We start from the raw sequence: 72,089 nt of genomic DNA, 5'->3' as shown, positions 1-72,089 counted from the left end.
ATAAGGCTCCTGATGTAAGCCCTGATGAAACTGACAAGGAGAAGGTTTTGGCCAAGGATGCTTGGTTTCATGCTGATTTCTTGTGTAGAGATTATGTCCTTAGTGGGTTGCCTGACTCATTACACAATGTGTATAGTGTGTTCAAGACTGCTAAGGAACTTTGGGATTCGTTGGACAAGAAATACAAGAGTGAAGATGCTGGCATGAAGAAATTCATAGTTGGCAGATTTCTTGATTTCAAAATGACGGATAGTAAGACCGTCATAAGCCAAGTCCAAGAACTTCAAGTAATCCTCCATGATGTCATTGCTGAAGGAATGACCCTAGGAGAATCTTTCCAAGTGGCTGCTATGATTGAGAAATTACCACCATCTTGGAAGGATTTTAAGAACTATCTTAAGCATAAATGCAAAGATATGAATCTTGAAGAACTAATTGTCCATCTAAGGATAGAGGAAGATAACCGCCTATCTTAGAAAAAAGGCAAGGATCCCATGGTGGCAAAGGCCAATGTTGTGAAAAGATCAAGTGCTAAGGGAAAGAGGAAGCGCCATGACAAAGCTCAAGGTGAAGAGAGTAGTATGCCTACAACTGTGGGAAGGCTGGACATAAGGCAAGTGAATGTCGCAAGCCAAAGAAGTACAAGAAGCAAAAGATTGAAGTAAATGTGACAATGGACATGCTTTTTGATAATGTTAATGACATGAACCTATCTACCGTGGTTTCTGAATGTCTCATGATTAGAAATGAAAGGGAATGGTGGGTGGATACTGGTGCTACTCGCCACATATGCTCCAACAAGTCGATGTTCACCACTTATCATGTTGTGGAAAAGGAATAACAACTCTTTATGGGAAATTCTTCTATGTCCAAGGTTGAAGGCAAAGGAAAGGTGGTGATGATGTTGACTTCTGGGAAGGAACTAACTCTGAATGAGGTGCTCTATGTGCCTGACATTCGCAAGAACTTGGTTTCTGGGTCGTTGCTGAGCAAGAATGACTTTAAGTTAGTCTTTGTTTCTGATAAATTTGTACTAACTAAGAATGATGTATTCGTGGGAAAGGGCAATCTTTAGGATGGGCTCTTTAGGATGTCTTGTTTTACTATTGCGCCAAAGAGCGCCAATAAAGTTAAATCTTCTGTTTACTTGATTGAGTCTTCACATGTATGGCATGGTAGATTAGGACATGTTAATTATGATACTTTGCATAGATTAATTAATTTGGACTATATACCAAAGATAAAAATAGACCCACACCATAAATGTGAAACTTGTGTAGAATCCAAGTTGACCAGATCATCCTTTCATTCCATTGAAAGAAGTAATGAACCTCTAGACTTAATACACACAGATATATGTTATCTTAAGTACATGCAAACTAGAGGTGGTAAAAAGTATTTCATTACTTTTATTGACGATAGCACTAGATATAGTTATGTTTACTTGTTAAGAAGTAAAGATAAGGCAATTAAAGTGTTCAAACACTATAAAAATGAAGTTGAAAATAAACTAAGCAAAAAGATTAAGGTTATAAGGAGTGATAGAGGAGGTGAATATGAATCACCTTTTGAAGGTTTCTGTTTTGAACATGGAATCATTCATCAAACTAAAGCTCCTTATTCACCTCAATCAAATGGTATTGCGGAACGCAAAAATCTAAACTCTAAAAGAGATGATGAATGCTATGTTGTTAAGTTCTGATTTACCCCAGAATTTGTGGGGGGAAGCTTTGCTTTATGCCAATTACATTCTTAACAAGATTCCTAACAAGAAGACGCTTAAAACACCAAACGAATTGTGGAAAGGTCATCAGACTTCCTACGAATTCTTAAAAGTGTGGGGGTGTCTTGCTAAAGTGGAAGTCCCCAAACCTAAGAAGGTGAAGATAGGACCCAAGACTATTGATTGTGTATTCATTGGATATGCAAACAATAGTAGTGCATATAATTTTCTCGTTCATAAATCAGAGATTCAAGATATACATGTTCATACGATTATTGAGTTAAGGAATGCTTCATTCTTTGAAAATAAGTTTCCGCATAACATGTGTATAGAGCCAAGTTCAACAAAGAGAACTTTAGACGCTACAACTAGTAACCATCCTACACAAAACAAATTGAGGAGGAACCTAGATGTAGCAAAAGGTCAAGGACGTCAACGTCTTTTGGACCTAATTTTCTAACATACTTGTTGGAAAATAATCCTCAAACGTTCAAGGAGGCAATGTCATCTCCAGAAGCTACTTATTGGAAAGAAGCAATAAATAGCGAGATTGAATTCATAATGCAAAATCATACATGGGAATTGGTGGATTTACCACCAGGTTCCAAGACTTTGGGATATAAGTGGATATTCACAAAGAAATTTAAGACTGATGGATCAATCGACAAGTATAAAGCTAGACTTATAGTCAAAGGCTTTAGACAAAAGGAAGGATTGGATTATTTTGACACTTACTCTCCAGTTACAAGAATAACTTCCATAAGGATGCTAATAGCAATATCATCAATACATGGATTTGAGATACATCAAATGGATGTAAAGACGACATTCTTAAATGGTGAGTTAGATGAAGAAATATACATGGAACAACCCGAAAGGTTTATTGCTCCTGGACAAGAAAGGAAAGTTTGCAAGCTTGTTAAATCCTTATATGGATTAAAACAAGCACCTAAGCAATGGCATGAGAAATTTGACAATGCAATATTGTCAAACGGTTTCAAAATAAACGAGTGTGACAAGTGTGTCTATGTCAAAAGCACTCAAAAGGGATGTGTCATTGTTTGTCTCTATCTAGACGATATGCTAATTTTGGGTAGTAATATGGATGTCATAAAATCTACCAAACAAATATTGTCTAGTAAGTTTGACATGAAAGATTTAGGTGTCGCTGATGTTATCCTAGGAATTAAGATCTCTAGGATGGAGGATGGACTTGTTCTATCACAATCTCATTACATTGAGACGATTCTTGAAAAGTCCAAGAAATATAACATCACACCAAAAAGGTCACCAGTAGACGTACATCTTCATTTAGCCAAAAATACTGGAGATAGCATATCTCAACTAGAATACTCTCGTATACTTGGCAGTTTAATGTATGTCATGAACTGTACAAGGCCTGACATAGCATACTCTGTGAGCAAGCTAAGTCGATATACAAGTAATCCTGGCAGAGAACATTGGACTGCCATACTAAGAGTTTTGGGATACTTAAAGTATACTCAGAATTTGGTCTGCACTATGCAAGATATCCAGCCGTTCTAGAAGGGTACTGCGATGCTAATTGGATATCTGACACTAAAGACTCAAAGTCCACAAGTGGATATGTCTTTACACTTGGAGGTGCAGCTGTTTCTTGTAAATCCTCAAAATAAATGTGCATAGCGAGGTCCACTATGGAATCAGAATTCATTGCATTGGACAAGGCTGGAGAAGAAGCAGAGTGGCTTCAAAATTTCTTAGAGGATATTCTAAACTGGGCTAAACCTGTGCCAGCAGTGTGTATACACTATGACAGCCAATCTGCTATTGGTAGAGCATAAAGTAGCATGTATAACAGGAAGTCTCGACACATACGTCGTAGACATAACACCGTTAGACAATTGCTCTCAAATGGAGTTATCTCAATCGACTATGTAAGGTAAAAAGATAACATTGCGGATTCGCTTACAAAAGGTTTAACAAGAGAGCAAGTGGAAAGATTATCAAGGGGAATGGGCTTAAAGCTTTTGAGATAATCAACCAAGAGTCCTCATAATAGAAAAATCAACCTAGTTGACTGGAGATCCCAAGATCTAGGTTCAATGGGCCAATTGAATTATGTTTGTGACTCAGTTAGCATTGGAGAGTAATATTATACTCTAACCCATTCCTATATAAGACAGTGCATATCTGCCGTGAGAACCAGGATAAGTCAAGCTTTTAATGATTTACTATATCTTGGAAAGTTATGTTATCCAAGTGGAGTATTGCAGGATACTCTTTATAGAAATCACCTATGTGAGTGTGAAGTGGGGCCGCTTCTATGAGAATTTTAAGGCAAATGTTTCAAAAGCACTATCTGAAACCAAGAAGTGTTCAAGGCCAAAATGAACACAAACGTGAGAATCAACAGTATTCGAGAAGGTACTGCGTGAAGATGATTGTCTAGGTTTATACAAACGGCTGACAGTTCAAGGACATTAATTGAAGTCTACTAATCGTCCAATTAAATCCGATCATCTTTCACTAAGGCAAGTTCAAGGCCTCCCATGCTACTTGACCTGATGCAGTGTCTTTTCATTTTTAAAAGAATAGAAATTCAATTTTTATGATAGAAGAAGCCAAATTTTCATTCATGTGGGGGATTGTTAGAAAAATGGTTTTGCTTTGCACAAATGCATTGAGATATGAATGAGTAATTTGTCTTCCAAGTTACCCCACTTGAGATGAAATGGGTTTCTCTTTAAACAGTACGTAAAGTGAGAAAAACCTTTTCAAAAGGATGCATTAGTTCGAAATAGTGCATTATGCCGAAAAGGTGCGACCTTTTGAAATGTGCACTGCCAATTATGTTTCGACCAAATATGATCAAAACACCAAGTGTTGATGAAAAAGATGAAGAACGTAGAAAATTAATTAGAAAAATGATGGTGATCGGGGGAATGATGAGACTGTACCTTGCGGTTGCCTACGTACCCAAATTATCAGTGGGATCAAGTCTCAAGAACGTAGTTCTGAATGAAAAACAGTTTGGTATTTATATAGGTAGAGTAGAGAGTCCTTGTAGCTCAAGTAATCTTGTAGCTTGAGTAATTGTGATATACTATAACTTTCAACTGATAATTATCTCTTTGATAAGAAACAAATCTGGACATAAATCAACGTACATTAGTGGCAAGCTATTTGGCAAGCCATGAGTTAATGGGCCTGTACATTGATCCATGATATTGCGAATTGGGGTTTAGCCCTGTCGATTAAACGAATAAAGTGGAGACTCCTACCAATGGACGTTTGCCACGTAGGTGGGGGTCGAAACACCGCCCCCTCTTTGGCATGCGAACAAAGTTCATATGGCAAAGAAGAAAGAAAAATGATCGGAATGTATAACGAAGTGTCCTGCGAAAAGAAATAATCGAAAAATTGACTGTCGAAAAAAAAATTCGTGAATTATCGGGAACGAAATAATGTCAAACTAACGATATCACGGACGCCTGTGTAGTTAAATAAATAAAAAATGATGGCCGAAAATGCACGAAAAAATCGATTGGCGAAAACTATATCGAACGCGTCACGTAATAATACAAAATTTGAATTCGACGATGCGTGCCAACGGAATAGCGATACTTGGATTATACCGTTGAAAATTAAACGTAGGGGCAGTTTAGCAATAATAAAAATAAAAGGTAGTTAAATATGAATCGGACTCAAAGTGTTCGGATGAGATAAGAATTGAGAGTATAGACAAAGTTGGAGTTGAAGAAGAATCCCACCAGCACTAGAAAACCCGCTCGTAATCCTATATAAGTGCTGGGGCCGCATATCCCAATCCATAAAAAACACTGTATTCTCATCCAACAGAACAGACGTAGGCAAGGGAAGTTTTGAAGCTTGTTCTGTCTTCGCTTTGACTAGCCAGGTATGTTCTCTCACCATCAGCTCGTCTGCATCGATTTTTCCCTCGCAAATACCGCAAAAGTTGATTAAAAATTCAATAACGTGAAGCTTTTTTGTCTAGCATCTGTGGATATTTTGGATTAATATCTGGCGATTCCTGCTCACACTACTTTCTGACTACTACTGTTGTTCTACGTTGTCGTTGTGAAATCCATTAATAACTAAAATAACTGTGTGTACCTGGTCATCGTTGTATACGTGTATCGCTGATCATTACCTTTCTAGCACTAAGGAAAACATCCAACTTCCTGATCTCATTGACACGTATAGTTTGGTTTTTGTGTGGAAAGAAGGGTGGTTTCGGATTAATATCAAGAAAAGACACAAGTTTGTAAAATCTTATAGCACCCCAGTTTTTCACGATGGTGTTTTCTATCCCAATGAGGCTGAAGAGGAATCACTTGGAGGATAATACCAAAAATAGCAAAACCAGAAAATAGTTCATCTCGACCAACACTTTATACAAGCTCTGTTAGGAGTTTCATTGTGGAGGGTGCTGGTGATATCTTATCATTCTTTGTCGGTCATGAAGGTAAGCCAGTTCGGGCTCTCTTCACGAGCTGCTGTAGAGATGGTGAAGAGATGAAGGTGCCTGTATACAAAGAATTCAACCCGATACTAACAAAACACGATACGATGCAGCGCCCTCTAAGGAGGGGCACCGTACCTGTGTCCCATTTATTTGGCCTGGTTCACCATTTTGTACTTAGTGAACCCGGTTTTTGAGCTATCTAACCCGGGGTTTTTTTTTTTTTTTTTTTTTTAGAAACTACCGTACTATACGGGCTAAAAATAATCAAGAAGAAAAGCTGATGATGATCGCAGACTTGGTGAGGTGGAAAGAAGGTGACAGATACAGCGACTATCTGAAACCGCGTCGATGGTCGCTTAAGGAAATACAGAAAATACTAGGACTCGAGAAATTTGAAATGGAAGAAGTGTACGAATTTGAAACGAAAGTCGAAGAAGATGAAGTAGTAATGGCTTAAACACAATTAAATTGCAGGAATACAATTCCGTTGAACAAAGAAATTGCGCAATTATTGAAGTGGTGGCAAATTGCACCGGGACAACTGCCAATATCGTTTTGGTTAATCTTTACAAGAGCGCACCGTTTACAAAATGAATTTAACAGAAGGTTTGGGGCTCAAGAAATCTTCATGTTGATACGACCGAAAGCCATACTAACGAAAGGGTACATAAAATTTGAAGTTGAATTCAAGGATTCAAACAGAACTTTTAAAGGGTTCCCAAAAGTATACACCGGATGGGATAGATTTCTATACCGCTTGCGAGGGAAGTGGAATCCGACAGAGTTTAAAATGCCGAACAAATTTCGAGGTAAGCCAAAACATAAGTATTGAAAATTGTACTACGAGTAAACTGTTGACTAACACGAGTTATTTTGTGTCTAACAGAAAACGCAAGTACACTACCAGACATTGAATTGGACAAGGAAGTGGAGAACAACCTTCGTTTCTTCTTTCATGAATGTTCTGATGAAAGATTGGTAGATCTGAGCTATTTCGATGATATTGTTGATTTCCAACACTATGGGGGTATTGAACAACAGCTCGATAGGTCCAAGGAGACACAGTGAAATGGCGAAGAAGAATAAGATTCTCAGAAATGCAATATTTGGCAGCGATAGCGATAGTGAAAAAGAAGATGAAACGGAATTAACACAGCGAGAATTAGTGTTGACCCTGCCAAACACAAATAGCGAATTGTACAAAAGAATATGTTCCACAAGAAAACGGGCGAACGGAGACCAAGAGAGACAACCAACGTTACAATGTATGATGCCTCGAGGGACGAGACTACAATGCACAAAACAGCCCAGACGAAATAAAGTACATTCTCAACACAAAGAGGAAAAGGTATGTACCGTAGAAAACATATATATGTAAAAGTGTGGGGAGATGTAATATCTCGCTCTGGTTTGGTGTATACAGGAAAAGAATGGCGGAGAAAAGAACGAAACTGTGATACTTACAAAAGATAGTGCAGTGAAGAACACAAAGTCGGTGAAAGAAAACAAACGGCAAAACAAAATGCAGGAGCAAAGAATCCAACCACCACTGGCAAGTACTGTCCGGGGTAATACTACTCATGGAGGAAAACCACGAGAATCTGATAACGATGAAGTTGACCGTTGACCTTTACTATTGCGTTAGGACGGTAAAGAAATTTATGTCCAACACTAAACCGATGAAATTGGTAGATGAAGCAAAGATGTTCAAGTCTGGACGACGAAGCGAAGGTTTCGCCAGGGACCACGCCAATGGAGGGGTTCGAAAAATATCAAAACTGTGACCAGAATACGGAGAACATCGGAGAATATGACAGAGCAGTGTCAATGATTTCCAATAGTATGAACCAGGTATGATAGTAATTTTTTTTTTTTTTTTTTTTTATCATTTATTGCAAACTTGTGTTTAAGTCTGAAAGATTGATGAAAACAAATATTTTTCGCCCCTTGAGTTAAAACGGCGATAAATGCAGACCAAAGAAATTCATGAAAAGTTCGCGAAGAAAAAAGTATCGATCCGAATGAAATCAATGCCGTAGAAGAAATAGAGAAAGTGAAAATACTCAACCGAAAATTGGAAGAGGCAAACAAAGCATTAAGCGGAACCAACAGAGAGTTAGAAGACAAAAACAAAAACTTAACCGAGCGGACGGAAGAAGCCGAGCAGAGATCGTACGAAGACTTTGGGAAAACCTGTGAGAAAATGGAAGAACACAAACACTTAAAAGCAGATGTGATAGAATTAAAGGCACTCGTGGCGACCAAAGATCAGGAACTTAAACGTGCGCAAAAAGAGGCAGAGAAAAATAACAAGCGAATGACAGATTTAAACGAGCGGCTCGGCCAAGATCACGTGCAAATGGCACATTGTGAATCGTCCGTAAGACAATTGACAGAGACTTTAATAGAAACGGGAGATGAACTAGAACGTGAGAAGATGAATTATAAAGATTTGTACGAGTTGTATATGCGAAAAGTTTGTAAGGAACCATTGGATTTGCCCAAACCAATGATCATGTGATTTTGCGTTTGTAATACCATAGAGCTAAAAATTCTTTTTGAATAAAATAAAGTATGTGTTGCCAATTGAATATCATTGTGATGTCAGATAACATACCTGTGGAAAACTAACAATGTTGTTGAATTATATAGATGACACGAAATAGAATGAAACGCCTCCAATGCTAACTTTAAGCTTGCAAAATTAGATTGAGCGAAAAAATACTCCGACGCAGAACTGACGAAACGAAACGGGGTAACGTCATCAGATGTTGACATAGCGCGAGAAACCGACTAAGCAAGCATAAAATCGTTCAATTTAGACTAACGAAATTAAATGTGGTACGTTCGTCAGATTTTGTCGTAGCGATAATACGACTAAGCGAACGTAATAACGTTCAACTTAGACTGCCGAAATTAAACGTGGTAATTTCGTCAGATTTTGTCGGAGCGATAGTAACGACTAAACGAGCGAAAAAGCGTTCAACTTAGACTGACGAAATTAAACGTGGTAATTTCGCCAGATTTTGTTGGAGTGATATTAACGACTAAGCGAGCGTAAATGCGTTCGACTTAGACTGACGAAATTAAACGTGGTAATTTCGCCAGATTTTGTTGTAGCATAGTAACTACTAAGCGAGCGTAAAAGCGTTCAACTTAGACTGACGAAATTAAACGTGGTAATTTCGCCAGATTTTATTATAGCGATAGTAACGACTAAGCGAGCGTAAAAGCGTTCGACTTAGACTGACAAAATTAAACGTGGTAATTTCGCCAGATTTTGTTATAGCGATAGTAACGACTAAGCGAGCGTAAAAGCGTTCAACTTAGACTGACGAAATTAAACGTGGTAATTTCGCCAGATTTTGTTGTAGCGATTATAAGGTTCGCTAAAACCAAAATTATACCATTGGAAATGAAGTGAAAGAACTGCTTCTTTATTGATTACCGAGTCTTAAAAAATGCAAAGATAACAACGGAAAATACATGCCTGAACTGGAAACAAACTAAATATTGTATTATTTTATTTCTCCAGGATAACGGAAAAACACAACTAAAATCTACTTATAGAACTTGCGCGGATGAAATGCATTCCACGGCTTATCGAGAACATTCCCATCTAAATCTCGGAGAAAATAAGATCCTTTGGTGGCAGGGCGATCTATGATGTATGAACCTGTCTAGTTTTCTCCAAATTTACCGGAATCTATCAACCTCGTCTTTCGACAGAGTACCCAGTCATCTTTCTCAAACACTTTAAGTCGAACTTTCTTATCATATTTTCATTTCATATCAGCTTGATAACGAATTAACTGTTGAAGACCAACCTCTCTTGTCTCATCTATCAAGGCTTTGGCTTGAGCAAGTGCTTGATCATTCGACTCCAATTCCACGTTAGAAGTTCGTGTGGTTGGTGTCATCAACTCTGTAGGCAAGACCGCTTCCGTACCGTAAGTAAGATTAAACGGAGAAAATCCAGTTGAATGTTTAGGTGTGGTTCGATAAGCCCACATAACCGCAGGAAGTTCCTTAACCCAATTTCCTTTGGCCTGTTGAAGTCGTCGCTTGAGCATTGCAAGAATGGATTTGTTAGTAGCTTCAGCTTGTCCATTAGCTTGAGGATGGTATGGTGCCGAGAAATTGTGATTAATCTTCAAGTCAAAACAAAATTGTTGAATTTATTCAGCATCAAATTGTTTGCCATTGTCGGTAGTCAATGATGTTGGAATACCGAAACGACAAACAATGTCTCGCCATAAGAATTTTTTAACATCTAAAGCATGGATCTGGGCTAAGGGCATAGCTTCAGCCCACTTGGTAAAATAATCAGTTGCGACGAGTAAGAAACGAACACTGCCAGGAGCTTTCGGAAGAGGACCGACGATGTGAAGACCCCACTTTGCAAACGGCCAAGGGCTCAAGATTGGATGAAGTTCCGTTGCTGGAAGATTTCCCATATTAGCATATTTCTGACAAGGAACACACTTCTCAGACAAACGCTTAGCATCCTTTTGCATGTACGGCCACCAGTATCCTTGTGTCATTGCTCTATGAGCGAGACTTCGCCCTCGGGAGTGGTTCCCACATAAGCCTGAATGAATTTTCGCCAGGACGAGCAAACCTTCAGCTCTGCTGAGACAACAAAGCATAGGGTTAAGACTTGTGCCTTTGCGATAAAGTTGCAACAGACCGTTCGAAGTCGATATGAGACGATATTTCCAAGCATCGCGTTTGACACGATCACCCAATTTATGATCGGGAGGCAAGATGTGATCATGTAAATATGTGATATAAGGAAGACGCCAATCCTCTTCGTCACAAGGTGTAAGTGGAAAACTTAGCTCTATATCAGGAACCTCTGGAGCATTGTCAGCTTCATGATAGTCGTCTGTATGGACCGAGACAATATCATTGACAGGATCATTGTGGTCATCTGATAGCATAAGTTGTGGATCAAGTATTTTCTCTGCAATGATAGCTTGATTATCAAGATCATGCTTGCGCTTCCGAGTGAACACAGGAGATATCAAATTGGCATGACGTGATTCCTCATAAAATGTCTTGATTGAAAAACAACTCTGAGTGATGCCCATATCGCGCACATCCTCGATGGACAGATCGATACTCGGTTCCTTTTGAAATTCAATGGTAATCAGGCGAGGCTTATCTGACTTAACTGTCGCGGATAAATATGCGAGAGAATCCGCATGTCGCACGTCATGACGCGGACGCTGCACAATACTGATAGAATCAAAATTTCGAGCAATCCGATGAATTAAGTCCACATAAGCCACCATTCTATCGTCACGAGCTGCATACGATCCACCAAACTGGCTAGCGACTAACTTAGAATCTGTGAATAATTGTAGCTTAGTCGCCCCCAAGTGAAGAGCAGTGCGCAAGCCGCAAATGACAGCTTCGTACTCGGCCTCATTATTTGAAGCGTCAAAACCCAAACGCACTGACTTCTCAATTTTTTCTCCATTCGGTTGAAAGATTACACACCCAATATCGGAGCCATACTTATTATGCGAACCATAAGTGTAAACAATTTAACAATCAGCAGATACATCTGATAAGTTTGGCAAATCATCATCCCTGAGAGGTAATGGCGTGTTATCGACGACATTCTCTTTGTCTAGTAATGCGTCAGACATAAGAATATCCTCAATTAGAAAATCAGCCATTAGCGAAGCCAAAGCTTGTCCTTTCTCAGCTGTGCGAGTTGTAAACACAATGCTATAAGCGCTAAGGTAACTTTCCCATTCTCATGAGGCTTACTTGATTCACGAGCATTGCGAAAAAAGCTTTCGCAGATGGATATTCCAGATAAACTTTGATGACTCATCCCCGGAAATAAGGTTTAAGGCGTCGGGCAAAGATGAACCAAATCCAATGCAATTTTCTCCACTCGAGAATATCTTGTTTCAGCAGTTGTAAGAGTCTTGCTAACAAAGAATATAGGACGCCCATCGCCACCGTTGACAAATAAGACGGCACTTACGGCATGATCAGTGGCGGCTAAAGACGAACCATATAGGCTGCCCGTTCTTTGGGCCGACAAGAACTGGAGGTTGGACTAAGTATGCTTTCAAATAACAAAATGCAAGTTCACAGTCCTCCGTCCAAATTGCTGCGTCTTTCAATGTTTGGAAAAAAGGACTGCATTGATCAGAATACTGAGAGATAAAGCGATTTAGGGCAGCCAAGCGTCCTGTAAGTCATTGAATTTCTTTCTTTGACGTCGGAGAAGGCATTTCAAGGACAACTCGAATCTGATCCGGATTTGCTTCAATTCCGCGTCTAGTCATCATGTATCCTAAGAATTTACCAGATGATAAACCGAAAGAACACTTAGCCGGATTCAAACGCATGTTGACATTGGAGAGTCTCATCCGAAAACTTGCCGTCGGTAAGATGATCGGTGCTTCGTATATTTGACAACCATGTCGCCGATGTATGCTTCGATCGCCTTTCCAAGTAGGTCGAAAAAAATAGTGTTGACTAGCTTTTGATATGTGGCTCCGGCATTTTTTCGACCGAAAGGCATTACCGGTAACGAAATGCCTTGGTCTCGTAATGAATGCAATGAACTCTTGGTCCTCAATGAATAACGGAATCGATGATAACCGAATAAGCATCCAAAAAAGACAAACGCGGCTGAAAACCGGATGTTGCATCGACCATTTCAGATATACGAGGCAATGGATACGGATGAACCGGACAAGCCTTATTGAGATTTGTGAAATCGATACAAACAAGTAATTTTCCGTTCTTTTTAGGCACTGCGATAACATTTGACATCCATGTTGGATAAGTCACAGGCCTTATAAAGTTAACAGACAAGAGACGGTCGATTTCGTCTTTCACTTTCATCTTTCTATCGGGGGCCATCCTTCGGGGCTTTTGTCGAACTGGTTTTGCATTGGGATCAATGTCGAGTTTATGACATTCATTTCAGGTACTTGAGTTTAGGTTACCTTCTTTCTCTTATAACCTTATTTGATGAACCTGCCAAAGACTAATATTTGAACATAATTTCAATTCTTTTTTCACTGTTGGTTACCATTGAAACTGGTTACCATTGAAATTGAACCGCAGCATATTTTGTCAAGGTTCTCAAGAGAAGCAGATGACCCTTTGGCTTTTCTTTGCACTTGGGGAACTTCACGAGTTCAGGTACTTGAGTTTAGGTTACCTTCTTTCTCTTATAGCCTTATTTGATGAACCTGCCAAAGACTAATATTTGAACTTAATTTCAATTCTTTTTCATTGTTGGTTACCATTGAAACTGAACCGGAGCATATTTTGTCAAGGTTCTCAAGAGAAGCAGATGACCCTTTGGCTTTTCCGGCGATACCAGAATTCCCGATATACCTATAAGCTCGGCTCTATATCAATCAAAGAATTCAATTTCAATATTTTTGCTTGCTCCCATGAATACTCATCCGAAAGATTCTTAATGTTAATTAATTGAGTACTAAATAACCTAAATTTAGTATAGTGGCTGAACCCTCCTTTCCCTCTCGCTATGTGAATTGCCTTAGTCTTTTTATTTTAGCGGAGTTACGCTTAAGCTTCCTTAAAATGGGAAAATACGTTGTTAGGAATCTATTTCATCACTGATTGCTTTCTGTTGCTTTTTCTTCTAGGAAAGGTTACTCTTTAGTGATTGTTAGGTTTCTTTCAATTGGGTTTAAAATCCACTAAGGAACGCTATTACACTCTGTTTTTGCTTTAAGCGCGCTCCTTCCCCTAATAAGCCCACGAGGACAAGATGGCTGGAAACCAAAGATATGGTCTTGTAGATGCCAATGAAGAAGCTGAAACTTCTCAAGAGAAGCAGATGACCCTTTGGCTTTTCCGGCGATACCAGAATTCCCGATATACCTATAAGCTCGACTCTATATCAATCAAAGAATTCAATTTCAATATTTTTGCTTGCTCCCGTGAATACTCATCCGAAAGATTCTTAATGTTAATTAATTGAGTACCCAGTTTTGTTTTCCAATCGATTGAGAAGTTAGCAAAAGGGTGACAGCTTTAAGGGATGATGATGCTTACCCCACAATTGCTGCGTCTTCAACAGAGGGATGAGTTAGAAGGATTCTCCCCAATTCAGCAGGAGCAACCTATGAATTCAATATTTAGCCACTTTTTTTTTTAACACTCGCCACTGGATTATGTTTCCTTTGCTTTTTTTTGGTATACCATTCGTTATTTCCAACTTTTCTTTGCACTTGGGGAACTTCACGAGTTCAGGTACTTGAGTTTAGGTTACCTTCTTTCTCTTATAGCCTTATTTGATGAACCTGCCAAAGATTAATATTTGAACATAATTTGGTCGTACTTAACATGTAATCTCATACTTTATGGTAACAGCTTTTACTGTTCAAATTAAATATACCGTTTTTTGATGATATCTATATCAAATCAATTCTTTTTTCACTGTTGGTTACCATTGAAACTGAACCGCAGCATATTTTGTCAAGGGATACAACTTCCTTAAGATCCGGTTTTTTTAATTCATGAAAGACATTATAGAATATATTGAAACCCATATATAAACCTAAATAACCTAAATTGTGCTGATTTGTTGCAGCTGTAATTCAAAGTTGTCTTTTTTTAAGCCAGGAACATTCTATGCCTTACCTCAAAGTCCACAGTTGTTCTAATGGGCATCTTATTAGTCAGGGACAAATTTAGTTCATATTGCATTGTACATTTTATCATACTCTGTTGTCCCAACATAATAATAACTGCATGAACCAAAAAGTTATGACCTGTCAGATTAGAAAGCCAATGCTGGAGATAATTGTACTGATCTAATACTAGAAAACTCGATTTCCCGCGAAGAAAGGAAGCAATGTTTTTAGACTATGCTGTTTTTGTTTCTTTTGCGAGATGAACTTTTTTTTATAATTTATCATTTGGATTGCAATGTTGAAGTGTTCCATTGTGTATCTCTTGCGATCCATGTTCTGAAAAATGCTAGGCTGTAGTTGGGCAAAAGGGAAACAATCTTTTTAGACTATATATGCTGTTTTTGTTTCTTTTGCGAGACGAACATTGCCATTATTCAATTCTTGCACTTTCTTTCTTTGCCTCTTTTATGCTTTTAGACCCTTTTGCTATGCACACTAAAGTATAGTACATGCGTGTAGCTTTGGTAGAAGTTCCAGTGGATCGAAACTCTTTATATTTTAATTATACAAAAGTCGATAACTCTAATTAGAGGTACTGGTGACATGGTTGCATTTTGCACGACTCCGAACCTCCCTTAATAGTTATTCCTGGTCATAGTTGTATACCACTTCCATTTATTTGCTGCAATTTCCTTATCAATGTTTGATTATCAGCCATGGATAAGGCACCACCTAATTCAAGTGCATTTGATGTTTACGTTTGTCGATGACACCTAATTCTACCAATGAACCCTCATCTGTTGTTCAGTATTTGAAGTTCCTTTTCACACAGTTTGGTTATGTTTGATTCTTACATGATTTCAAACTTTTAAATTTTGTAACAAAGAAAAACTCTTTTGTTAATTTGACAACATTCTCATTTAATTTTTTTATGCGGCTTTTCATATACTTGCATCATGCAGCAAAGAGTTGGATTATATAACTCGAGTACGTGAGCATAAACAACAGATCATTGACCATGTGCTTGCTACCTTTGCTAAGGTATGTAACATATATACGTTCATTATAGGCGGTGGTTGTTTACAGCCTTCTGATGGTTATGTTTTATCAAATATAAAATGCAGGTTTTGGAAACACAAGGAAATGAAGGCCATCAAGTCCAATCACCTCCTGTGCAAAATGAGGTTGTAGTTACTCCTCCACAATCCACTCTTAATGTTAGTCCGACCAATGTTTTTACACCCTCTCAGCCTTCTCGGTGCAAGTTGGCCCAACGCAATAGAAGAGAAAAAAAGCTCATAAGTGGTAGAAGCAGCAAGCGAACAAGAAGGAACTTAGAAGCAGGCCTTCAAAATATACCTGTGTCCATCTCTTCCCATATGTAAGTTTCATTTCTTTGTGTGTTTTCTATAGCATTGTTTTCAGTCAAAAATATTTCCGTTCCTAGCCCATTATGAATTTTTTTTTCTACATGTTAGTGACACCCAAAATGAAATGGAAGTGGATGATCTTAGTGTTAGTCCGACCAATGCTTATACACCTTCTCAGACTTCTCGACGCAAGTTGGCCCAACGCAATAAAAGAGAAAAAGAGCGCATAAGTGGTAGAATGAACAAACGAACTAGAAAGAACTTAGAAGCGGACCTTCGTAATATTCGAAAGATCGTCTAATCTTCATATATGTAAGTTGAATTTCATTGTGTTTTTCTATAGCATTGTTTTCAGTAAAAAAAAATCCATTCCTAACTCATTAGGATTTTTTCCCTACATGTTAGTGACACCCAAAGCGAAATGGATGTGGATGATTATTTTCAGCCTCTTACAGCTGGTGTCAATATGGCAGAACCTGCTAATATGCACAATAATGTTCGTCATTATCTTGGAAAGATGGATGTGGAATGCTCATTTTGTAAAGCTCTGCACTGGAAAGATGAAAGGCTAGCAAATACATCAGTCAAAAGACCCTTTTTCGGGATGTGTTGCAAATAAGGAAAAGTCAGTCTTCCTCTACTTAGTCCATTGCCTCCTGCGATTCAAGATTTATATGATGGTAGTGACGCCAAAGCTAGGTCATTTAGACAACATCTTCGTCAATATAACTTGGCTAATGCATTTACCAGTCTCGGTTGTCAACCAGATGACCGAATATTCAGCGGTAGTGGTCCTATTCCATTCACCGTTCATGGTGAATTACGCCATCAAATTGGATCATTACTACCAGAACTTGAGAAAGATCTGATTTATGCTCAACTATATGTTTATGACCCAGCCAGTGCCCTTGATGTGCGTCATCGCCGAAATCCAGAATTGAGACGTGATGTTTTAGATATCATTCAGAGTACATTGTCAGATTGTAATAGATTTTCTGAAAAATTTCGTCAAGCATATGATATATTGAGTGCTCGCACAGCTGAGGAAAATGACGTGGCAGCTTATCTCCATTATAATACATCTACTGACTAGCGGCGATACAATCTTCCTTCAGCAATTGAAATTGCAGTTGTTATACCTGGGGATGGAACTGAAATCAGAAGCACAAGGGATATCATTCTTCATTATAGATCAGGCAATGCACTGAAGCGGATTGATAAATGTAATCCCGCTTATCTACCCCTGCATTATCCTTTGTTTTTCCCTCGAGGTGAGCTTGGATGGTCAACCGAAATGAAACTTTATGATGTCAATGACGACGATTCGAGGCGATTGACTCAGATGGTGTTCTATGCATATCGTTTTTTTGAACGCGTCATCTTGAATATTCAAAGCAATACTCCGTGGTGGAAAATTATTTCAGGAGTTTTTGTGTGATGCTTGGGCTTCTACGGAGCAAAATCGGCTATACTATTGACCAACCTCTTTTTTGTGTGTGAGATGTTATATGGGTGATGTAGATAGATGATGGTCGTTGAACAAAAAGAAGCGTATCAAAACCTAATTATCCCTCAATAAGTAAAGGATGAGTAAGGTATCGTTCCACTTTTAAGTGTATGTTTATATGAAGGACAGGATTGGAAAGGGGGTTTGAGGGATTAAAACTATTATTATAGATATTATAGATTCTAATGTTAAACTAAACTAAACTAAACTAACTAACTAAACTTATACTAAAACTAAGAATTGGAAATAAGGAGAGAATATGAGAGAGATAGATTCAAGAGATTCAAATCCACCAATGCTTTTGATTCAATGATCTTTTGCTTTATGTTGTTCTCCCAAGTAGACTACAATCGAAAGGAAAGTGCCGATGCCTTTTTTGGTGAAACATTGTTAAACAATTAACTCTACTTAAGGTTGTTCCTATGTTCATGTTACTAGTATCTTCTTTCCTTATGTGAGCTTGGGCAGCTATTCAATGAATCACCATCTAAGGCAAACACAAGGAATACTTCCCTTACTCTAAAACACTACACAATTAGAAGAAAAAGTAGAGAATAATAGTCTAATATTCAATTACAATAAATAAAACTCTATTCTAGCATTATATTCAATTGCAATAAATAAAAGCATGTTACTAGCAAATATTCAATTGCAATAAATAAAACCCTAAACTAGCATGATATTCAATTGTAATAAATAAAACCTTAATCTATACTTCCATCCCCTGGTGTGGGCAATGAAACTAATAACTAAAACATAAAGAACTAACCTGATTGAAGAACACCATAAACCGAAGAATCATTAAACCTTAAGCACCGGCTTCATCTCCTCCCTTGAAGGAGAAGATTAGCCTTCCATATAGAAAGAAGAACACGAAGAACGAGAAGAAGAAGAGTCGAAGAACATAAGACTAGAAAGACTAATTTATTAAGACTCAGCTAGTTAAAACCGATCTTTTATTATTAATCTCTCTCTCTCCTCAAGTTAAGAGACAAGAATATAAGTGAATTGGCAAATTACATGAGGCACTTAGGTCCTCTATTTATAGGGGTTACAATGAGCTCTAGAAGCATTCCAAACCGTCATTTGTTTCCTAATACAAATAGACTTCTTTTCAGAGTCCGACTTAGTCTTCAAAACTAAGAATTGGAATTGGATTCATACAAGGATTATTCATTCGCGTCTTAATCGAATCAATCAATGGCCGACGATACATCGTCCCAGACGCGTAAGCCGATTTTCTCTCTTACGCTTCTATCCTTCTATCCTCTTTTATGGCTTTGGTCCAAACAACGAATCCTTTGGCCTTGGGCTTCCAAATAGACTTTAAAATAGGTCCAAGTCACATCTTTAACAGCTCCAATTCCTTGGCCTTCTCCATGATTGTCCACGGGCTTCCCATGTGATCCTTAATGCTCCGAATTGCTCCGTTTTACCCCATTTTCTCTAATATTCTACAAAACTCTTTTTTTTACCTGTAGAATCTTAAAACACAACTTATAAACACTATTAGTCCACTAAGATGGCTAAACAAGAGGCATAATCGAGGGTTAAATAACACTTTTTGAGCACTTATCACAACTCCCAACTAGCCTTTTGCTAGTCTCTTAGCAAATAAGATAAAAAATAGATAAGTGATCAAAATCACATCCTAATAACAAAAATAAAATCCTAACTCATTTTTTAGCGAGGCATCGCGATTGCATTTACCATATGCAACAAGGCTTTAAACCTTTATGTTCCCCAAAAAGGACGAGTTATAGTCTCGTGAGGGTTTTCAATTGATATACCCACAAAATCAATCAATAGCATGTTCAAGAATGATAGTATTTTTTTGAGAGAGAAATTCCTTACCCACTTAGTGCTTACTCAATAGAGGCGATCTCCATTGCTAACTACATTACTGCAAAGACTCATAGATTATGATGGGAGATAGTAAAAATTGACAAAATTCTCAATCAAGGCTTATGTTTGTACTTAGTCAATCTCCTATACTCTCCTATCCAAGAAACAGAATCCCTAATTTACCATAGGTACATAATCTCGACTTTCAATTCTCATCGGTCATACTCTCAGAAAAGAATCTCTCATAAGATGGTCTACTATTTTACCTCATGTATGTGGGGAAAAGAATAATGCATACGAACATCCCACATACTACCTTGAAAAACAGACTTCTAAATAAAAGTAGTCTCATGGAAAGAATGTCAATCACATATGAAGTGTCGGGTCCTTCACTTTAGCATCCTCTCACCTATTCTAGACTTCGTACCATACTGTAGTGATAAGTCATGGGTTGTAACTTGGCTTAGGTATTGGTTTATGAAGGAAAGGTAAAAAGGATTCTAAGGTTGTTTCTGAAAAACACTAAGGGTTTTGCTTCTTTCTTTGGAAGATTTCTTCAAATTACGTATTCAGAGAAAATTTTTCCTTTGTCTTAGCTTTTCCATCCATTACGCTCAACTTTTTTTTTTTTTTTTTTTTTTTTTAGACTTCGATGGTATATCCTTGATTAGTACTGGATATGCTTGTTTTCCACTAGCTTCTTTCACTTTGAACAGAATGATGGTCTTCATTGTATCTCTCTGATATTTCCTTGTAATCTTCCTTTTGTGGTCTTTCTTCCTCCTTATGCCCCTCGTATTCTCAGAAACATATGGGTATGGATGATAAAGATTTTGGCTATACTCCTTGTCTGGAGTTGGGTAAAGGGTAGGGGGTTTTATGAAAGAAAATGGCTTATTGTAAGGCTCAAAAGGGTTTAACATGATGGTCCTACTAGGTGGGATAAAGGCTAAATGGGTTCACTACTTGACTTATCAGTATGATACTCTGTTTCGAATAGACTACAAGACCTAATGGCTATCTCCCCAGTTGATGTCACTTCGTGATTAACCAAATCAACGAATAATGAGACTATATTACAACGACAAAAAGAACTGAAAGATGATGAGTCACTAAGACTCAGATTTTTTGTAAGAACTCTCCAAAGAATGAGTATAAAGCTCAAGTCTCACGAGCTAAGTCTAAAAATTCTACTTCCAGTTTACTAGGGGTTTAAATCTCTCTTCTAGCAAAAGTACACAAAACTGACCAAGTATTATGGTGGTGCCTTGATAAAGAATTCTATTAATAAGAACTATGTCCGAGCACAATAAATAGTCTAAGCGGTAATGAAATCAATAATATCAACTATCTATCAAACTCACATTAAGTAGTATAGAATCTGTATCCCAGACTCATCATTAAAATTCATTTTTCTCATGCTACTGATATAGAAACAAAAATATTTTTGTTTTTGAAAACTAATTTTCGAAATTCATTTCTCAAGTACACCTCAAGTACACCCTCCCCCTACTTATGCATGGATTGACCTCAATGTATAAAGAAGTAAATGAAATGGATGAGAAAAAGGTAGGATATTACCATTGATGCCGAATTTTTAGGTCTTTTTATGTCAGATCCCCAAGACGTAATGTATTATCAATTTGGAGTGAGGAGATCAGATTTTCTTACCCAAATCTGACGAATGTTTGGAGGACGAGGAGGTCTCACCTTGTGGGTTGTTAAAAATACTCCTTGATATCTTTGGAAAGATTCTTGGTGAAGTTGCTTCTCTACCTTGAACTATTTCAGTCGGCGATTGTGTGATAGGCCTTGTGGTTCCTCCGTGTTGAAGATTGATGAAAATCTTTCTTTCTAACAGGATAATAGTATCGATGTGTCCTTTACCACCACAAGAATGATAATGGATGTCCGGTGATCATGCTTATTCAAGGTGGGCGGTAGGTGGTTTACATACTTCTCTTGTTCGCATGATGATGGTGTAGAAGAAGCTTCAACAAAGGCAATTCTCCTTATCAATATGGTTCACTTTCTGCTTTAGAAGACTCATTTCAGTTTCTAGATTCTGTTGTTTTTCCAAAATTTCTTTAAGCTGATTTTCTAGTAACTAATTTTTCTGGGCAGAGGTCTGTTGTTCATCCTAAAATGTAGAGTTCATCTTCTCAAGATATGATACTCTCTCTGTCAATTTTCCATTCTGCTCACTTAAATTCTGAATTTTCTGTAGAGATTCTAAGAACATGGCTAGCAACGCCTCTGTGGTGGGGTTCTCAGGTTCATCACAGTTTTCTGTAGATTGAGCACTTTCAATTGTATCTTTGAATGGGACGAATTCTTGTATCATGCTATCAAGGAAGTACACCTCTCCACCTTCAGCTTCATCATAATCCTTATGCAACAGGTGAAAGATATTTATGTCCATGGACATCTTACCAAAGTTGATCTTCATTTCACCGTTGTGATAATTTATCAAAGCTTTTCGTGGTAGCGAGGAAAGGTCGGCCTAGAATAATTGGAATTTTATCAAAGGCTTCACGGGTGTCTATCCTGATGAAATCCACTGGATAGTAGAAAGCGGCTACTTGAACAAGAACATCCTCAACTATGCCTCTGGGAATCTTGGTAGAACGGTCAGCTAACTTCAATTTGACTTTTGTAGGCTTTAGGTTCTCCAGGCCCAACACTTGGTACACATGATATGGCAAGAGATTAACACTAGCACCAAGGTCTAAAAGAGCATTACCCGTGAATTTTTCTCCTATCTTGCATGATATTGTAGGACTTCCTGGATCTTTGAGCTTAACTAGAGCTTGCTGATGGATAATAGATGTTGTTTGTCCAGCTAGAAACGCTTGCTTTGGAACATGAGTACTTCTCTTTATGTTGCATGCATCCTTCAAGAATTTGGCATATGATGGCAACTGCTTGATCGCTTTGAAAAGGGGATATTGATGTTATCTTTCTCAAATGCCTCCTTCATCTCTAAAATTGCTTGTCCTTTTTGCTTTGAGAAAAAATATAGGAAAAGGTGCCTTCGGTACAAACACATCGACGTAATGTTCCTCTTCTTTCTCTTGACATTCTTGCATATCTTGTCTTGGTCATCTTGACAAATGGGAGTGGAAAGGATTTCCCCCACTTCCTTTTGAACTTTATTTGAAATCTTGACCGATTGCTCTGTAGCAATGTCATCATGAGAAGGTAAGTTAACCTTGTTGTCTATCTTCAATCGATCGAGAGTAGTAATCGAGCTAACATGATCATGGAGGTGATCAATACTAGAAGTTGTCCCAATGTGGCATACATCTTCACTCTTCAATATTGGTTCCAATAAGCTAGGTTGAGTGGCTTGTGTCTTTACTGAGGCAAAGCGAGTGGTGAGTTTGTCGACCTTAGCCTCTAGAGACTCCATTCTAGAACATTGACTTGCACGAAATTGTTGGAGATTAAGCTGAGACTGTGCAATAAGCTCTAGAACACTTTCAAACTTCTGATTTTTCTGTGATAGCAAAGTAATTGCATTCTCCAGGTTGGCAAGTGCGACATAATTTCTCCTAGGATCAGGCACTAACTCTCCACTTGTATTGGAATTTTGTTGAGAGTATAATTGTTGTTGAGGGACCAACTGTGAAACTTGACTTATCTGTGGAATATAACTTTGATCTTAAGAACCTAGGGGTCCAGTATTCTGTCTCCAATAATTACCTTGAAAGTTATTACCACCTTGGTTGGGCCTTTGAAATGAGTTTATATTGTACTCTCCAACGAATGCATGTTGATAGTAACCAGGACATTCTAGAGTTGCATGGGAAGTGTCCGAACAGACTTCGCAGTATTGGCTAGCTTGCATGACTGGGAGAGATTTATCTTAAGACTTGTTGAACTTGGAAAGATTCATAGAGAACTGATTAAATTTCTTACTCAGAGTTTCAATGCTGGTAGCCAGGCTGGCCAATGTAGACTTCAGTTCTTGATCTGATTGTGCTTGGTAACCAAATTGCTTTGGCTCCCCCTCCATGCTAGCGACATCCTCGTTGCTAGTAGTCCACTGTTGTGTTTCTTCAGCTAAATTCTCGAGAAAGTTGTAAGCTTCCTCTCCATCCATCGATGTAAACTTGCCTTTGTGCATTGACTGTATCATCTGCTTGTTCATCATCGAGAGTCCTCGATAGAAAAAATGAGCCAGTGTGCTCTTGTCATATCCATGATGTGGACATGAGACTAGCAGATCATTGAATTTCTCCCAGCTTTGATGATATTCTTCAGTCACTTTTCCTTTGAAATTGCTAATGGCTTGCTGCATGGCATCTGTCTTCTGGGGTGGGTAAAACTTGTTCATAAACTTTGTTCTCAACTTCTCCCAGTTGTCTATTGAATTGATCGGCTGTGCAGTTAACCATTCAGATGCTTTACCTTCGAGTGAGAGTGGGAACAGAATGATTTTGATACTCTCATCCCTGATATTACGGTTCTTGAAAGTTCGAGGGGATGATAGAAATTTGTTCATGTGAACATAAGGCTGAACATTGTCTGAACCGTTGAACTTTGGAAGCATAGAGATTACAGATGCTCTAAGCTCAAACTGGTTAGCTTCTGTTTCTGGAAAAATAATACTGCTGGGTGGGTCTCTAATGATTGGCGAATAGAAATCACTCAACTTCTTCCTCTGTTGTGCTTGCATGGGTGGGATAGCTTCAAGATTATTGGTGTCCAAAACACCTCCATCATTGCGTGTGGCCATGCTAGTTTATATCAATCCTGTCTAGTATTCTTGCTATGCGAAGATGATGAAAACTATCCTATTATGCTTGAATGCAATTAAACTAATATGCAACTATTCTAAATTATACTAATATGCAAAACTACTTTCCTTCAACTTGGTTGGGCTTTGCAGCTAGTATCTCGCCCGTTGTCTAAAGCTGTCTCTTTTAGGGTTATGGTGAATCACTTGGATTGCTTAAGTACCACGTCCCACAGACGATAGTCCGTTTGTCAAGATTCAGACAAGAAACACTAGAGTTTGATATTTCGCTGTGTTGGCTTACAACTTCAATTGTTGAAAAGATCCTAAATACAATTATACTAGAAAGCAATAAACTAAACTATGATGCAACTATACTAAGAAAGCAATAAAAAAAATGAAGATTTGACTAACCTGGATGGTAGATCTTGTCTTCGAGATGTCCTTCAAGCTTCTCTCTTTCTCAAAAGGTTGGATGATGCGACTAAAATTGCCTCAAGATCCAAAGTTCTAATATTGAAAGAAAACGTTAAACATAAACAACTTAAAACGGCAGCGGCGCCATTTGACCTCACCTCTTTTTTGTGTGTGAGATGTTATATGGGTGATGTAGATAGATGATGGTCGTTGAACAAAAAGAAGCGTATCAAAACCTAATTATCCCTCAATAAGTAAAGGATGAGTAAGGTATCATTCCACTTTTAAGTGTATGTTTATATGAAGGACAGGATTGGAAAGGGGGTTTGAGGGATTAAAACTATTATTATGGATATTGTAGATTCTAATGTTAAACTAAACTAAACTAAACTAACTAACTAAACTTATACTAAAACTAAGAATTGGAAATAAGGAGAGAATATGAGAGAGATAGATTCAAGAGATTCAAATCCACCAATGCTTTTGATTCAATGATCTTTTTGCTTCATGTTGTTCTCCCAAGTAGACTACTGTCAGGCAATCGAAATGAGTGCCGATGCCTTTTAGGGTGAAACATCGTTAAACAATTAACTCTACTTAAGGTTGTTCCTATGTTCATGTTACTAGTATCTTCTTTCCTTTTATGTGAGCTTGGGCAGCTATTCAATGAATCACCATCTAAGGCAAACACAAGGAATACTTCCCTTACTCAAACACTACACAATTAGAAGAAAAATAGAGAAAAATAGTATAATATTCAATTACAATAAATAAAACTCTATTCTAGCATTATATTTAATTGCAATAAATAAAAGCATGTTACTAGCAAATATTCAATTGCAATAAATAAAACCCTAAACTAGCATGCTATTCAATTGTAATAAATAAAACCTTAATCTATACTTCCATCCCCAAAAGGGCAATGGAACTAATAACTAAAAATATAAAGAACTAACCTGATTGAAGAACACCATAAACCGTAAGAATCATTAAACCTTAAGCACCGGGCTTCATCTCCTCCCTTGAAGGAGAAGATTAGCCTTCCATATAGAAGGAAGAACACGAAGAATGAGAAGAAGAAGAGTCGAAGAACATAAGACTAGAAAGACTAATTTATTAAGACTCGACTAGTTAAAACCGATCTTTTTATTATTAATCTCTCTCTCTGCCTCAAGTTAAGAGACAAGAATATAAGTGAATTGGCAAATTACATGAGGCACTTAGGTCCTCTATTTATAGGGGTTACAATGAGCTCTAGAAGCATTCCAAACCGTCATTTGTTTCCTAATACAAATAGACTTCTTTCGTGAGTCCGACTTCGTCTTCAAAACCGAGAAGGAATTGGCTACGATTAATGATTCATGCGTCCCGGACTTAATCAATGCGTCTCGGGCCTTTCGATCTATCGTCCCCAGATGTAATCAATGCGTCTGGGCGCTTGATACATCCCCCGCACGTAAGCCGATTTTCTCTCTTCTGCTCTATCCTTCTATCCTCTTTTGCGGGCTTTGGTCCAAACAACGAATCCTTTGGCCTTGGGCTTCCAAATAGACTTTAAAATAGGTCCAAGTCACATCTTTAACAGCTCCAATTCCTTGGTCTTCTCCATGATTGTCCACGGGCTTCCCATGTGATCCTTAATGCTCCGAATTGCTCCGTTTTACCCCATTTTCTCTAATATTCTACAAAACTCTTTTTTTTACCTGTAGAATCTTAAAACACAACTTATAAACACTATTAGTCCACTAAGATGGCTAAACAAGAGGCATAATCGAGGGTTAAATAGCACTTTTTGAGCACTTATCAACTATCATTATACCCACCAAAAGGATCTTCGTGCTGAAGTGTACATGAGTTTGACAGATTTAGCTGAGGGTACGGATCCTGATCAGGTTGGTCAACGGTTTATTTTGCCATCATCATTCATTGGAAGTCCAAGGTACATGTATGAGATCTTTCAAGACTCGATGGTTATAACACGTTACAATAAGCATCCATATATATTCCTTACGATGACGGCTAATCCTCACTGGCCAGAAGTGCAAGAAGCCCTTTTGGAGAACCAAAATGCATTTGATCGACCTGATGTTCTTGCCCGTGTTTTCGAACTGAAGGGAAGAGCTTTAATGAAATTTATCAAGAAAAAAATGTGTTTGGCCGTGAAGTAGCTCATGTGTACACCATTGAATTTCATAAGCGTGGCCTCCCGCACATGCATGCACTCTTTTTCCTCAAGCATGAAGATAAAATTTGTACCGCAGCCTAAATTGATCAAATTATATCTGCAGAATTTCCCGACCCAGATAAGGATCCCTTTCTCTTTGATACAATAAAGAGTTGTATGATCCATGGACCATGTGGTGTTAAAAATATGAACTCACCGTGTATGGAAAATGGCAAGTGCACAAAGCATTTTCCACATGAGTTTACAGACGACGACAACCATACAAAAAGCGGTTATCCACTTTATATATGTCCGCAACACGGACGTGTCTATTTGGTGAAAGACAAAGAGGTTAACAATAGGAACGTTGTCCCATATAATCCACAATTGGTGAGGATGTTTAATTGTCACATTAATGTCGAAGTGTGTGCAGGATTGCAATGTGTTAAGTACATCCACAAGTACATCTACAAGGGCAATGACAGAACAACAATGGTGTTGGACGGCGGAAATGAGATTAAACAGTACATTGATGCCAGATATATTGGACCACCAGAAGCAACTTGGCGGCTATTTGGGTTTTCCTTACATGAAGAGTTTCCAACTGTTGTAAGGTTATCTCTTCACTTGCCAAGTATTTAACACTTGATTAAACAATTTTCATCAATATACTATTAAGTTATACTGGAATGCCATACTGTTAAGTTATGATTTGTTGCCAGGTATGCATCATGTTGTGTTCAACCCTAAGGAACCGATGGAGAATATTCTTGAGAGGGCGAAACGACAAAAGTTGAGTCTCACTTCATTCTTCGACTATTGTGCTTCAAATCCAGATGCTCAGGCCTATACTTACCTAGAATTCCCCGAGCACTTTGTTTGGCACAAAACAGAAAAGGTATGGCCTAAAAGAAGCAGTGGTTATACTATTAGAAGGATGTATTTTGCCAAGCCCAATGAGGGAGAGAGGTTTTACTTGCGTCTACTATTGACCATCGTAAAGGGCCAAACATCATTTGAGGATCTTTGCAAATTTGAAGGTATTCCTCATCCAACATTCAAGGCTGCGTGTGTTGCACGTGGACTTCTTGAAGATGATGGAGAGTGGATACATTGTTTAGAAGAAGCGGCGATAATGAATACTGGATATCAGCTAAGGAGATTGTTCGGCATTATTCTGTTGGAATGCAATCCAGTGCAACCACATCTGTTGTGGGATAGATTCTCAATAAGTATATGTGACGACCTAGCACACAAATTACGAACTATCTTCAACATTCCTAATCCATCAAAAGAGCAGGTGACAGATATTATATTAATGCCTCCTTCATGTAGCCTATATTATATTATTAATACACAATTTTCCTACAGGTGACAGATTACGGGTTGCATCTATTGGAGCAGTTTCTCATGGAATCTAAAAACAAAACTCTAGAAGACTTTCCCCCGATGCCCCGACCACTAAAACAATGGAACAAAGGGATTGGAAATAGACTAATTTGGGAGCAACGCCAACTCCAGTTTGATTTACAAGATGAACAAATCAACCGTAACATTGATCGTCTTAACAATGAGCAACGCCATACGTTTGATACCGTGGTTGATTCAGTCATGCAAAATGCAGGGGGAATTTTCTTCTTAAATGGAGCTGCAGGTACAGGAAAGACAATTGTGTATAATACAATTGCAGCTAAATGTCGTCATCTAGGACATATTGTGATTGCAGTTGCCTCATCTGGTATTAAGGTAAACTTTTATTAGATGGTGGTAGAACAGCTCATTCAACTTTTTCTATTCCTTTTGATATGTTGGAGAACTCTATGTGTGGCTTCAAAAAGGATTCGCTCCAAGCAGGTCTATTTAAAGAAACAAAACTGATAATTTGGGATGAAGTCTCGATGCAGCATAGATTTTGTATTGAAGCAGTTGACCGTTCACTCCAGGATGTTTATAACAATGAAAGACCATTTGGTGGAATCACTGTTGTTCTAGGCGGTGACTTCCGACAAATTCTGCCAGTTGTACCACAAGGTGAACGTGAGGATATTGTAGGTGCATCACTGAGAAGGTCTCTTTACTCTGGAAACACATCAATGTTTTATCTTTGGTGCAAAATATGAGATTAGACAGTGACTTGCCAGAGAACGTGTTGCTCTCCAATTTCTTGATGGAGGTATTACTTAATTTCTTGAAAAAAATAATGTTTTTTTGCTGACCATTTTAAATTATACACAATCACTCATCTCATATGCTCTCATTTGAAATTTTCAGGTTGGAATGAAACCAGAAGAAAGTGTTCAATTGCCGTCAGAGATTCAAAATTGTAGCAATCTTCATGACTTGCTAAATAATGTATATCCCGGTCTAAGTGGGCAGTATGAAGCTGACCCAAATTATTTGACCGAGCGGACTATCCTTTCAGCACGCAACGATGATGTTAGCACTATAAATGAAACTGCACTAGATATGTTTCCTGGGGAAGAAATTGTTTGCTTAGGTGCTGACAAGTTAGGCGCTGCCAGTGTTGTTGATAGTGGAAATGCAAATAGCTATCCGACAGAGTACTTGAACTCACTCGATCCTTCTGGGTTGCCTCCATTCAAGCTTACTCTCAAGAAGGGATGCCCAGTAATGTTGCTGAGAAATATAGCACCAACAGATGGACTTTGTAACGGCACGCGCCTGATGATTGTGTGCACAAAGCCACATGTGGTGCAAGTTCTAATCTTAACTGGAGAAAAAGCAGGGAATGTACGCTTTATCCCGAGAATATCATTAACGCCGACCAATGAAATACCATTTCAAATGACCGGCACGACAGCCTTCGATTCGATTGTCGTTTGCAATGACGATAAACAAATCACAAGGGCAGTCTGTTAAGTACGTTGGTATTGATTTGCGAAACCAGGTATTTAGCCATGGTCAATTATATGTGGCGTTATCAAGATGCACTTCTTCAAAACGAATCAGTGTCATCCTCCTTCCTGATTCTTCAAACCACACAACTAATATCGTGTATCCTGAAGTCCTACTTTAGTTTGAGAGAAGGTGTATTTCGTAACTTTTGAGCTTTGATGTTTATTTCTCAATTTCTTTTTATACATATGGTTAGGAAATAAGGAACCCTTCATTGTATATGAGGATTTGAATCTAGATCTTTTTAGATAAAAAAATATAATATTTGATAGGATAATGACTTCTTAAATTTTCTGATAAATGAATGAATTTGATGCATATGTTTATATAACAAAGGTCATTCTAATCCAAAACAATCTCAGTAGCATACACCCTCCATAAGCACTCAATATTAATTTTGTAAATAATAGTTATTAGATTTTTGTGTTTTTTTTTTGTAGCTTTTAATTTAATTAATAAAAAAAAATGAATAGCGTTATGACTTGAGTGGCATATGATTCATAGGAAGTAGGATTACTATCTCTACTTTCTTAGGTTCGAATGTGGCATGGTCAATGTACGTGTTATCTTAAGTATGTTAGGCTTGAAGCTTATCATTATTGTTGTGTCTTTGTATTCCTCCTTTTAATGATCTACTCTTAGGAGGATTTGTAAGGTTTAACTATTTGCAATATAACAGGTTGGGGTTTGCCTTAACCCCAACTTAATTAAAAAAAAAAAAAAAAAAAAACTTCAATTTTTAGTTTTGTTACTTTTTCATTTCTCCAGTTTCTTTGGTAAAGCTTGATTTTTTGTCGCCGCTAATGGTGCTTCTTACCATCTTCACGTGGTTTGGTTGTGTTCGTTGTGTTGTGTTCATTTCGCTTATGTGAGCTCTTGGCTTTCATTCCCTAATTTGTATCACTTAATGATATAAAATATGTATATTAGATTCGATCAATTTTGTTCCTCCATGTACTATACTTGTTGGTTGGTCTAATCCAATCGTCTCAACTTCAGTTTTACCATGCTTCAGTTTACCAATCAACTACATCAGCATATGTAGATATTAGAAGTAAAGAGAATAAGGTCAGCTAGCATAAGGTGTTATGGAGTACGTGCTCACATACATACACCCAAGTACGGCTGCGAATGCATGGAAACTGGGGAGAAATTGTGCAGCAGAACTTAGAAAAAACTTCAGAGAAGAGGGGTGCAGCTGGTACCAAGATGTGAGATTTGTAAAATGGATGGTGAAAATCTTAATCACTTGTTGTGCATGGCATTGCTCATTTGTGAGGCAATTGTGGGAATGGATAACAAGTAAATTCCAATTGAGAAATAGCTTCTCTAGTCTGACACAAGCTCGAAGGATGGCTCAGGGTAGTAGTGTGCTAGTGAGGCATATGTGGGAAGCAGTAGTAGTGGATGGCATGGTGGCTCTTTGGTTTCACAGAAATAAGGTACACTTTGAAGACGAAGGTAAAACTTTACCTTTTGTACAAATTAAGTATGTGAAGCAACAAGTTAACTGTGCAATACACACTTCAAAGTGTGTGCACGATGTATGGTATTGCACATGACCACTTTGTGAGATTGGCTTGGGTGCTGAACTGAAACTAAGGAAAGCTCCACAAATCAAGGAATGCAAGTGGTTACTACCTGAAGTAGATCAAGTCAAAGTTAATGTTGACGGGTCCTCCATAGGAAATCTTGGACCAGCAAAGTGGGGTGCTACTTAACGAGATCATAATGGGGATTGGAGTTTCTGCTCGTGAGTTGTAAGGGCTTGGGGGTGGAGACGAACTATATTGCTGAGTGTTATGCAATTCTTGAGAAGACGGAAATAGCAATTGAGAAAGGTTGGCTGAACTTATAGTTAGAATCTGACTCATCAGCTGCGGTATAAGCTTTTAGCACGAGCAAGATACCATGGCAACTCAGTAAACAACGGGGGTGGTGTAAAAGCAAATTGCAAATATGTATGTTTTCTCATACATGGAGAGAAGCTAATTTTGCAGTTGATATTGTTGCAAAAAGAAGATCTAGCCTAGATAAGGATGAAGTGAGTGTGTATGTAGGAAATCTCCCATGATTGTATAAATGGGAGAATCCTAATGGCCTGTATTTTAGATTTGTAACATGAACTTGATATGAGTTGTTATCGATCAACATGTGGCTGGTGAGACGCTTTTGCAACTTTCCTTTTTCTTATATACAATAGATAAACTTACCAAGCAAAAAACATAAGAGGGAATTAGCGATACCACCACATTTAAAGATCGTTTTTGCGATACCCCCCACATTTGAAGATCATTTGCGATACCCCCACATTTCCAACTTCCGTTAGTCAACAGTTAGTTGACCAAGTCAAACAAAAAAAAACTCAAAAATAAAAAATAAATAAAAATTGACCTAATTAAATAGTGGAGGTTATCAAAGTACCCCTAGATCCATCTATGCCGCTATTGTCACAGTCGTCCTCCTCTTTTTTTTTTTTTTCTCTCATTTTTTTTTAATATTTCTCCTCTCAAACCATGCTACCAAAATTTAAAAACAATTGCCAAATTATTTACAGTGAAATTATTAATTTAAAACAATTGCAACTGATTTAAAGTGAAATTATTAAATACATGTTCTTGTGTGTTGGATTTAAAAATCTTAAAGTTGAATGGTCAGTTTAGTAGAGGGGTACTTTGGTAATCTCCACTATTTAATTAGGTTGATTTTTATTTTTATTTTTATTTTTGAGTTTTTTTTTAACGGTTTGACTTGGTCAGCTAATTGTTGACTAAAGAAGTTGGAAATGTGGGGTATGACAAATGATATTCAAATATGGGGTATCGCAACGATCTTTAAATGTGGGGTATCGCTAATTTACCCAAAAAATAATAATGAACTAATCTGAAATCCATAATCTATTTTATAGAGAAATGTAATGTAAGGCCCCAAGATTTGAAGTGGTCAAGAAATTTCATATTTCCTTTTATCCACTTTTTTTGTCCTATGTGCAAAGCTAAAATAGATCATTCAATCCGTAAATCCGTCAAACAGTAAATGTAAGATTAATTGATTTCAAGATATCAACATGAAGATAATAGCGAACGGTTTTTGAGTAAAACACGATATGAAAGTCCTTTGTATAATTGTATGATTTATTTGGATATCGAATAAAATATATATTAACAAAAAATGTGCCATTGAGAACGCACATATACCTTTTCAATTGAAGGAAGAAGCGTGAAACATCATATATCTAACGATAGTGAGTGATTGTTAAAGGCACATGGTAGCATGGATGGTGTGTTGTAATTTTAAGCTTTTGATTAGTAATTATGTTTCGACCAAATATGATCAAAACACCAAGTGTTGATGAAAAAGACGAAGAATGTAGAAAAGTAATTAGAAAAATGATGGTGATCGGAGAATGATGAGATCAGATCAGACCTTGCGGTTGCCTACGCACTAAATTATCGGTGGGGATCAAGTCTCAAGAACGTGGTTCGAATGAAAAATAGTTTGGTATTTATATAGGTAGAGTAGAGTCCTTGTAGCTCGAAGTAATCTTGTAGCTTGAGTAATTGTGATATACTATAACTTTCAACCGATAATTATCTCTTTGATAAGAAAACGAATCTGGACATAAATCAACATACATTAGTGGCAAAGCCATGTGGCTAAAGTTCAAATTTTTTAGCCACATAAGTTAATGGGCCCAGACATTGATCCATGATATTGCGAATTGGGCTTTAGCCCGGTCGATTAAACGAATAAAGTGGAGACTCCTACCAATGGACATTTGCCACATAGGTGGGGGTCGAACATCACCCTCTTTGGCATCACGAACAAAGTTCATATGGCAAAGAAAAAAAAATGAGCCGAATGTATAGCGAAGTTGTCGCGAAAAAGAAATAATTGGAAAATTGATCATCGAAAAAAAAAAAAAAAAAATTAGCGTAACGAAATAATGTCAAACTAACGATATCACGGGACGAATGTGTAGTTAAATAAAAGATGGCGAAAATGCAATGTAAATAAAATAAAATATGCATAGAAATAAAATTGCAAAAAAATCGATTGGTGAAAATCAGATCAACGCTGTCAACGTAATAATAATCTGAATTTGAATTCGACGATGCGCGCCAATGGAATAGTGATACTTGGATTATACCGTTGAAAATTAAACGTAGGGCAATTTAGTAATAATAATAATAAAAGGAAGTTAAATACTTAATTGGACTCAAAGTGTTCGGATGAGATAAGAATATGGAGTAGATAAGATTTGAGATTAGGGATGAAGTTGGAGTTGAGCGGCGAATCCCACCGATCTTCGAAAACCCGCCAGAAACCTATATAAGTGTTGTGGCCGCACATCCCAATCCACAAAAACACTTTACGCTCATCCAACAAAACAAACGTAAGCAGAAAAATCTTTGACATCGCACAAAACTTGGCTTCTTCCGTATTACTGCTGCTGTGTGGCGCCTTCCATCGAACTAGCACTGTTTAGCACTGTTCAACTCATCTTGGATTCACGGTAAGCTAAACTTATACTCGTTATATTCAGCTATAGCAACAGTGTTACCACCAAAGGTCCAAGCGATCATGGTAGGAAAACCTTGTTCTTGTGGGCGTCGCCCAAATTGTGTGAGTCGTCTCCATCATCACAAGCATTGAAAACACAGAGAAACTCCTTCGGCAGTTTACATTATGCACATGAACCTTTCTAATCCCAAGTCCCAACATCAAAAGTACGACCCTCAAGCCCCAGCTTGTTTTTTTTTTTTTTGTTATATGCATGACTTTGAACTGTTGCATCTTGTCCTTAGGAATTCTCTGTTTCGGACATGTGGTGGCGACACAAAAATATATTAACTTGGTTTTTTTTTTTTTTTTAGTGATCTTCAGCTGGAGAAGACGATGAGGAAGAGATACTGGCGCTCATGTTCAAATTTGATGTTATCAAATACGATACAGTGCATCGCCAATTAATGAAGGGCACCGTACCTACTCTTTTTAACATAGCCAAAGTGTATCCGGAATGAAATAACAAAACATGATACGGTGCTTTGCCAGCAAAGGAAGGGCACCGTACCTGTTGCCTTAAAACACCCGGTTCACCTTTGTGGAGCTAGTGCATCCGGTTTTGAGCTATCTAACCCAGTTTTTTTTTTTTTGTAGAAACGATCATTACACGGATGAAAGATAATCGAGAAAAAAAAAAAAACTTCGATGACGACGGAGACTTGGTGAGGTGGAAAAGAAGGTGGCGAATCTACAACGACTACGACCAAAACCGCTCGATGGTCGCTAAGGAAATCTGAGAAAATACTAGGACTCGAAAATTTGAGATGGAAGAAGTGTACAAATTTGAAACGAAAGTCGAAGAAGATGAAGTAGTAATGGCTTACACACAATTAAATTGCGGGGAATACAATTCCGTTGAACAAAGAAATTGCGCAATTATTGGAGTGGTGACAAATTGCACCGAAACCGCCAATATCGCTACGGTTAATCTTTACGACGAGCCGCGACCGCTTACAAAATGAATTTAACAAAGGTTTGGGGCTCAAGAAATCTTCGCGTTGATACGACCGAAAAAGCCATAATCGACGAAAAGGGTACATAAAATTTGAAGTTGAATTCAAGGATTCAAACGAGAACTTTTAAAGGGGTTCCCAAAAGTATACACCGGATGGGATAGATTTCGCATCACTTATGCGAGGAAAGTGGAATCCGACAGATTTTAAAAGTCGCCGGCCAAATTTCGAAGTTAAGCCAAAACATAAGTATTGAAAATTGTACTACGAGTAAACTGTTGACTAACACGAGTTATTTTGTGTCTAACATGAAATGCGAAAGTACACTACCAAACATTGAATTGGACAAGGAAGTGGAGAACAACCTTTCTTCTTTCATGAATGTTACGACGAAAAGATTGGTAGATCCGAAGCTATTTCGATGATATTGTTGATTTCCAACACTATGGGGGTATTGAACAACAGCTCGATAGGTCCAAGGAGACACATAGTGAAATGGCGAAGAAGAATAAGATTCTCAGAAATGCAATATTTGGCGGCCGATATCGATAGTGAAAAAAAGAAGATGGAACGGAATTAACACGCAAGAAGAATTAGTCGAGCTTGCCAAACACAAATAGCGAATTGTACAAAGAAGATGTTCCACAAAAAAAACGGGCTTAACGGAGACTAAGAGAGAACAACCAACGCTATAATGTATGATGCCTCGAGGGACGAGACTACAATGCACAAAAATTCAGCCAGGGCACACAAAGAGGAAAAGATATGTACCGTAGAAAACATATATATGTAAAAGTGTGGGGAGATGTAATATCTTTCTAGTTTGGTATATACAGAAAAGAATGAAACCGTGATACTTACAAAAGATAGTCGCAGGCAAAGAACACAAAGTCGGTGAAAGAAAACAAACGGCAAAATAAAATCACGGAGCAAAGAATCCAACCACCATCGGCAAGTCTTCATCCGGGGTATACTACTTTCACGGAGGAAAACTATAATATTTTTTTATTTAATATTTTTCCCAAGACAATAAATAATAAGAATAATAATAATAATAATAGACAAAAATAAAATAAAATAAAAAGAAAAGAAAAGGATGAAGATTATAAAGAGATAGGGTCAAGTGGATAAACCTCATTCCCTATTTTTCGGGGTGGTTTTAAAACAAACAAAAAAAAAGAGTTCAACCGTGGAGTTGATGGGACACACAGAAAAGAAAAAAAAAAAAAAAAGGGAGTTTTTCACATAAAGGAGAAGGGAGAATTCTTGCTGGAAATCTATTGATAGATAGCTGCCGGAGCGTATAACGGCAAGCCGTATCTTCTCCGTTGACGTGACACTTCTATTTTCTTTCGCAAGTGCTCGATCAAGTGCTGCTTTCTTTGGTCCAGCAGTAAGTTTCACCTCTAAAGTAAGATTTTGTAGCTCCCGTTCAACATCTCGAATTTTAGAATAGTTCTCTTGAATATATGGTGCTAAAATATTATTCGTACTTGTCCTCATTGTTGAGTATTATTAGTAATTGTAAACATCTTATTCGGTCTTGTCAAGGTTCACAATTTGGTACATTGGATTAATTTAAGGCACTTTAGCACCCTCTCTTTTGTCCAAGTTATTAGATGAAACAAGACACAGCCTGGTCAAAGTTCATAATTTCATAATTTGATATTCTCCTAATACAAAAAACGTCACTGTTTCAGCAACCTCAGAAGGTTTGAATTCAAAGTGCTCAGCACCACAAGCTCCATTATTTGTAGAGTCCTAACTTCAAAGACGAAGCTGGCGGGTTCGCCTGCAAATCTAGAGATGGAGGCACTACAGTCTCCTCCATTTTAACTGCTAATGATAAACAAGCTACAGCCAATAATTGTACTACCCAAGCTCTACCACTAGGGAGTTCAGTTTGACAGAAATCAATCTAAGTAACTAATTGATAAGTGGGCTGTTGAGGGAGATGAAGGAGACTAGGATATAGTGCTCCAGGGGTTAAGTTGTGTTTAAGTTGGGTTGAAATACTTATGGGGCTTGGGCCGGTTTTAAGTTTTTGTGGGCTGGGTCCTTTTTATTTTAAGTGGACCGGATTCTATTAATTTAGATGGGATTTGGGTTAGAGTTTGTTTTGGGCCAAATCTGTGCCTGCTTTGGGATTGAGTTTTCACCTAGTTAGGGTCAGATTCAAACACCCGCCAAAACATGAAAAAGTGAGTTTTCAGTGTCTTCTTTCCAACCCAATCGACCTCGTTGCATTCCGAGGTCTATGGAGATAGATATAAGGTTTGGAAGTTTGGTTAAAAAAAGTCGTCGTCCAAATCAGTTTCTCGTCGCGTGTTCAAGTATAGTTTTAAAATAGTTAGGGTGAGAGTTAGAATTTTTATAAAACATAAAAGATTAAGATCTGAAAGTCTGCTTTCTATTCCCATTGGCCTCATCGCATTCGAAGGCCTGTGGAATTAATTATGACGTTTGGAAGTTTGACTGGCAGAAAACAGTGCGTCAGAAATCAGTTTCTTCGCACTGTGTTTGGGCCTAGTTTTGGCACATTTAGAATGAGATTGGGTATTTTTGTAAAACATGAGAAAGTAAGTTCTGTGTGTCAGCTTTGCAACACAAAAAGCCTCGATGCGTTTGGATACCGGTGGAAAACGTTGTGTCATTCGGAAGATAGTCTGTCAAAAATCTAGTTTGCTGAATATTAGGATTTTTACCGTTTTCAACTTAAGTTTTCTTCTAGATAGGCTGAGGTTGGGACTTCGAGTTCTACATGAAAAAGTATGTCTACATACCCTAGTTTCTAGATATTAAGTTACATGTCATTTGGATGAATGTAGAAAAAAAAAACTATAGCATTGACTATGTGGAGTAAGAACTACGAAGGCTTGATTCCAATCTTAAAAGATTTGGATACGTAGGCAGCTTTGAGCAAAAGTGCAGCCACTACACTATATCTATAATATATATATATATTTGTGATAACTATGTAATTGTGTTAGAAATTACTATTGTTTTGAGACTACATAAATATATATGTGGGAGATAAAAGTTGTATATGAATATAGACTTTAGTATATGTGGATCTGTTTTGGACATTAGTGTGTGTGGACTTAAATTTGGGCTAATGAACTATTTGTTTACGATATTATGTATATGAGTGTGGTTATGTAAATTGTATTTGTTTGATTATAAGTCCGTTTTATATTCAATGATATTTAAGTGCCCGATTTGCCTTGGACGCATCTAAAATGACTCTCTGCATGTGTGTGTCCGTTTTGACAAGAGTAAGGCTAGTATAAATTATAAGTGATAATAATGTTTTAATGTGTCGCCCACATCTTTAGAACTCTCCACCTCGAGATTTGGTAATGAGATATTATGACTTGTGATGTCATGTGATAGATGGGTATTCATTGAATGTGCCATGAATGACCCAATAGTTTGGACTACCCTGAGAGGAACTAAGGTATTCGCAAAGGGTTGGTCGTATTCCTTGAATGTACCGGGAATGTAGGTTTGAGTATTCCTTGAATGTGGCGGGAATGACTCGGGGCATTTATTGAATGTGCCATGAATGGCCCGTTAGTGTTATGATGGGTATTCCTTGAATGTGGGGGAATGACCTAAGGTATTCATTGAATGTGTCCATGAATGACTGATATTTGTTATGCCCAAAAGAGGCTTTGTGATTATGTGTATGGAAAGCCCGAAGATGGTCGTGACTCACAAGTTACGAAGTTTACAAGATGAAAGTATGTTTCAAGGCGATATCCCGCTTGGGACGTATGTCTTGTAGTGGTACTCGGTGTGAGTGAAGTAATTAGGATATGTGTGATTTGGCAAATGTGTGTAGTGCAAATCGTGGAGTAGGAACTAAAAGGTTGGGCTGGTCTTTGAATAAAGGAGTCAACAAGATAATTAATAAGCAAAAAAAAAAATATTGATTTTACGTGTGATGGAGTTATTGCATATGATGTATATGATTTCTTATGATAAATGTTTACGTGGTTTGTATGAGTTGATACTCACAAGGGATGAATGTACTACTTGGTTGTGACTTTTCCTCGTTCTCATAAGTAGACGAGTGATACTAAAGTAAAAGTATATAAATTGTGAGATGTTATGGATGTGAAGTGTGACTTTGAATAATATTAGTAAATGATTGTGATATTTATGTGACTGCGAAATGACTATAACTTGATATGTCATTACGAAAATATTAATGACTTGTGATAGTCTGAGATCTATGGTTATGCACGCAGAAATTTTATGACGTGATGATATCATATGAATGACTACCCTTGATATATATATTATGATAAGTGGGATTTCCCGAATATGCGGGACGAACTAGGTTATATCAATTAGACTTAAATGTCTTAAATGAGGTTTGGTTATGAATGGAAATTTGACTGACTGAAATAAATCATTTTATTGTGATGTCTAACTCTGTTTTTCGGGGAGGGTAGGATCTATAAATCTTTTTCTGCGGGGGACGAATATCCTACCCTAAGGCGGCGTGTTGGCTTAAAGGTAAGGTATACCAAACTCATATTTAATTAGGTTATCCTATGTGCAATTAATAAATAGAATGTAAGTGGTATTTATGTTGTGAGTTATTTTGGAAAGTGGGAATGAAATCTTGTATATGAGATTCATGGAATTTGTATATTGGATGAAACCTTACTTGGGAAGAAACTAAACGCCGCTTTGGAAAACGGAACTATATTGTCTTCCAAGTTGAAATGGTTGGTAATGTTATATTTATTAATTTGAAAGATTGTGATATATATTTTGTTGTTAGTCTACTATATAAAATGCAAATTCAATTTGTCAACCCATGTTTGCTTTGTTTTGCAACGTGGGTGTGTTCTTCAGGAACATAGAGGGTGGAGTCAAAACACGTGATTTGGAGTTGCTCTTGAGTCTTCCGGTTTAAGATTTTCTCAAGAGTTGGTTAGTTTCTTTATAGTTTAATAATGTGATTTAAGGATTTTTCCTTTTCGTTTCTTTTGATTTCAGTTTTTGTATATATAGTGTTTGATAACAGGGTTTTGGGTTTTGTTTCACCCCGGGCTTCCAGATAATTAAATATAATTGTTTTAAATATTGTCTGGAAATTTGGGGTGTGACAAAAACCACAGAATCTGTTAACAGTAAGTGGACCGTTGACTTTTACTATTGCGTTAGGACGGTAAAGAAATTTATGTCCAACACTAAACCGATTAAATTGGTAGATGAAGCAAAGATGTTCAAGTCTGGACGACGAAGCGAAGGTATCGCCAGAGACCACGCCAATGGAGGGGCTCGAAAAATATCAAAACTGTGACCAGAATACGGAGAACATCGGAGAATATGACAGAGCAGTGTCAATGATTTTCGATACTATGAACCAGGTATGATAGTATTTTTTTTTTTTTATCATTTATTGCAAACTTGTGTTTAAGTTTGAAAGATTGATGAAAACATATATTTTTCGCCGCAGGTTAAAACGGCGGTAGTACGGGCCAAAGAAATTCATGAAAAGTTGCAAAGAAAAGTATCGATCCGAATGAAGTCAATGCCGTAGAAGAAATAGAGAAAGTGAAAATACTCAACCGAAAATTGGAAGAGGCAAACAAAGCGTTAAGCGGAACCAACAGAGAGTTAGAAAACAAAAACAAAAACTTAACCGAGCGGACGGAAGAAGCCGAGCAGAGATCGTACGAAGACTTTGGGAAAGCCTGTGAGATAATGGAAGAACACAAACACTTAAAAGCAGATGTGATAGAATTAAAGGCACTCGTGGCGACCAAAGATCAGGATCTTAAACGTGCGCAAAAAGAGGCAGAGAAAAATAACAAGCGAATGACAGATTTAAACGAGCGGCTCGGCCAAGATCACGTGCAAATGGCACATTGTTAATCGTCCGTAAGACAATTGACAGAGACTTTAATAGAAGCGGGAGATGAACTAGAACGTGAGAAGATGAATTACAAAGATTTATGCGAGTTGTATATCACGAAAAGTTTGTAAGGAACTATTGGATTTGCCCAAACCAATGATCATGTGATTTTGCGTTTGTAATACCATAGAGCTAAAAATTCTTTTTGAATAAAATAAAGTATGTGTTGCCAATTGAATATCATTGTGATGTCAGATAACATACCTGTGGAAAACTGACAATGTTGTTGAATTATATAGATGACACGAAATAGAATTAAACGCCTCTAATGCTAACTTTAAGCTTGCCAAATTAGATTGAGCAAAAAAATGATCCGACGCAGAACTGACGAAACGAAACGGGATAACGTCATCAGATGTTGACATAGCGCGAGAAACCGACTAAGCAAGCGTAAAATCGTTCAATTTAGACTAACGAAATTAAATGTGGTACGTTCGTCAGATTTTGTTGTAGCGATAATACGACTAAGCGAGCGTAATAACGTTCAACTTAGACTGTCGAAATTAAACGTGGTAATTTCGTCAGATTTTGTCGGAGCGATAGTAACGACTAAGCGAGTGTAAAAGCGTTCAACTTAGACTGACGAAATTAAACGTGGTAATTTCGCCAGGTTTTGTTGGAGCGATATTAACGACTAAGCGAGCGTAAATGCGTTCGACTTAGACTGACGAAATTAAACGTGGTAATTTCGCCAGATTTTGTTGTAGCAATAGTAACTACTAAGCAAGCGTAAAAGCGTTCAACTTAGACTGACGAAATTAAACGTGGTAATTTCGCCAGATTTTGTTGTAGCGATAATACGACTAAGCGAGTGTAACATCGTTCAACTTAGACTGCCGAAATTAAACGTGGTAATTTTGCCAGATTTTGTCGGAGCGATAGTAACGATTAAGTGAGCGTAAAAGCGTTCAACTTAGATTGACGAAATTAAACGTGGTAATTTCGCCATTTTTTGTCGGAGCGATATTAACGACTAAGCGAGCGTAAAAGCGTTCAACTTAGACTGACGAAATTAAACGTTGTAATTTCGCCAGATTTTGTTGTAGCGATAGTAACGACTAAGCGAGCATAAAAGCATTCAACTTATACTGACGAAATTAAATGTGGTAATTTCGCTAGATTTTGTTATAGCGATAGTAACGACTAAGCGAGCGTAAAAGCGTTCAACTTAGACTGACGAAATTAAACGTGGTAATTTTGCCAGATTTTGTTGTAGCGATAGTAACGACTAAACGAGCGTAAAAGCGTTCGACTTAGACTGACAAAATTAAACGTGGTAATTTCGCCAGATTTTGTTGTAGCGATCGTAACGACTAAGCGAGCGTAAAAGCTTTCAACTTAGACTGACGAAATTAAACGTGGTAATTTCGCCAGATTTTGTTATAGCTATAGTAACAACTAAGCGAGCGTAAAAGTGTTCAACTTAGACTGACGAAATTAAACATGGTAATTTCGCCAGATTTTGTTATAGCGATTATAAGGTTCGCTAAAACCAAAATTATACTATTGGAACTGAAGTGAAGGAACTGCTTCTTTATTGATTACCGAGTCTTAAAAAATGCAAAGATAACAACGGAAAATACATGCCTGAACTGGAAACAAACTAAATATTGTATTATTTTATTTCTCCAGGATAACGGAAAAACACAACTAAAATCTACTTATAGAACTTGCGCAGATGAAACGCATTCCACGGCTTATCGAGAACATTCCCATCAAAATCTCAGAGAAAATAAGATCCTTTGGTGGCAGGGCGATCTATGATGTATGAACCTGTCCAGTTTTCTCCAAATTTATCGGAATCTATCAACCTCGTCTTTCGACAGAGTACCCAGTCATCTTTCTCAAACACTTTAAGTCAAACTTTCTTATCATATTTTCATTTCATATCAGCTTGATAACGAATTAACTGTTGAAGACCAACCTCTCTTGTCTCATCTATCAAGGCTTTGGCTTGAGCAAGTGCTTGATCATTCGACTCCAATTCCACGTTAGAAGTTCGTGTGGTTGGTGTCATCAACTCTGTAGGCAAGACCGCTTCCGTACCGTAAGCAAGATTAAACGGAGAAAATCCAGTTGAATGTTTAGGTGTGGTTCGATAAGCCCACATAACCGCAGAAAGTTCCTTAACCCAATTTCCTTTGGCATGTTGAAGTCGTCGCTTGAGCATTGCAAGAATGGATTTGTTAGTAGCTTCAGCTTGTCCATTAGCTTGAGGATGGTATGGTGCTGAGAAATTGTGATTAATCTTCAAGTCAGAACAAAATTGTCAAATTTCCTCAGCATCAAATTGTTTGCCATTGTCGGAAGTCAATGATGTTGGAATACCGAAACGACAAACAATGTCTTGCCATAAGAATTTTTTAACATCTAAAGTATGGATCTGGGCTAAGGGCATAGCTTCAGCCCACTTGGTAAAATAATCAGTTGTGACGAGTAAGAAACGAACACTTGCCGGGGAGCTTTTCGGAAGAGGACCCATGATGTCAAGACCCCACTTTGCAAACGGCCAAGGGCTCAAGATTGGATGAAGTTCCGTTCTTTGGAAGATTTCCCATATTAGCATATTTACGACAAAGGAACACACTTCTCGGACAAACGCTTTTAGCATCCTTTTGCATGTCACGACCACCGGTATCCTTGTGTCATTGCTCTATGAGCGAGACTTACGCCAGGGAGTGGTTCCCACATAAGCTGAATAAATTTCCGCCCGAGCGAGCAAAAACCTTCATTTCTGGCGAGACAACGGCATAGGGTTAAGACTTGTGCCTTTGCGATAAAGTTGCAAATGCACCGCTCGAAGTCGATATGAGACAATATTTCCAAGCATCGCGTTTGACACGATCATCACCCACTTTATGATCGGGAGGCAAGATGTGATCATGTAAATATGAGATATAAGGAAGACGCCAATCCTCTTCGTCACAAGGTGTAAATGGAAAACTTAGCTCTATATCAGGAACCTCTGGAGCATTGTCAACTTCATGATCGTCGTCAGTATGGACCGAGACAATATCATTGACAGGATCATTGTGGTCATCTGATAGCATAAGTTGTGGATCAAGCATTTTCTCTGCAATGATAGCTTGATTATCAAGATCACGCTTGCGCTTCCGAGTCAGCACAGGAGATATCAAATTGGCATGACGTGATTCCTCATAAAATGTCTTGATTAAAAAACAACTCTGAGTGATGTACATATCGCGCACATCCTCGATGGACAGATCGATACTTGGTTCCTTTTGAAATTCAATGGTAATCTGGTGAGGCTTATCTGACTTAACTGCCGCGGATAAATATGCGAGAGAATCCGCATGTCGCACGTCATGACGCGGACGCTGCACAATACTGATAGAATCAAAATTTTGAGCAATCCGATGAATTAAGTCCACATAAGCCGCTATTCTATCGTCACGACCTGCATACGATCCACCAAACTGGTTAGCGACTAACTTAGAATCTGTGAATAATTGTAGCTTAGTCGCCCCCAAGTGAAGAGCAGTGCGCAAGCCGCAAATGACAGATTCGTACTCGGCCTCATTATTTGAAGCGTCAAAACCCAAACACACTGACTTCTCAATTTTTTCTCCATTCAGTTGCAAGATTACACACCCAATACCGGAGCCAAACTTATTATGCGAACCATCAGTGTAAACAATTTAACAATCAGCAGATACATCTGATAAGTTTGGCAAATCATCATCCCTGAGAGGTAATGGCGTGTTATCGACGACATTCTCTTCGTCTAGTAATGTGTCAGACATAAGAATATCCTCAATTGGAAAATCAGCCATTAGCGAAGCCAAAGCTTGTCCTTTTTCAGCTGTGCGAGTTTCAAACACAATGTTATAAGCGCTAAGGTAACTTTCCCATTCTCAGGCGACTTGATTCCTCGAAAGCATTGCGAAAAAGCTTTCGCAGATGGATATTTCATTATAAACTTTGACGACTTCGTCCACGAAATAAGGTTTAAGGCGTCGAGCGGCATGAACCAAAGCCAATGCAATTTTCTCCACTCGAGAATATCTTGTTTCAAAGAGGTTGTAAAGAGTCTTGCTAACAAAAATATAGGGCGCCCATCGCCACCGTTGACAAATAAGACGGCACTTACGGCATGATCGATGGCGACTAAATACTGAACCTATAGGCTGCCCGTTCTTTGGATCCGGCAAGAACCGGAGGTTGGACTAAGTTTTTCTTTCAAATGACGAAATGCAAGTTCACAAATCTCCGTCCAAATTGCTGCGTCTTTCAATGTTTGGAAAAAGGGCGTCATCGATCGAATACCGAGATAAAAGCGATTTAGGGCAGCCAAAGGCCCTATAAGTCGTTGAATTTCTTTCTTTGACGTCGGAGAAGGCATTTCAAGGACATTTCGAATCTAATCCGGTTTGCTTCAATTCAGCGTCTAGTCATCATGTATCCTAAGAATTTACGGATGATAAACCGAAGAACACTTAGCCGATTCAAACGCGTATGTTGACATTGGAGAAGTCATCATTAAAACAACTTGCAAATCGATAAGATGATCGGTGCTTCTGTAGATTTGACAACCATGTCGTCGATGTATGCTTCGACTGTCTTTCCAAGTAGGTCAGAAAAAATAGTGTTGACTAGCTTTTCATATGTGGCTTCAGCATTTTTCAGACCGAAAGGCATTACCTGGTAACAGTAAATGCCTTGGTCTGTAATGAATGCAGTGAACTCTTGGTCCTCAATGAATAACGGAATCTGATGATAACTAGAATAAGCATCCAAAAAAGACAAACGCTGAAAACCAGATGTTGCATCGACCATTTCAGATATACGAGGCAATGGATACGGATGAACCGGACAAGCCTTATTGAGATTTGTGAAATCGATACAAACACGTAATTTTCCATTCTTTTTAGGCACTGCGACAACATTTGACATCCATGTTGGATAAGTCACAGGCCTTATAAAGTTAACAGACAAGAGACGATCGATTTTATCTTTCACTTTCATCTTTCTATCGGGGGCTATCCTTCGGGGCTTTTGTCGATCTGGTTTTGCATTGGGATCAATGTCGAGTTTATGACAAGCCACCGAAGGATCTATACCAGACATTTGCTCTATTCGCCAAGCAAAAACATGATTATTCTTCCGCAATAACAAAATAAGCTCTTGTCTCTCCGCTTCTAGAAGTTCAGCTGAAATAAAAGTAGTCTCTTCAGGGAGTTGGCCAATTTGAACTTTTAAAAGTGGATTGACTGTCGAGGGTCCTTCAACATTTCTATTGGCAGAGTAAACTGCTCATAGAAGGATCGGAACAATGCCTTAGAAAAAAAAAATTAAGCTGGCATATAGTTTCCCTTGAAACGGAAAGAGTTGTACGAGTTGTACAAGCAAAAAACTGATAAGGAAACATTGGCTTTTCCCAAACCAGTGATTATGTGATTGTGTGAATGTAATATCATAGAGCTAAAAATTATTGTAATGAAAATAAAAATAAAGTATGTGTTTGCAATTAAAAATCGTTGTGATGTCAGATAACATACCTGTGGAAAACTGACAATGTTGTTGAGTTATGTAGATGAAACGAAATAGAATGAAACGCCCCATGTAGAGAAAAACGCCCCCAATGCTAACTTAACTTGGCAAAATTAGACTAAGCGAGCGTAAAAACATTCAAACTTAGATTGACAAAGCTAAACGTGGTAACTTCGTCAGATTTTGCGGTAGCAATAGTAATGAACTAAGCGAGCGTAAAAGCGTTCAAACTTAGACAGACGAAGCTAAACGTGGCAACTTCGTCAGATTTTGTCGTAGCGAAAATAACGAACTAAGCGAGCATAAAAGCGTTCAAACTTAGACTGACGAAATTAAACGTGGTAATTTTGTCAGATTTTGTCGTAACGATAGTAACGAACTAAGCGAGCGTAAAAACGTTCAAACTTAGACTGACAAAACTAAACGCGATAACTTTGTCAGATTTTGTCGTAATGATAGTAACGAACTAAGCGAGCGTAAAAGCATTCAAACTTAGACTGACGAAGTTAAACGCGGTAACTTTGTCAGATTTTGTCGTAGCGATAGTAACGAACTAAGCGAGCGTAAAAGCGTTCAAACTTAAACTAACAAAGCTACGACACTCAAGTCATAACGCTATTCATTTTTTTTATTAATTAAATTAAAAGCTACAAAAAAAACACAAAAATCTAATAACTATTATTTACAAAATTAATATTGAGTGCTTATGGAGGGTGTATACTACTGAGATTGTTTTGGATTAGAAGTCATTATCCTATCAAATATTATATTTTTTTATCTAAAAAGATCTAGATTCAAATCCTCATATACAATGAAGGGTTCCTTATTTCCTAACCATATATATAAAAAGAAATTGAGAAATAAACATCAAAGCTCAAAAGTTACGAAATACACCTTCTCTCAAACTAAAGTAGGACTTCAGGATACACGATATTAGTTGTGTGGTTTGAAGAATCAGGAAGGAGGATGACACTTATTCGTTTTGAAGAAGTGCATCTTGATAACGCCACATATAATTGACCATGGCTAAATACCTGGTTCCGCAAATCAATACCAACGTACTTAACAGACTGCCCTTGTGATTTGTTTATCGTCATTGCAAACGATAATCAAATCGGAAACTGTCGTCTGGTCATTTGAAATGGTATTTCATTGGTCGAAGGCGTTAATGATATTCTAGAGATAAAGCGTATTTCCCTGCTTTTCTCCGGTTAAGATTAGAACTTGCACCACATGTGGCCTTGTGCACACAATCATCGGTAGCGTCCGTTACAAAGTCCATCCGTTGGTGCTATATTTCTCAAAGAACATTCTTGGGCATCCCTTCTTGAGAGTAAGCTTGAATGGAGGCAACCCAAAAGGATCGAGTGAGTTCAAGTACTGCATTCGGATAGCTATTTGCATTTCCACTATCAACAACACCGGCGCTAACTTGTCGACACCTAAGCAAACAATTTCTTCCCGGGAAAACATATCTAGTGCGGTTTCATTTATAGTGCTAACATCATCGCGTTGTGTCTTTGAAAGGATAGTCCGCTTCGGTCAAATAATTTGGGTCAGCTTCATACTGCCCACTTAGACCGGGATATACATTATTTAGCAAGTCATGAAGATTGCTACAATTTTGAATCTCTGACGGCAATTGAACACTTTCTTCTGGTTTCATTCCAACCTGAAAATTTCAAATGAGAGCATATGAGATGAGTGATTGTGTATAATTTAAAATGGTCAGCAAAAAACATTATTTTTTTCAAGAAATTAAGTAATACCTCCATCAAGAAATTGGAGAACAACATGTTCTCTGGCAAGTCACTGTCTAATCTCATATTTTGCACCAAAGATAAAACATTGATGTGTTTCCAGAGTAAAGACCTTCTCAGTGATGCACTTACAATATCCTCACGTTCACCTTGTGGTACAACTGGCAGAATTTGTCGAAAGTCACCGCCTAGAACAACAGTGATTCCACCAAATGGTCTTTCATTCTTATAAACATCCCGGAGTGAGCGAATCAAATAACCGCTTCAATACAAAATCTATGCTGCATCAAGACTTCATCCCAAATTATCAGTTTTGTTTCTTTAAATAGACCTGCTTGGAGCGAATCCTTTTTGAAGCCACACATAGAGTTCTCCAACATATCAAAAGGAATAGAAAAAGTTGAATGAGCTGTTCTACCACCATCTAATAAAAGCGACGCAATACCAGATGAGGCAACTACAATCACAATATGTCCTAGATGACGACATTTAGCTGTAATTGTATTATACACAAATGTCTTTCATGTACCTACAGCTCCATTTAAGAAGAAAATTCCCCCTGCATTTTGCATGACTGAATCAACCACGGTATCAAACGTATGGCGTTGCTCATTGTTAAGACGATCAATGTTATGGTTGATTTGTTCATCTTGTAAATCAAACTGGAGTTGGCGTTGCTCCCAAATTAGTCTATTTCCAATCCCTTTGTTCCATTGTTTTAGTGGTCGGGGCATCGGGGGAAAGTCTTCTAGAGTTTTGTTTTTAGATTCCATGAGGAACTGCTCCAATAGATGCAACCCGTAATCTGTCACCTGCAGGAAAATTGTGTATTAATAATATAATATAGGCTACATGAAGGAGGCATTAATATAATATCTGTCACCTGCTCTTTTGATGGATTAGGAATGTTGAAGATAGTTCGTAATTTGTGTGCTTGGTCATCACATATACTTATTGAGAATCTATCCCACAACAAATGTGGTTGCACTGGATTGCATTCCAACATAATAATGCCGAACAATCTCCTTAGCTGATATCCAGTATTCATTATCGCCGCTTCTTCTAAACAATGTATCCACTCTCCATCATCTTCAAGAAGTCCACGTGCAACAAACGTAGCCTTGAATGTTGGATGAGGAATACCTTCGAATTTGCGAAGATCCTCAAATGATGTTGGGCCCTTTACGATGGTCAATAGTAGACGCAAGTAAAACCTCTCTCCCTCATTGGGCTTGGCAAAATACATCCTGCCAATAGCATAATCACTGCTTCTTTTAGTCCATACCTTTTCTATTTTGTGCCAAACAAAGTGCTCGGGGAATTCTTGGTAAGTATAGGCCTGAGCATCTGGATTTGAAGCACAGCAGTCGAAGAATGAAGTGAGACTCGACTTTTGTCGTTTCGCCCTCTCAAGAATATTCTCCATCGGTTCCTTAGGGTTGAACACAACATGATGCATACCTGGCAAAAAATCATAACTTAATAGTATGGCATTCCAGTATAACTTAATAGTATATTGATGAAAATTGTTTAATCAAGTGTTAAATACCTGGCAAGTGAAGAGATAACCTTACAACAGTTGGAAACTCTTCATGTAAGGAAAACCCAAATAGCCGCCAAGCTGCTTTTGGTGGTCCAATATATCTGGCATCAATGTACTGTTTAATCTCATTTCCGCCGTCCAACACCATTGTTGTTCTGTCATTGCCCTTGTAGATGTACTTGTGGATGTACTTAACACATTGCAATCCTGCACACACTTTGACATTAATGTGATAATTAAACATCCTCACCAATTGTGGATTATATGGGACAACGTTCCTATTGTTAACCTCTTTGTCTTTCACCAAATAGACACGTCCCGTGTTGCGACGCATATAAAGTGGATAACCGTCTTTTTGTATGGTTGTCGCGTCTGTAAACTCATGTGGAAAATGCTTTGTGCACTTGCCATTTTCCATACACGGTGAGTTCATATTTTTAACACCACACGGTCCATGGATCATACAACTCTTTATTGTATCAAAGAGAAAGGGATCCTTATCTGGGTCGGGAAATTCTGCAGATATAATTTGATCAATTTAGGCTGCGGTACAAATTTTATCTTCATGCTTGAGGAAAAAGAGTGCATGCATGTGCGGGAGGCCACGCTTATGAAATTCAATGGTGTACATATGAGCTACTTCACGGCCAAACACATTTTTCTTCTTGATAAATTTCATTAAAGCTCTTCTCTTCAGTTCGAAAACATGGGCAAGAACATCAGGTCGATCAAATGCATTTTGGTTCTCCAAAAGGGCTTCTTGCACTTCTGGCCAGTGAGAATTAGCCGTCATCATAAGGAATATAACTGGATGCTTATTGTAACGTGTTATAGCCATTGAGTCTTGAAAGATCTCATACATGTACCTTGGACTTCCAATGAATGATGATGGCAAAATAAACCGTTGACCAACCGGATCAGGATCCGTACCCTCAGCTAAATCTGTCAAACTCATGTACACTTCAGCACGAAGATCCTTTTGGTGGGTATAATGATAGTATAGCCGATTTTGCTCAGTATAAGCCCAAGCATCACACAAAAACTCCTGAAATAATTTTCCACCACGGAGTATTGCTGAATATTCAGTATGACGTTCAAACAAACGATATGCATAGAACACCATCTGAGTCAATCACCTCGAATCGTCGTCATTGAAATCATAAAGTTTCATTTCGGTTGACCATCCAAGCTCACCTTGAGGGAAAAACAAAGGATAATGCAGGGGTAGATAAGCGGGATTACATTCATCAATCCGCTTCAGTGCATTGCCTGATCTATAATGAAGAATGATATCCCTTGTGCTTCTGATTTTAGTTCCATCCCCAGGTATAACAACTGCAATTTCATTTGCTGAAGAAAGATTGTATCGCCGTTGGTCAGTAGATGTATTATAATGGAGATAAGCTGCCACGTCATTTTCCTCAGCTGTGCGAGCACTCAATATATCATATGCTTGACGAAATTTTTCAGAAAATCTATTACAATCGGCGATTATACTCTGAATGATATCTAAAACATCACGCCTCATTTGGATTTCGCGATGACGCACATCAAGGGCACTCGGGTGGGTCATAAACATATAGTTGAGCATAAATCGGATCTTTCTCGTGTTCCGTAGTAGTAATGATCCAATTTGATGGCGTAATTCACCATGAACGGTGAATGGAATAGGACCACTACCGCTGAATATTCGGTCATCCGGTTGACAACCGAGGCCGTAAAATGCATTAGCCAAGTTATACTGATGAAGATGTTGTCTAAATGACCTAGCTTTGGCGTCACTACCATCATATAAATCTTGAATCGCAGGAGGCAATGGACTAAGTAGAGGAAGACTGACTTTTCCTTGTTTGCAACACATCCCGAAAAAGGGTCTTTTTTGGTGATGTATTTGCTAGCCTTTCATCTTTCTAGTGCAGAGCTTTACAAAATGAGCATTCCACATCCATCTTTCCAAGATAATGACGGACATTGTTGTGCATATTAGCGAGTTACGCCATATTGACACCAAATTGTAAGAGGCTAAAAATAATCATCCACATCCATTTAAACTTTGGGTGTCACTAACATGTAGGGAAAAAAATCCTAATGAGTTAGGAATGAAATTTTTTTTTTACTGAAAACAATGCTATAGAAAACACAATGAAATTCAACTTACATATATGAAGACACTGATACTGGAATATTCTGAAGGTCTGCTTCTAAGTTCTTTCTAGTTCATTTGTTCATTCTACCACTTATGCGCACTTTTTCTCTTCTATTGTGTTGGGCCAACTTGCATCGAGAAGTCTGAGAAGGTGTATAAGCATTGGTCGGACTAACACTAAGATCATCCACTTCCATTTCGTTTTGGGTGTCACTAACATGTAGAAAAAAAATTCATAATGGACTAGGAACGGAAATATTTTTGACTGAAAACAATGCTATAGAAAACACACAAAGAAATGAAACTTACATATGGAAGACATGGACACAGGTATATTTTGAAGGCCTGCTTCTAAGTTCCTTCTTGTTCGCTTGCTGCTTCTACCACTTATGAGCTATTTTTCTCTTCTATTGCGTTGGGCCAACTTGCGCCGAGAAGGCTGAGAGGGTGTAAAAACATTGGTCGGACTAACATTAAGAGTGGATTGTGGAGGAGTAACTACAACCTCATTTTGCACAGGAGGTGATTGGACTTGATGGCCTTCATTTCCTTGTGTTTCCAAAACCTGCATTTTATATTTGATAAAACATAACCATCAGAAGGCTGTAAACAACCACCGCCTATAATGAACGTATATATGTTACATACCCTAGCAAGGGTAGCAAGCACATGGTCAATGATCCGTTGTTTATGCTCACGTACTCGAGTTATATAATCCAATTCTCTTTGCTGCATGATGCAAGTATATGAAAAGCCGCATAAAAAAATTAAATGAGAATGTTGTCAAATTAACAAAAGAGTTTTTCTTTGTTACAAAATTTAAAAGTTTGAAATCATATAAGAATCAAACATAACCAAACTGTGAAAAAGGAACTTCAAATACCTGAACAGATGCGGTAGGTTCATTGGTAGAATTAAGTGGTGCGTCAACAACAGAAACATCAAATGCACTTGCAGGTGGTGCCTTATCCATGGCTGATAATCAAACATTGATAAGGAAATTGCAGCAAATAAATGGAAGTGGTATACAACTATGACCAGGAATAACTATTAAGGGAGGTTCGGAGTCGTGCAAAATGCAACCATGTCACCAGTACCTCTAATTAGAGTTATCGACTTTTGTATAATTAAAATATAAAGAGTTTCGATCCACTAGAACTTCTACCAAAGCTACACGCATGTACTATCACTACAAGAAAACAGGTTTTACGCCACGGTCCAAAACTATGGAAAAAGGGTTTTTCCCACGGTTTTGGACCGTGGGCTTTTTGTGCGTCGGAAATGGTCTGGCGACAGTCATGACCGTCGGTAAAGACCACCAATAGCGACGGTCCTTGCGACGGTAATTGCCATGGGTATTGCCACGGCATAAACCCGTAGGAAAGGCCATCGAAAAAGGTTAGTATTTCCCACGGTGTTAGTCTGTGGGGAAAAAATAGTTTTCCCAACGGTTATGGTCCATGGGATAAGATATTTCCTACGGTCTTGGTTCGTGGGATTTGCTGTTTGCGTAGTGAATTTTGGTTTTTGGCTGATGTTATTTGACCGTGGGTAAAGTGAACTCCGTGGGAAGAAGTGCTTTTGCGACGGCTATGGACCGTGGCAGAGTTATTTATTTTTTTTAAAAAAAATATTGATATTTTAATTCCTGGGTCATTTCACCTACAATCAACAAAGACCTACCAAAACTCCCCTAACCATCCTACACCTCAAAATCAATCAATTAACGTAACTTTTCCACATACATTTTTTAGAAGATACCCGCTTTCGACATCGACGAAATCAACAGTGCAATCCATAAATCAACAGTGTAAAACAAGATAGACTAATTTAGCAGGCCATAAATCCATCAATTAACGTAACTTTTCCACAGACGCACACAAGCTATCGAACGATACTAGAACATCTGATAATAAAATAAGACAGAAGCAAAGCATGCTTCATCACCATGATTCAACAGAAACCAAGAGTCTAATGGAAAAATTAAAAAAATAACACAACTCCAAAACCTAATCTTCTTGGGAGAAATAAAAAATTGACCATTTGGTTTAGCAGTTCGTGTGGCAAGGCGAGCCACGAGCATATTAGCAACAACCCCTGCACTAGGAGTGCCTCCTGTAGCTTCAAATATCTCTGTCGATTCATGTAAGTCGTATGTTCAAGATCTTCATCCACTTTCGGTCGGTTACATCCAAAAATGCTTCATCACAACTTACTGCCTGTTTCAAGAGATCAAAATTACAATTTTTTTTCTTATAGGTCACATTACGTGGAATAAAAGGGTGAAAATGGAACGAATTACATCTCTAAACATGTACACGCCTGCACTCTATTGCAATGCTTATGCAAAATATCGTAAAACTGATTGGCAACCTGCCAATAACAGCACCAACAGATGAATTATAAGGAACAATATAAATAAACAAAAACAAATGTGCAATCTTGAATCCACACATCAATATAAGGAACTCGATGCACTGCTTACAACTTCATAAGCTTCAAAATTCTACAATTTAATGACAAGATGAGGACAAAGAGCCTTTGCATCCCTAACAAACATTTCAGCTTTTACTCCTACAATTATATTATTAATAAATTTATAAAATAGTGTCAAAGGCTCAAGGCACCAGATAAAACATGAAAAACTGAATTATAAGCAGAAAACTCTACAAAAAAGCAATCATAGTCTCGAGCAGGGTAATTTGTAGACGAAATTTCAGCTGTTCCTCTTGGGTTGTTTGAATGGCACACAGCTCCAGGCTTGTCTCGCAATTCGGGACGATTTCTGAGAATTACTGACACAAAAAAGCAGTCCTGGAAAAGCACATGGTTATCACCCCTAAAAGATGTATTTACAAATTTTATAAATAACATGTGACAGAATTTCTCCTAGAGTGTCCCCCCCTCCCCCCCTTCCACGTTTTTTCTTTAATTTGTATAGGGAACAACTATATATCAGATAAGCAGAACAAACCAACACACCCCCACACACACACACACACACACACACACCCACACCCACACCCACACACACACACATAATTTGTATAGGGAATAACTGTATATCAGATAAGCAGAACCCCCACCCCACACACACACACACACAAAACCCTAAATACATAGACTGACAACAATACCAATTGTAACAGATCAAGTGAAGAGGTAGAAACTTCTAGTTGATAGCATATAATTGCAAACAATAAGATAATGCGGTAAAGCAATCAGGTCAAAATCAAGACTCTAATGGGTCATTCAGTATATTGCATGTAACATTGACACTCCATATTTTCAAATAAAATATGTGTCGGATACACCGGTATGTATCCATGTGTGTTACGAGAAACTGACATAATGAAGGACATATTGGGTTACAATATGCATTACTCTATATTGTAAATTTGTAATGCATCAAATCAGTAATATGATACACAATATTACCCTGTCAATATGGATAACAGAAGTTCCTTGGTCAACATTAGAAGCATCAACAGTGGGATTTTCATGTTTAAACCCACAGCTGGGAAAATTTACGATAACGATTCCTCCAAGTTCCAATGAAATGCAGCCTTGAGTTCTACAAAATTCAAAATTCTGGATGAATTGTAATGCAAAATTTTCTTCACCGGAAAATTTCATAAATAAAACACAAACAGTATTATGCCAAATAGAGAACCGAACTGCTTGAGATGTTTCTATTTTTTGTATCCTAGCTCACTAAAAAGCATTTTAACAATGCAACATTGTTAAAGAGTTCTAATGATTAAAGATTGCTGATAAGAAAACAATATAACAAGTCAACTAGCTCTTGTCATATATACGGTATACCTGTCAAATACGGATATACATACGATTATGCGTTTCTACCCAAAGATGATCCAATGGTGATTAATTTTGAATTATAAAAATTTATACAAAGTGTCATTATGATGATAGTGCAAGCCGAACTGTCTTATGCCATCATCCAATAATCCTATATGAAAAGTTCGGCTACCTAAACCAATTGGTCATTTTTCAGTAGTATCCACTAATAATACATTAAGCAAAAATAGGGATACAAAATAATAATAATAAACATAAAACTAAGAGAGTGGTTCATAACAAACTTACAACAACTATCAGCTATTATGAATCTCCAGAAGACTTTGTGCCGCACAGAAACAGACCGAACAGAATAATCTGTCCTCCTGATGATAAGTCGTTTATCTGTCATCATGTGAATACCAGGTCAACTTCCCAAGTTCTCTTACGACGGAGCAATTCTACTCTCTTTCCCAATATATACTACTTCAGAAGATCTATTCATAATTTCAGCTTCGATGATCATAGTTCTTTCTTTTGCTTGTATATTAGCATCCATATTGGCCATTCACTGCAGTGACTCAGGAACAAATTCCGCAATTTTCTCAAGAAGACTCTGGATTATATAGAAAAAAGGAGGGGAGGGGAGGTTAACACACAATAATAAAATAGTCCTAAAGAAAGTTCACCAGACAAAATCATATAAAATTGCATCAGCTGGAAATGCACATACCCTATCAAAATCGCTTGTGGTTCGCACATAACCATCTCCAACAACCACCCCAGCACCTGACAAATTCCTGGGTTCCTTATAATATTTTCTCAGTTCAGACAAGGAAGAATCATCATCGCCAAGATACCATTTGGAAAAGGGACCATAGCCATAAAACGACCAGTCCAGCTCCCATTCTTCAGTAGCAAAATCATCACCAAACAAACCTTTCAGATACTTCACTTCGCTCTTCCCGAACAAAGTAAGTCTACCATTTGGGTGAGTGAACATGACAAAGCCCTGCTCGCTGATACAAAAATAAAGAGGAGTACCTGAAACCCACTGTCCCCAACTTACCCGAATCTACAGATTTATACAGCAGTTTAAAACCCCAACAGTGACAAATCCAATTAGCTATTCAAACACCGAAATTCCAACCTTACTTCACCAATTATCTGTTATACACATATGGAAACACAGTAATTAACACAATAAACCCCAAAAAAACTGGAAAGGCAAAGGTACAATCTTTAAATAGAAGAGTAAAATAAATGAATATGAAAACCCTTGAAGAAACTAAACTGACCTGGGTTTTGGTCAGCAACGATTCCAAGCTGAGACGTTGAAGGAAAAAAAACATGTCTTTGAGTAATGAAGAGAAACAAAGCTTGTAAACACTGCGAAAATTAAACTTGAAAAAATTTGTCAAATAAAACCCTAGAAAAAAAAATCGATGCTTGAAATAATTTTTTTGATTTCATTACCATTTTCAGATGTGAAAAGTAGTAAAAGGAAAAAAAAAAATAGATAAAAAAGTAAGTGGTTAATTGTGCGGGGCGAAGCTAAGCGGTGGTGGGGATTGGGGAAGGAGAAAACAGCTTTAAATCCCTTTCCCACAATAAATCCTAAGAAAATTAAAGTTGAAATAATGATTTTTGCTTTCAAGACCTTGTTGAGATGGAAAAAAAAAATGGGGTTGAGTGGTGGTGGGGGACGAAGGCTATGTGGGTGGAGGAAGAAATACCGTGTCTTTTTTGTTTTTTCTAAGTGTTTTCAGCCCTAACCCCACGGTCAAAACGCGAAGAACAACCGTCCTGGTTAAAAAAATTGTACCCAACAGTTTCGACCGTCGCTCCACCCACGGCCAATTAAACAGTTAAACCGTGGCTAAAGGTATTAAAGCTACCAAATGAGGAAAAACTTATTTGCTACGGTCAAAATTCGTAGGAAACTATGCAAGGGTTTATGACCGTGACTAAAAATACCGGGAATCCGTGGGAAAAAGTCGATTTTCTTGTAGTGTATACTTTAGTGTGCATAGCAAAAGGGTCTAAAAGCATAAAAGAGGCAAAGAAAGAAAGTGCAAGAATTGAATAATGGCAATGTTCGTCTCGCAAAAGAAACAAAAACAGCATATATAGTCTAAAAAGATTGTTTTCCTTTTGCCCAACTACAGCCTAGCATTTTTTAGAACACGGATCACAAGAGATACACAATGGAACACTTCAACATTGCAATCCAAATGATAAATTATAGAAAAAGTTCGTCTCGCAAAAGAAACAAAAACAGCATAGTCTAAAAACATTGCTTCCTTTCTTCTTCAAGGAAATCGAAGTTTTCTAGTATTAGATCAAGATAAATTATCTCCAAAGATTGGCTTTCTAATATGACAGGTCATAACTTTTTGGTTCATGCAGTTATTATTATGCTGGGACAACAGAGTATGATAAAATGTATAATGCAATATGAACTAAATTTGTCCCTGACTAATAACATGCCCATTAGAACAACTGTGGACTTTAAGGTGAGGCATAGAATGTTCCTGGCTTAAAAAAAGACAACTTTGAATTACAGCTGCAACAAATTAGCACAATTTAGGTTATTTAGGTTTATATATGGGTTTCAATATATTCTATAATGTCTTTCATGAATTAAAAAAACCGGATCTTAAGGAAGTTGTATCCCTTGACCAAATATGCTGCGGTTCAGTTTCAATGGTAACCAACAGTGAAAAAAAGATTGGTTTGATATAGATATCATCAAAAAACGATATATTTAATTTGAACAGTAAAAGCTGATACCATAAAGTATGAGATTACATGTTAAGTACGACCAAATTATGTTCAAATATTAATCTTTGGCAGGTTCATCAAATAAGGCTATAAGAGAAAGAAGGTAACCTAAACTCAAGTACCTGAACTCGTGAAGTTCCCCAAGTGCAAAGAAAAGTTGGAAATAACGAATGGTATACCAAAAAAAGCAAAGGAAACATAATCCAGCGTCGAGTGTTAAAAAAAAAGAGTGGCTAAATATTGAATTCATAGGTTGCTCCTGCTGAATTGGGGAGAATCCTTCTAACTCATCCCTTTGTTGAAGACGCAGGTTATGGGGTAAGCATCATCATCCCTCAAAGCCATCACCCTTTGCCAACTTCTCAATCGATTGGAAAACAAAACCGGGTACTCAATTAATTAACATTAAGAATCTTTCGGATGAGTATTCACGGGAGCAAGCAAAAATATTGAAATTGAATTCTTTGATTGATATAGAGCCGAGCTTATAGGTATATCGGGAATTCTGGTATCGCCGGAAAAGCCAAAGGGTCATCTGCTTCTCTTGAGAAGTTTCAGCTTCTTCATTGGCATCTACAAGACCATATCTTTGGTTTCCAGCCATCTTGTCCTCGTGAGCTTATTAGGGGAAGGAGCTGCTTTAAAAAGCAAACACAGAGTTGTGTAATAGCGTTCCTTAGTGGATTTTAAACCCACCGAAAGAAACCTAACAATCACTAAAGAGTAACCTTTCCTAGAAGAAAAAGCAAATGAAAGCAATCAATCGCTGATGAAATAGATTCCTAACAATGTATTTTCCCGTTTTAAGGAAGCTTAAGCTTAACTCCGCTAAAATAAAAAGACTAAGGCAATTCACATAGCGAGAGGGAAAGGAGGGTTCAGCCACTATACTAAATTTAGGTTATTTAGTACTCAATTAATTAACATTAAGAATCTTTCGGATGAGCATTCACGGGAGCAAGCAAAAATATTGAAATTGAATTCTTTGATTGATATAGAGCCGAGCTTATAGGTATATCGGGAATTCTGGTATCGCCGGAAAAGCCAAAGGGTCATCTGCTTCTCTTGAGAACCTTGACAAAATATGCTGCGGTTCAGTTTCAATGGTAACCAACAGTGAAAAAAGAATTGAAATTATGTTCAAATATTAGTCTTTGGCAGGTTCATCAAATAAGGCTATAAGAGAAAGAAGGTAACCTAAACTCAAGTACCTGAACTCGTGAAGTTCCCCAAGTGCAAAGAAAAGTTGGAAATAACGAATGGTATACCAGAAAAAGCAAAGGAAAAAACGTTGAACTTTTGTCTAGAATGAAATTTAGTTGTATTCCAAACCAAATTATTTGTTTGTTTTGAGTGGAGTTGTTTTGGAGGGCTTTTATAATGATATGTATGTATACTTTAATTAAATAAGATTAGTGTTCAAATTGTTTTTATCTTTTATAAGATTTGTTGTGATAAATAAAAAGAGGGATAAGATGTACTAAAAGATAAAAGATAAAATTGTTTTTATCTTTTATAATGGCTTCTTCTTTATCTTTAAAGAAAGTAGGACTCTTTAGTTTAGAGTAAGTAGGACTGATTTATCACCGTAGGATCGTCCTAAAAATGCTTTCTCCCCGACCGCTCGATATAACAGCATAAAAAAACCAAGCTGCTTTATTAGATAGATATTATAAAATTCTAAGGACAAAAGCATAATTAGTGTTTCTCTCTCCCCCCTGAGCATCAGTAGAGATTGCAATTTTGCACAAAAAAGACAGGTGAACAAGATTAGAGGGAGAACATTTTATATTTAATGTTTATTGAGATTATTCCACCCCAATTTTAGGTGTATTCCACCTGGGTTCTATCCGCGGTTGTTCTCTCTGTAAGGTTGAGCTTTTAGAGTATATGCCGTGATTTGATACCCTGCTGGCCTTCTTTTAGTAACTATTTTAAGAGACCCTGATTAGTACTGAACATGGCACAATAATGTGGAGTGTTTCACACTCTCACTTCTTTTACCTGGTAAGCTAGAAAGCCTGCTGCTTACTCTCAGTTGCCGCAGGTGAGATAGTTGCACCAGTTGAAGTGCTATTCCTCCTCATCAATGGGGCTTCATCTTGTACCCTATTAGGTCTGGGAACAGTTTCCTCCTCATTCACCTAAGAAACTCCATAAAACAATAGCTTTGCCTTTCTGATTGTCAAAGAAAGAAAGGATGCTCAGAGAAAAGGAAAACACCAACTATGACCATTGTCAACTCAAGAGGAAAATGAGCAGTCGATTGACTTCAACTGCGGGTGATCGCTGCACCCTTCTCAAAGTTTGATGCTTAGAGATCAAAACAAAGGGAAAGGAACACTAGGTCGACCCTCATCGTGGTTCATGAACCAGCAAGGGCAGCCCCAACTGCTTGTTCACTAAGCTTAAGATAAAAAACAAGTTATCCATGGTGGTTCTAGCTGTTTGATTTGCAAGCAAAGTCACCACGATTTAATACGTCGATAGAAGTTAAAAAAATTCTCGTAAGCAACAATGATGATTAGTTAGATAACCTATTTAGTCTACTCAATTCTCTTATCAATTAGTCTAGTTAGCTGGTTTCCCAGGCTTCTGTCACTACCTTTTGACAGTAAGTGAAGCTCTGTTTTTCTCTTTATGGAGGATTTGAGGCGAGGTTAGTGGCAGAAACCCTTACAATTTTATTAAAGAAATATCAAAAGAGAAGTATGAGATTGAGGAAACTATATAAGAAACGAAAATTGTAGATGCAACTGCCATCCTATTACAGCACTGTTTAACTATTTTATAAACACTCCATAAAGACATATTACTATATCATCGGTAACTCGGATTACCGTAAGTAAAAACATATTCCTATATGATCTTGAAGATATGCCTTATAGATGCTGTAGGATCTTCATTCATCAATTTCAATTCTTACGACATTGGTGTGCGCCTTTCCCTTCATTTTTTCCTTCAATGAGCCCCTAAGATAATCTCCATACTTGATCTTCTTGTAAAATTTAACAGGATGTTGGTAATTGACCATCTGGTCCAGTGGTTCAATTTCAATTTCTTGATTCGGCGTTATAAATGAAGCAAAGGAAATCCTTGCCTTGTTTTTGTTTGTCACGGCCCTGTGTTCAATGCTTTTGTACTTTCCATTACTCCATATCTGATACACAACAAAGAATCATATGAGAACACTGTTTTCATTTACTACAATCTTGTGCTACTTTGCAATGCACAAAAATATTTATCTTTCTTCCCCATAATTCAGTTCAATTCAGGAAAAGAGTCGAGTAATTGTTAGAATCATACGTGCGCGTAAAAGAAGTCAATATAAGCGAATTACCAATTAATACGATAAACTTGTGACCAATTAATGCCTCAATACAATCTCCGATGTTCACGACAAATGCATTTGGTATTGGCTTAACTGTCACCCACTGCCCTCATGACGAATCTGCCATCCAGTAGTATCTCGATCCTGCATTAATATTGATATGGAGCTTGTATCTGAATGTGGGCTTATGCCAAGTACATGATCTGGCACGGAACAAGGAGGATAGTAGTTCACATGCAGAGCTTGCATAACCTCCTTGTGCATTCCTAACAAAACATCCTTCTCCAATCCCATCATCAATGATAAGTGGCCAAGGAGTCTTTGAGCTACCTTATTAACTCCAGCTGAATAAGTTTCTATTGCTTCCCTGCAAACAAGGAAAAACTATGTTAAGATTATAGCCACTCATGTAAAGCTATTGACAGAATGTAGAAACCATACCTGAGTTCCGGGGGTGTCATCGGCCAGAACTCTAGTTTCCTGAATTTGGAAGGATAAACAACCATAATAAGTCCGTCTCCCCAATCCAGTGTCTACTCTTCCGACACCACGTAAGCCTGCCCATACCCTTGTATATCATTATTAGCCATTGCATACTTGTTTTTCTCTCCAAGGGGAAGTTTGAAGAAGTTAGATGCAATATCTCTCATATTCTGCAAGACTTCTGCCACTCCATGATTTATTACCTGTAGTTAATCAGCAGTATTAACTTTTCGACATTTAGTAGAAATCAGTTATTATTGCAGTATCAATCGTCGCGATTGTTTTTCCTTTCCAAAAGAATGATAGTGTTTATTTACACAAGCCTACTCAGAGTAGCCAGTCGCTCAAGACATTAAGATAACTTGATCATGATAGAGCACTGTCCATTCATCTCTAATTCAGAGCATATAAGTTCTAGGCCAAATTGTTACTTCTACATCTGACATTGTGTTTCAGATGTAGGCCACTAGGCCAGTATGGTACTACTCGTAACCCAAAACATTAAGTTGATCTGTTGTTGTTGTTATATAATTAGCTAACCACGTGATGACGAGTTTTTCGTCTCCACGCCTCTAATTTTGGCTGCTAGAACCTTATCATAATAGTTGTTGTGAATAGGAGTGATTTTTTGCTCCCAGCGGGATTTGCTCCAAGAGCTCCAAGGGAAACAGGAACAACCACGTGTCCACTAAAAGGAGATTGACAATTATCAAATTCCTTCCTTAGAACAAACTTCCTGATTTGCCCCCACTAAAAATAAAAATAAATAAAAAGAAAAAGAATTAAAAAAATCTCATTGTAAAATATATAGGAGTTCTTCCCATCATTAGCTAAAGATTTTTTTTTATCTTTTTTAGTTTGAAAGAAGTGTCACTAGTTCAGCACTTCAAGTTTTTTATTCATTTTTTTTTTTTTTTTTCCAACAATTAAGACCAAAAACTAGATTTTGTACTCGTTAAGTTTTTTTCTTTTATTTTTTTAAGGTTGGGGGTAAATCAGGAAGCATATATTAAGGTGAAAATTTGATAACTATTGACCCCTTTTCAGTGGACACTTGGTTGGTTCCTGTTTCCCTTGAGCTCTTGGAGCAAAAAATCACTCTTGTGAATAGTACAACAAGTGCATTCATATATGGCATTGCCCTTACACAGTTACACATAGTATGTGTTTGTTAAGGAAAAGAGGTGGTGGTCCACCTTTTCCATAGTTTTTCACGTGTTTGGTTGCCCTGTGGAAAGGAAAAGTGTTTTCCGTGTGGAAACAAAACCACGGAAATGGAAAGGGTTTTGTGTCCGTGCCATAACCCAAAAAAATTCAAAGGAAAGGAAAAAAATCCAAAAAAAAAAACCAAAAAGACCAAACCACCACACCCCTTCTTCATCTTTGACAACTATCTCCACTCTTCAATCTTTAGCTCTCAAACTCTACCTCGTGTACTATCTTCTTCCCTCTCATTCTCTTATGGAATAAACATAAATATATTTTTAGATATTTGAAATGTCTTTTTTGCTAATATGTCGATCTTTATACATACTACAACCGAATGTTCTTGTTTAAAGCTTGTTACTTGAAACAAGATGATTTGACAAAGTGGGACAATGCATGGCTATTTCTTTTTATCAATTGTTAGATCCAAAGAGTTAAGCAGTTTTGTAAAATTGCAAAAACAACTCTATATATATTTCGATCCGAATTGGAAAGAATATTTATTTAACAGGGCTGGGTACAGTCTTATTTTCTCCTCTGTGAATACTGTGATTTTAGCACAACATAAAATAATTTAAGAGTTAAGACATTCCCAACGCCTTATTATTTTGTTGCGTCAAGACCAGATTAGGTGCATGAAGAATAGCTTATAAGCTTCAGTTGTCATTTTCACTAAAAATAAAATAAATAAATAAATATCGAAAAGGAAAAATTATGATCATTTAAACAAAGATGGGCTTCTTCTCGATCAATCTGCATCTCTAGCTCTTTTATATATGTATGTTTCAATCCACATGCATGCTCCACCTACTTCAGAAGCATTGTTCTAAGAATATTATGTCGATCAAAAGGCAAGTACTTGAGGTCAGTTTAGTTAGTTAAGATATGAACATCTTAATCAAAAGTTATATGTGCTTTTCTATTTCGTTAACCTGGGTTGTTTCATGGGTTCTAGTTCTACTTAATTATTAAGAATTTAAGAGATCGAACACACAATGCAAGCAATGTGAGTGAGAAGGATATGTAAAAAGTGTTAACTAGTTAAAGACAGCCTATGCTAAAGACGACTGATCAAATGATTTAAAGGGTTTTGAACTCCCATCGTAATCTCTTTATTACCTTTGTCAAAGTGGGACAATGCATGACTATTTCTATTTGTGGGTTTGATTGATCAGAAAAAAAAATGACTAGCTTTTTAGCTTTTGGTTAGTATGAATTGATTTCATTTGAGTTTAGTAAGAATTGATTTCATTGGAGTTTTGAATATTCAAAATTTAACTCTTAGTAAGAATTCTTTCATTGTTCTTGTTTAATGAAATTTTGAAATACCCATTCTTAATCATACGAGTTTTTTTTATCTCATTCCATTAATCATGGTACAACTCCTTGGTAGTATTATATGCTTATCTATTAATTGTAACTCTGTTGATCAATAACAGCTGTCTTAGGAATATGGATGACTACGAAATAGCTGCAGTCTTTTGTCTAATTGTTGAATATTTTATGATGTCACGCGTGCTTGAGAACATGCCTATTGATAGGGCGCCCCACATAGAAATCATGACTACTATAGACACCTAGCTCTAAAGAGATTGTATTCAAAAAATGATAATAATTGTCATAAAATGCTTCGGTTGAATAGAGCATGTTTTAATAACTTATGTGAGCGACTTCAAAAAAGATGTTTGATTGCTAGTAGGTGGGTTCCTATGAATAGTAGGTGAGTTCTTGTAAAAGAACAAGTGGCAATGTTTCTTTACATTTTAGGCCAAGATACACGTGGGGGCCTACTGCTTGGACTATGATAAGGTCACAAGAAACTATCCACCGACATTTTCATAGAGTTTTGCGATATGTATTGAGGCTTGGTAGGGAATACATAAGACAGGCACGTCAAACGAACTCCCCAGCAGCAGGAAGTAATCTGAAGCTAGTAAATGCCAACAAGGGAACCCAACCATCATACTAAATCATGGTATGCGCCTGCAGCAATCCTTTGCTTTGTACCAACAGTTAAGCCAAGGACTCGAGATCTCTACAACCGGGTACAGAGATCATCTCTGTAACCGTGTTATCTCGCCGTTGATTCGAATCCGAAATGTGTGTGTGTGCCTTGATACCTGTGTGTGTGCGCCGAGATATGAGATGCGTGTGTGTGGTACAGAGATTAATCTCTGTACCCGGTTATAGAGGAACCGGACTCTTAAGCTAAACCTTTCAGTATGTTAATTTAATTGCATTAACATTCGGATAGCATGCATGCACCTGATTGAGATCTTTAATGTTATATATCTGTGTTTGTGTGTACAAACGATGTATTGTTGTACGGAACTTGAAAAAATCCCCAGTTTTTGCAAGCCAGGTCCAGCTTCTTGAGCTCCTCTTCATTGCTCCCATCAGAAAGCAGGGGCAAATCGATAACAGGGATATCAGAGGAAACGGGAGAAAGATTGGGTCTATCATCAAGGTCCCTTGTGTACTTATTTGGAACTGATAAAGGATTCCTCCTTGCCATTTCCTGAACATTAGCAACAGGTACAGATGATCCCCAAGAAGGGGCTTGCTCAATCTTTATGTTTCCGTTGTCCATGTCCACTACAATTTCTCAGTCTGTATGGAGTATTTATCCCTGAGTTAATATAAATCTTAGGTGGACAATCTCGTGTTCGATGAATATATGGAACTTAAAAAGAGTGACATCGTACACAAAGGACGATTCCCTGAAAACAGGCTCTTGGTTTTTCTTGTTGTTTGGTCTTTTGCTTTGTTAGATATAATAATAGCCTTCCAGTAGTGCTCTGCTACGAGTTTCAAAGCATTTTTTACTTCTTTTATTGTTGTTTCACCTATAAATAATTTAAGATTATTCATGCAGTTGAGGGTCCACTTGCTGGTACTGGACAAATGAACAAGATCCGAGGAATAATTGTTTGCTTTTCAACTGTGAGAACTACAAGGTTAATTGTCGTTGTGTTATATGGATGGCCAATGCCTCCCCCCGCAAGAAAATATTAAAAAAATACTCTTAGGCCAAAGGCTCATAGAAAACATTTATACATTTATTTTCAATTGATTGCTCTGCTTCATTTTATTTAGACCAGACAGGGTTTATATATGAATATCCCACATTAAAGAGGAAAGAAAAGACATACTCTGTGAAATTGACGCTATATACGTGCTCGTCACATGGGATGAATCTACATTATTTTGCTAATGTTGAAGACATTAAAAATCTTATGCCAAACAAACTCTTCTTCTTATAGAGTCTTAGAACTCTTTGGTCCAATGGTATAATTAAGTTGATTGGTAATTAATAGTGTTTGGATTCAGGAAATATGCTCGTTAATCCCATTAAGTGGTCACCAATGTTTTTCGAAGAACATGATGAAAAAGGGAATGTATATACAGTCTGGCTCTTAAAAGGACCTTAAATAAGTACCAAATCTAAAACACCCACAACTTCACCTATAAAATGATTTATAACCTAATATTTTGTGCATATGATCTACTAACTATAAAGAACATCTCTACAAAAATTCAACTCGTTTGACAATTTTTAACATTAGCAAAAAATGATTGCAAAAACTAGACATTTATGGACCTTTATATATATTTTCAAAAGTGAAAAACAATTTTATCTAAGTTAGAGGATATCAAACGAGTTGAATTTTTGTAGAGATGTTCTTTATGGTTAGTAGATCATATGCACAAAAGATTAGATTTTAAATCATTTTGTAGGTAAAATTGTGGGTGTTTTAGATTTGATACTTCTTTAAGTTCCTTTTAGGAGCCAGACTGTATGTGTGTGTGTGTGTGTGTGTGTGCTTAGACATTAACATAAGAAGAAGAGAGAGAATAATAAGAGAGATGCATTGTTGAAAAGAGATGCACTGGTACGAAAGGGTAAGTTCTTTTGTTTATCAAGTTTAATATAAGTTGTTGAATTGATATAATAATGTTTATTTAGTTTAAGTTTGTCTTTTACGAGTATTATTTAGACCCCCCTCCCTATGCAATGAGAAAATATGCAAACAATACCCTTAGGCCAAACACTCATAAAAAACATTTCTTTTTCAATCGATTGCTCTACTTTATTTTATTTAGACTAGGCAGGGTATGCAAATGTTTAGATATTCTTCTTGTCTTCAGTAATGGTTTATATATGAATATCTTACATTAAAGAGGAAAAATGACATATCCTGTTAAATTGACGTTATATACGTGCTCGTCACATGGGATGAGTCTACATTATTTTGCTAATGTTGAAGACATTAAAATCTTCTACCAAACAAGCTCTTCTTCTTATAGAGTCTTAGAACTCTTTGGTCCAATGGTATAATCAACTTGATTGGTAATTAATAATATTTGGATTAAGGAAGTATACTTGTTAATCCCATTAAGTGGTCACCAAAGTTTTTCGAAGAACATGACGAAAAAGGGAAAGTATTGAAACACCATTTGCATATGGACTATGGTCTTAGTTGATTTTCTAGTTTCACCTTTGTATAGGGCAAATAGGGTTTACATCTTATGTTTTTTAGGTGTAGCTTGTCCAACATATATTTTTCTTTAATTTAATGTACAAACAAAAGACTTGACGGTAATTTATGTAAAGACTTCTTATTTTTGGCCTTTTGGAACTATAATGGAAAGAAAGAGTTCTAATTAATATGGAAAGAGTTTCTAATTTGATTGCAAGTAGAATTTTCTTCGTACATATATAAATAAGGACTAGTTGGGAATTTCAAACTACGGGGTTATGGTATTTGGCAGAGTTATTTGAATAATAGAAAGAATAGTCAATCACCACCATGCATGTCAATTGAAACTGGCCTGGCGACGAAAAAAAGAAGAAGAAGAAGAAGAAGAAGAAGAAGAAGAAGAAGAAGAAGAGGGAGATATATAGCGGGGATTGTTGAAAGGGAAATTGCTTGCCTCTTACTAAGAAGGAAGATGTCAAGGATAGCAAGCTACGTTGATTAGCAGAACATGTTGAGTATAGCAGGTTACGTAGATTAGAATAACATGCATTTATTCGACGACAAGTAAAGAAGGAAAATTTGGAGGAAGAGGTGGAAGATAATGACGAAGCTTCTTTGGAGGAGAGGAGACGCAAACTCAGGGAGAAGATACTTCAACTCCAGCACCTTGAAGAAGAAGAAAAAGTATCTCTATCTGAAGAAGAGTCTGACGAAGATCCTGGCAAGCTTAAGTATGAAGAGGAGGAGGAAGTTAAGGCTAAGATGAAATATATATTATTTTAGTTGATTCAAAGGGTTGAGAATGGGATTTCTTCTTTCCATGTTGGAATTAATAATTTTAGATCTAGCTAAATTAGTTAAATTAGAAATTATGATTAATTAGTTAGAAAGACATGTGATTAGCAAGTATGATTTGCTATTAGGAAACCAAGTTGATATTGGCAATACAAGTAAGATTAGAATTGGGTTGGTATTAGAAGTTTCTAATTATTAGAAGGTTAGTAGGAATTAGTAATTGGAGAAGCTATATATATGTGTGTGTGTGTGAGTTCTTAGATATTAGCATAAGAAGAAGTGACAGAATAATAAGAGAGATGCATTATTGAAAAGAGATGCACTGGTACGAAGAGGTAAGTTCCTTTGTTTATCAAGTTTAATATAATTTGTTGAATTGATATAATAATAGTTTAAGTTTGTCTTTTATGCGTATGATTTAGAACCCCCCTATACAATGAGAAAATATGCAAAAAATACCTTTAGGCCAAATGCTCATAGAAAACATTTCTTTTCAATTGATTGCTCTACTTCATTTTATTTAGACCAGGCAAGGTATGCAAATGTTTTGATATCCTTTTTGTCTTCAGTAATGGTTTATATATGAATATACCACATTAAAAAGGAAAATTGACATAATCTGTTAAATTGACGCTATATACGTGTTCGTCACATGGGATGAGTCTACATTCTTTTGCTAATGTTGAAGACATTAAAATCCTCTGCAAAACAAGCTCTTCTTCTTATAGAGTCTTAGAACTCTTTGGTCCAATGGTATAATCAACTTGATTGGTAATTAATAATATTTGGATGAAGGAAGTATACTTGTTAGTCCCATTAAGTGGTCACCAATGTTTTTCGAAGAACATGATGAAAAAGGAAAAGTATTGAAACACCATTTGCATATGGACTATGGTCTTAACTGATTTTCAAGTTTCACCTTTGTATAGGGCAAACATGGTTTACATCTTCTATTTTTTAGGTGTAACTTGTCCAACATATATTTTCCTTTAATTTAATGTGCAAACAAAAGACTAGACGGTAATTTATGTAAGGACTTCTTATTTTTGGCCTTTTGGAACTATAATGGAAAGAAGGAGTTCTAATTGAATATGGAAAGAGTTTCTAATTTGATTGCAAGTAGAATTTTCTTCGTACATATATAAAGAAGGACTAGTTGGGAACATCAAACTACGGGGTTAGGGTCTTTGGAAGAGATATTCGAGTAATAGAAAGAATAGTCAATCACCACCATGTCTGTCAATTGAAACTGGCCTGGCGATGACTTCAAAAAAGAAAAAGAAGAAAAAGAAAAAGAAGAGGTAGATATAGCGAGGATTGTGGAAAGGGAAACTGCTTGTCCTCTTACTAGGAAGGAAGATGTCAAGGATAGCAAGCTACGTAGATTAGCAGAACATGTCGATGATAGCAGGTTACGTAGATTAGAAGTACATGCATTTATTTGACGACAAGTAAAGAAGGAAAATTTGGAGGAAGAGGTGGAAGATAATGACGAAGCTTCTTTGGAGGAGAGGAGATGCAAACTCAGGGAGAAGATACTTCAACTCCAGCACCTTGAAGAAGAAGAAAAAGTGTCTCTATCTGAAGAAGAGTCTGACGAAGATCCTGGCAAGCTTAAGTATGAAGAGGAGGAGGAAGTTAAGGCTAAGATGAAATATATATTATTTTAGTTGATTCAAAGGGTTGAGAATGGGATTTCTTCTTTCCATGTTGGAATTAATAATTTTAGATCTAGCTAAATTAGTTAAATTAGAAATTATGATTAATTAATTAGAAAGACATGTGATTAGCAAGTATGATTTGCTATTAGGAAACCAAGTTGATACTACAATGTTCATAAGATCCACGTTCAGGGAAGGTACAAAGTACTCTATTACATCTTCCTTTGCTAAAGAAGCAAGGTAATATGCAGCCCTATTGGCTTCTCTATATACATGAATGAAGCTAACATTGTCAAATAGGTGCAGCAGCTCTCTTATAGCCATAGTTATATCTTCACACTTCCATGGGGCTCTCTCATTGCCCTTCAAAATATTTACTGCTCTTAACGAGTCAGAGGCAACCTTAACTCTAAGTATTTGGATCTTCAAGCAACCCTGCAGTCCTACCAAAATGGCTTTCAGTTATTGGAACAAAACTGAATTTAACCCTCCTACTCCAGTATAAGCTAGCAATACTATGCTTTTTGAGTCTCGGATTATACCACCAATACTGTCTTTCTCATCTTTCAGTGATCCATCAGTATTTAACTTACTTATCCCTCTTTGAGGTTTCCCCCATATGCATTGTTTTGGAACTTTAACAGTGTACTCAGAGACGACACCCAATTAATCTCTCAAGTAAATTCTTCAGCTCTCCTGAATACTTCACCTCTCTTAGCTGACATTGCAAGTATACTCCCATGTCGTTGATCAGCCTACTTCTAACCACTTGCCAATCTTGTGCAGTGTTCTTGAATCTTCTGAAGTTTCGTTCCTTCCATATATAAGTAACAACTGTGCAAATGTACACCTTGTACACTTCAGCTTCCATAGAGTTTCTTTGACAGATTCTCATAATTTGCATCCACTCCCTATTAGTGTTTGGGGTATGTACATTTATACCTGTGTGTTGCTTCACCCCCCTCCATACCTTCTTTGTGTAGGAACACTTAAAGAAAAGGTGTTTTGAATTCTCTCTCGAGTTATTACACAAACAACACTTAGAGGAATTTAGCACTTTCTTCTGGATCAACCTATCTTGTGTTGGTAAATTTCCCGAGAGTAGCTACCAAGCTATGGAAGAATGTTTGGGAATCACTAGCTTCCCCCACACCATATTGTACCATCTAACTATTTCTCTTGGAATACGGAGAGCATCATATGCTGATTTGGAAGAGAAGGTGCCATTAGGGTGGGGGTTCCAAATGACTCTGTCTTCAGTAAGGTTGGTGTTGATCTTTGTTGTTAAGATGCTAGCCTTGAGTACACTTTGTGGCTGATCATGAACTACGTGATTCCAT

At 37.4% G+C, this 72,089-nt stretch overlaps 3 protein-coding genes, 1 long non-coding RNA gene and 1 pseudogene across 5 annotated transcripts; 1 reads left to right on the top strand and 4 right to left on the bottom strand.

Moving 5' to 3' along the window:
* Window positions 1-26,566: 26,566 nt before the first annotated feature.
* Window positions 26,567-29,917, top strand: LOC147511516 (uncharacterized). Its single transcript, XM_086598494.1, has 7 exons — window positions 26,567-26,813; window positions 27,314-27,514; window positions 27,603-28,180; window positions 28,252-28,626; window positions 28,719-28,928; window positions 29,152-29,631; window positions 29,789-29,917. The coding sequence occupies exons 1-7, from the start codon at window positions 26,567-26,569 to the stop codon at window positions 29,915-29,917; spliced, it is 2,220 nt and encodes a 739-aa protein (XP_086454620.1).
* Window positions 29,918-44,909: 14,992 nt separating this feature from the next.
* LOC147511515 (uncharacterized) lies at window positions 44,910-50,497 on the bottom strand. The gene is made up of 9 exons (XM_086598493.1): window positions 50,071-50,497; window positions 49,405-49,982; window positions 49,051-49,333; window positions 48,853-48,996; window positions 48,531-48,709; window positions 48,330-48,433; window positions 46,205-46,504; window positions 45,900-45,991; window positions 44,910-45,073 (listed from the first exon to the last, which is right to left on the bottom strand). The coding sequence occupies exons 1-9, from the start codon at window positions 50,495-50,497 to the stop codon at window positions 44,910-44,912; spliced, it is 2,271 nt and encodes a 756-aa protein (XP_086454619.1).
* Window positions 50,498-50,602: 105 nt separating this feature from the next.
* LOC147511514 (uncharacterized) lies at window positions 50,603-51,925 on the bottom strand. Its single transcript, XM_086598492.1, has 2 exons — window positions 51,259-51,925; window positions 50,603-51,138 (listed from the first exon to the last, which is right to left on the bottom strand). Exons 1-2 carry the CDS (start codon window positions 51,923-51,925, stop codon window positions 50,603-50,605), a joined length of 1,203 nt encoding a protein of 400 aa, XP_086454618.1.
* Window positions 51,926-54,793: 2,868 nt separating this feature from the next.
* Window positions 54,794-57,424, bottom strand: LOC147511513 (uncharacterized). The gene is made up of 5 exons (XR_015217007.1): window positions 57,307-57,424; window positions 56,742-57,175; window positions 56,318-56,624; window positions 55,649-55,784; window positions 54,794-55,024 (listed from the first exon to the last, which is right to left on the bottom strand). It is a non-coding gene; the product is annotated as an uncharacterized LOC147511513 (long non-coding RNA).
* Window positions 57,425-61,504: 4,080 nt separating this feature from the next.
* On the bottom strand, window positions 61,505-66,562 carry LOC147511512 (protein LATERAL BRANCHING OXIDOREDUCTASE 1-like; annotated as a pseudogene). The gene is made up of 4 exons (XR_015217006.1): window positions 66,145-66,562; window positions 62,565-62,809; window positions 62,167-62,490; window positions 61,505-61,952 (listed from the first exon to the last, which is right to left on the bottom strand). The product of XR_015217006.1 is annotated as a protein LATERAL BRANCHING OXIDOREDUCTASE 1-like (transcript).
* Between the last annotated feature and the right edge of the window lie 5,527 nt (window positions 66,563-72,089).

Source organism: Coptis chinensis, chromosome 3 (genome assembly GCF_015680905.1).
Source record: "Coptis chinensis isolate HL-2020 chromosome 3, ASM1568090v1, whole genome shotgun sequence".
Taxonomy (NCBI): Eukaryota; Viridiplantae; Streptophyta; class Magnoliopsida; order Ranunculales; family Ranunculaceae; genus Coptis; species Coptis chinensis.
Note: the sequence above shows the minus strand (reverse complement) of the source record. Positions and strands in the feature narration are given on the sequence as shown.

Coding starts and splice junctions, on each gene's coding strand:
- LOC147511514 (XM_086598492.1), bottom strand. CDS start 51,925: ATGTGTTGCAAACAAGGAAAAGTCAGTCTTCCTCTACTTAGTCCATTG. Junction 51,139..51,258: donor TCCTTTGTTTTTCCCTCAAG/GTGAGCTTGGAT, acceptor CTGAATATTCAG/CAATACTCCGTGGTGGAAAA.
- LOC147511515 (XM_086598493.1), bottom strand. CDS start 50,497: ATGAACTCACCGTGTATGGAAAATGGCAAGTGCACAAAGCATTTTCCA. Junction 45,992..46,204: donor GATAAAATCGATCGTCTCTT/GTCTGTTAACTT, acceptor TGCTTATTCTAG/TTATCATCAGATTCCGTTAT. Junction 45,074..45,899: donor TTACCAGGTAATGCCTTTCG/GTCTGAAAAATG, acceptor AAACTCGCACAG/CTGAAAAAGGACAAGCTTTG.
- LOC147511516 (XM_086598494.1), top strand. CDS start 26,567: ATGAGTTTGACAGATTTAGCTGAGGGTACGGATCCTGATCAGGTTGGT. Junction 27,515..27,602: donor GTTATCTCTTCACTTGCCAA/GTATTTAACACT, acceptor ATTTGTTGCCAG/GTATGCATCATGTTGTGTTC. Junction 28,181..28,251: donor CTAATCCATCAAAAGAGCAG/GTGACAGATATT, acceptor ATTTTCCTACAG/GTGACAGATTACGGGTTGCA.